This window comes from Glycine max, chromosome 1 (assembly GCF_000004515.6).
Source record: "Glycine max cultivar Williams 82 chromosome 1, Glycine_max_v4.0, whole genome shotgun sequence".
Classification (NCBI taxonomy): Eukaryota; Viridiplantae; Streptophyta; class Magnoliopsida; order Fabales; family Fabaceae; genus Glycine; species Glycine max.
In genome coordinates this window covers 47,489,978-47,554,962 of record NC_016088.4, presented here as the reverse complement: position 1 = coordinate 47,554,962, position 64,985 = coordinate 47,489,978, and the positions used below count along the sequence as shown (strand labels likewise).

Genomic DNA, 64,985 nt, shown 5'->3' with positions numbered 1-64,985 from the left:
TCTTTTTAACGGCATGTATTTAGTATTATGCAAGAATCATATCTTAAATTAATTTTTATAATTTTTTATAAATAACAATGATTTTATATTTATTCTGAAATATGTCCATTGAAATAAATTATTTTATCGGTCAAAGAGATCTGACTAAACAATTATTTTTTTTTGTCTTTTCTTGGTTGAATAGTTATTATATATTTTTATGTTTAATTTTTACGAATAAAAAAAAATTAATCAATCCGACCCTACACTTACTTCGATAGTAGTCACATACTACATTTGGACATTTGCGGTAGACCGATCTTTAACAAAAAAAAGTTACGCAAGATTTTAATTTCTATAAAGAAACCATTTAATTTTTTTATATCATTCATTAGTTAAAATTTATTATCACTACAATTTTTAGGATAACTAACATGAGAAAAAAAATTGTACATAATAATTTATTATTAAATATTAGTTTAAAAAATTAAATTATTAACATACACTATTTACTCTTTTTTTTAGTAGCATCCACTATTTACTCTTAACACAATGCATTTGGTAATAACCAAAATATTAAATTTCACCTCCATTTGTATGTTGGTCATTTAAGCAGTGAAGAAAAAACTTTGCTTAGTCAAATGATAAAAAATATGACGAAATCTGGTCAAATTTTGTTGATTAAATAATAATAAGATTAAAATTACGAAATTCATTTTAAAAATATAGTTTAATTTTTAAATGTTTACCTTTTGAATTTATAATTGTTTCTTAATTATTATATTTTTTTAATTAAAATATAATTAATAACACAATATATGATTTTTTTAAAAATATATAAATAATTAAAAAAAAAGTTTATATTAACATCGGTTTTCCAAAAAACCGATGTTAACGTGTATGCATTAACATCGGTTTTTTAGAAAACCGATGTTAACATATCATACGTTAACATCGATTTTTGAAAAACCGATGTTAACATCATTAGTTAACATCGGTTTTTTAAAAACCGATGTTAACGTGTATGCATTAACATCGGTTTTTTAGAAAACCGACGTTAACATATCATACGTTAACATCGGTTTTTGAAAAATCGATGTTAACATCATTAGTTAACATCGGTTTTTGAAAAACCGATGTTAACGTGTATGCATTAACATTGGTTTTTTGGAAAACCGATGTTAAGAAGGATACTTTATTTACAAATATGCCACCGCGTTTAACTTAACATCGGTTTTGTATAAAACCGATGTTAATAAGCCGATGTTAAAACTGCTTTTTGTAGTAGTGTGAATGTAAATCCTACATGAATTAATATGCAAAAACATGGTATAAATATGTCATATCAAAGATGATGGAAGCTTGCTTGTGGAGCTTCTATGGAGGCTAGATCTTTGAGCTTCAATGAGCTCCTTCAATGCTGATTTTACACCATGGAGATGCAGCGGAAGGCAAAGGAGAAGAGGAGAGGGGAGGCACCATCCACAAGGGAATAAGCCATGGAAGAAGGAGTTTCACCACCAAGAATATGCCTTGGATAAGAAGCTTGAAGAGGATGCTTTAATGGAGGAAAAAAAAGAGAGAAGGGGGAGCACGAAATTGACGGAATAAAAGAGGAACTTTGAAGTGTGTCTCATAAGACTTTCATTCATCAAAGTTACAACAAGTGTTACGCATGCTTCTATTTATAAACTATGTAGCTTCCTTGAGAAGCTTTCTTGAGAAAACTTCCTTGAGAAGCTTCTTTGAGAAAACTTCCTTGAGAAGCTAGAGCTTAGCTACACACACCCTTCTAATAACGAAGCTCACCTCCTTGAGAAGCTTCCTTGAGAAGATCCCTAAAAACGCTAGAGCTTAGCTACACACACCTCTCTAATAGCTATGCTCACCTCCTTGAGATTAGAAGCTAGAGCTTAGCTACACACCTCCTATAATAGCTAAGCTCACCCCCATTCCAAAAATACATGAATATAAAAAAAAGTCCTACTACAAAGACTACTCAAAATGCCCTGAAATACAAGGCTAAAACCCTATACTATTAGAATGGCCAAAATACAAGGCTCAAAAGAAGGAAAAACCTATTCTAATATTTACAAAGAAGAGTGAATCCAACCTTGGCCCATGGGCTCAAAAATCTACCCTTAGGTTCATGAGAACCTTAGGGCCTTCTTTAGCAACTCTAGCCTAATCCTCTTGGAGTCTTCTATCCAATACCCTTGGGAGATAGGATTGCATCATCCCGTCCACCTTGGAAAGGATTTGACCTCAAATCCTGAGGTTATTCATACTTTGGGATCCTTCCCTCGACACCTGTAAAAAGAATAAAAATATATGTATTAGTGGTGTGGGGTATGTTAGAGTAGGGTAAGGTCTAAAAGCCTGTTTCATAGACATCTTCCCATGAGGGAACATGGTTCCTCACCAACTCGATGAGTGGTGCTACAAGTATAGAAAAATATGGGAAAAACCTTTTGTAAAAGTTTGTTAAGTCATGGCAGCCCCAGATTTCCCTTATACTTGGTGGAGTGGGCCAATCAGGAATGACCTTTATTCTCTTAGGGTCCGTAGGAACCCTTTGATCACTATTTAAAAAATTAAGGAAAGTAATGCAATAAAACGTACCTTTTTTGTATTTTCATGTTGATTATTCCTACAAAAAAATACGACAAACCTAAGGTGTCCCATATGAGCACCTAGGTTTGTTTTAAAACCAAAAATAAGAACAAATCTACCTAATGAGTCCCTATGTACACGAATCATGAAGATGTTAGGTGCACGAGTGATTTTACAAAAGAGGGTTGCAACACTCAATACATTCATCATATCACTTATTTTAGGAATTTGGTGCCTAATAATACCTATTTAGAGCACCAACAAAGCACAAGGATTTAAGCTCTTACGAACCAAACCCTCATCCAAAAACTTCTTTACTTGAGGAATAACCTCAAGTCCAAGAGGTGTGGCAGTGCTAACAAGTGTCTTTTTATAAAGGAGAAGATGTGGAGGTTGTCTAAGAGAAGTTTCTTTAATATTTGTCTTTATTTCAAAATGATTTTCCTTCTTAGCTAACCTCTTGGAGGAGACACTTACCTCCTTACACTCCTCCTTAACCATTAAAGGTTGTCCTTCTTCTTGGGGGTAGATTTCTTCACTAGATTCTTCCTCTTTTGCTTCTTCACTTTCACTAGAGGAAGGTGAAGTAGTAGCCTCATCTTGGCTACTATAAATATCTTGGTCCCTCATAATCATGGTTTTCTTGGTAGGGCATTGAGAAGTAATGTGTCCTTTTCCAAGACATTTAAAACACTTTATGGAACTAGTCTTCTCTTGCATACTAGCCTTAAGGGATTTCTTTTCTATTGTCTTCCCCTTATCATCTTTGGGCTTAGAAGGTGTCACCCCTAACCCTAAGATGCCTTGACCTTGGTATTTCTTTGGATAAGAGTGAGAACCATAAGATTTTGAAGTAGACTTCCTTTTTAGTTGTTGCTCTACCCTTATTTCCCAATCTAAGTTAGCCTCTACATTGTCCTTCCCATGGAAGTATGGGAGGTTAATGTTAGCCTCTTGAGGCTTTCTTTCCTTTTCTCTCCAATAGGAGTGAGGTATAAGATGTACCCTATGCCTTCCTTCATAATAGTCACAAAGTTCTTCACTTAGGCTCTTGCAAGAGATATGACTACTATAGGAGGCATGTTTTTCTCTTTTCATTTCTTTCATTATTTTTCTTCTTTCTTCATCTCATATTATCTTTCTTTCATCTTGACGTATTTATTCCACTCTTTTTCTTCCATTTTCTTTTCTCTCTTGTTTTTCTTTCCACAACTTAAGGGATCTCAATTCATCTAATATCTTATACAAGGGGTCCTTAAGAGTAGAACCATCACCATTAACACTAGATGAAGAATGAAGACTCATGTTAGTTCCTAAGTTGTGGTTCTTTCTTTTTGGGGGATTTGAAAACAAAAGGTAAAAGTTTCTTTCATTATTTTTCTTCTTTCTTCCTCTCTTATTATCTTTCTTTCATCTTGACTTATTTCTTCCACTCCTTTTCTTCCATTTTCTTTTCTCTCTTGTTTTTCTTTCCACAACTTAAGGGATCTCAATTCATCTAATATCTTATACAAGGGGTCCTTAGGAGTAGAACCCTCACCATTAACACTAGATGAAGAATGAAGACTCATGTTGGTTCCTAAGTTGTGGTTCTTTCTTGTTGGGGGATTTGAAAACAAAAGGTAAAAGAAACTATGATTGAAACTAGCCAAAATAAACACTAAAAGAGATGTGAAAGATAAGGTAAAAAACTAATTGGTAAAATACAAGCTATCTAGGCGGTTTGACAATGGAAGGTAAAGGAAATAAGCTATGAAAGTAAGCAAGAAAAGTAAACTAGGTGAATCCTAAGAGTGTTTGGATGAACATATTTAAGGTTCCCAACAAAACACTCACAATTCTAAGGGAAAATTGCCTAAAATTATTACACACAAATGAAAGTTTGGTAACCTATTGGAGGCTCCCAACACACTTCCAATGAAATGTCTTTTTGTTACAAAACTTGAAAGCAATGAAGGTAAGTAAATTGAAAATTACAAAATGGTCCTCAATTTTGGTGGTTGTTCTCTCTTTGGTGATTCACTCAATTTGGAGTGCTTCTTAGTCCAATAGCTCTTAAGGTGGTTGTCCCCTTGCTTCTTGACTCAAATTCTTCAAGGGATGGCGCCAATCCTCCTTTCCAATTCCCTATATGGCAACTCCCAAACAAGGAAACAAAGAGACAAACAATAACCAAAGACCAAAAAAATGAAATGAAAGCTAAACCAATGGAGTTTTAGCAAGACAAATTTTCAAGAATTATTCAACAATTAAAGAAATTAAAAGGACATAGAAGCAAGCTAGGACTCAAAGAGAAACTTAGAATGGCTCTGGAGTAGAGTAAAAAAACTAAAAAAAGACTCAACAAACCTCTAGCTTTGGCACTTGTTTTCACACTAATTTTTAATTGAAATTTAGGAACTAATATTGGTATAAAATAGGAACCAATTATAGAATAAATTTTGAGCCAAAACAACAAGCACACTTCCCTTTCACTTTTTTTTTCTGGATACTGATTTTTCTTCCAAATTGTGTTATTTTTAGTATTTTTTCCTTTTATCTAAATCACTTCATTCTTTTTGTATAACTTTTTTCCAGATGTCTAGAAAATTCAGTAAAAATTTTAGCTCAAAATTTGAAGTAATCAATTCTTAGTAATTTTTACAAGTTTATATGTCCAAGCTGCCAGCACCAGCGATTTTTTTTTAAGCATGGTATATTGATTGCCTTGGGCTTACTTTCAACCTTCCTATGTATGTTGAACTCACTAGGATTGTTTAACACAGTTTTAGGAGTTCAATATTCACTTACGATCAACATTTCAGCCAGCAATTCAATCACCAAAACTCAAATTCACAATAGACACAATCATAAGGAAACCTAAAAGTTCAAGAAAAGGTTCACAATCAAAGACTCTCTAAGAATTTTGCATGAACATGTTAAGGACTAATTAACATGAAAGATTTGACTCAAATCAACTAATAGGCTAAAATAATTTCATACACTCATGAACAAATGAGTTAGACAAAGAAACCAGAAAAATAAAATTCAGCACAACATAAGAAATCTTATGTGACTAGTTTCATGACTAGACATAACTTCTATGACAAAACTACAATAGGTGAACAAGTCACTCCAGAATTTTGAGGTTTTCTTCTACTTTAATGTTTTTGTAAGAATTTTATGGTTTAGGTTTCAGCCACAAAAAATAACAAGACAAAACTCAAAGGAACCTAAACTCAAGACAATTCATGGTTCAAGAACAAGAACAAGAAATTTGAACCATAGAAAATCAAATCTAGCTTCTATAGCAAGTTTAATCAGTTGAAACTCTAAAGAATCATGTTAAAAACATTTAGCACAAGACATGTGAGGAGATACATGGAGAAAAATGAAGAAACAACAATGGAAGAGAAGGTAAAGCAAAAAATTAATGGAGGTTTAAGGAGCACCTACTTGAAGCTCTTGTGCTCTGATTACCACTTGATGGAAGCTTGCTTGTGGAGCTTCTATGGAGGCTGGATTTTTTAGCTTCAAAGAGGTCCTTCAATGGTGATTTTACACCATGGAGATGCAGCGGAAGACAAAGGAGAAGAGGAAAGGGGAGGCACCATCCACTAGGGAATAAGCCATGGAAGAAGGAGTTTCACCACCAAGAATATGCCTTGGATAAGAAGCTTGAAGAGGATGCTTTAATGGAGGAAAAAAAAAGAGAGAAGGGGGGAGCAAGAAATTGACGGAATAAAAGAGGGAGAGAAGTGGAACTTTGAAGTGTGTCTCATAAGACTTTCATTCATCAAAGTTACAACAAGTGTTACGCATGCTTCTATTTATAAACTAGGTAGCTTCCTTGAGAAGCTTCTTTGAGAAAACTTCCTTGAGAAGCTAGAGCTTAGCTACACACACCCCTCTAATAACTAAGTTCACCTCCTTGAAAAGCTTCCTTGAGAATATTCCTAAAAAACTAGAGCTTAGCTACACACACCTCTCTAATAGCTATGCTCACCTCCTTGAGATTAGAAGCTAGAGCTTAGCTACACACCCCCTATAATAGCTAAGCTCACCCCCATTCCAAAAATACATGAAAAAAAAAAAAGAAAAAGTCCTACTACAAAGACTACTCAAAATGCCTTGAAATACAAGGCTAAAATCCTATACTACTAGAATGGCAAAAATACAAGGCCCAAAAGAAGGAAAAACCTATTTTAATATTTACAAAGAAGAGTGGATCCAACCTTGACCCATGGGCTCAAAAATCTATCCTTAGGTTCATGAGAACTCCAGGGCCTTCTTTAATAGCTCTAGCCTAATCCTCTTGGAGTTTTTTATCCAATACCCTTAGGGGGTAGGATTGCATCAAAAGATCATGGGTTCGAATCTCTCCCACTAATAAAAACTAACAACATTAACATTTGTCGATAAAGAAAAAGGAATAAGTGTGATACCACTTAGGGATCAATGAGTTTTGCTAGAATCAAGAAAAGAGGCTACCTACTACTCCTAAAAAGACATGCTTTACACATTAAAGAGAAAGAAGTTGTACTTCTTGACACAAAAGCAATTTTGACCTCTAAAACAAGTTGCCCAATACAAAAGAGGAAGACATGCAAGTTGTATGCTTTATCACTTCAGAGTATCAAGTTGGTGACATGGATTTATTACTGCATTAAATGCTACATGAAGAGATTTCTCTCATTTGCATGAAGAAAATTAGACGAAGACAAAGTTGTGTGCAAAAGCTCTTAGAACAATCACCTACAAGATCATAATGACTAGTTTTTGCAAAAGGTCTATATATCAACAAAAGACTTCTCTCTAAAAAAAGATATGTAGAGATTTTGGAAAAAAAACGCCCAATATCATTCTAGCTTTTATATAAAAAAAAAGTCATATGTTAAGCTCTGTGTTATTTCTTGTAAAATCTTATATATCTTAAGAAATATAGTTGTGAGTCCTCTAGACTAGAAATTGACTGTTTCTATTCATCTATTAAACATCTTTAGATGGTTAGTGAACCTTTGCCCATATATACCTTAATTATGTAATATAGGTGGAGCCTGAAGAGGTTTGTTCAAAAGAATACTTAGGGTTAGTAGTTGGAGAGGCAATTGAAATACTATTTGGGTCACAATTTAATCTCCTTTCTTATGTATTTTTTTTACCTTTATATTACCTTCATTAATTTATTGACAACTCTCCTAAAGGTGTCAAGTGCCCAATCAAATTATGATCATATGAGCAATCCAACTTCACCAATTTTCTGGTAGGAAGAACTTTGTTCCTAGAAATCTTCTTTTGAATCATGGATTCATGTTTTGTCCATAACTCATGTAAGTCAATACATGCTTGAACAAACTTTTATCAATATATTCCTAAATCATAGCAACAATTTTGTGATTTAGAAGCTCCAATCTTTTTCAGCCTTTTGGATCATAAGAATGCTAAAGTAGCAATGATATTCCATCTCATTAACTTTTCAATGCAAATAATTATTTCTAGTTAGTTTGAACATACCTCCTTCATGAGCGAAAAATTCATCCATATTGAGTTAGTAGTGTTATCTCTGTTTGAGAAAAAAATTAAGTTATGAGAAATCAAGTTCATTTTCGATGAGGAGGTGTGCATCTAAAAAAAACCGTTTCAAGAACATGAGTTTCAATGTTGTCTTACATAGTTGAAAGTTATTGTTTTAATGAAGATATTTCGATAAAAGTACCACGTGCATGGAAATGGAACCTCACACAAGAAGTGTGAATTTGATTTTAAAACAGAAGTTACAATGGTTGGCAATAAAGGATTACTCGAAGACTCTAGGTGCCATTAGTTCTAAGTAGTTAGAAATATATCTATACACATGTCGAAATCATATAATCCGGTCGTTATTATTAGAAGTCTATAAATAAGACCTCTAACAATCATTTTTCGTTGGATTGAATCACTACCACTCAAATCCTCATACACCAACAACGCCTTACACAAAAATGGCTCTTGATTCGAAGGTCACAATGTATGCATTCATCCCACTTTTAATAAAATTTTCTTTCGTTTACTTTTTTGTATTTCTCTGAACCCTTAACTTTTTCCAATCCTCATTTCTTCTCTAAACTTTACATCTATCCAATCTTCATTTCTTCTTGAAACCTTTACTTTTGGCAATCTCTATTTCTTCTCTAAATTGTGTTTTTATCCAATCCCCATTGTTTATTATTATCAAAATTATTACTAGTTATAATATGTATGACTAAATTTATCATCAATGTTATTATTATCGAAAAAATCTTTCTATAAAAATTGTTACAATGGATATTACTATATAAATTATTATCACTGTTTTAATCAATACTTAGGCAATTTTTTTAAGATGAAAACTACAATTGATTATTTGACTAAAAAAAACTTACAATCGAAAATGAATTTTATGTCTCACACTTAAACATTTATTTGTTAATAGAAACACTAGTGAAAATTAACTTCTTAGAAGTATAAAATATTTTTGAAAACCTATTGACAATTTTCACGGTTAATACATAGACTAAAAGTTGTATTAAGCAAAAAAGCTTTGGTATCACTGTTGGGAATTAACATATATCAAATTTCATCATCTATGAATGCAAAATAGAGATTCTACAAAAGCAAACATAAGTAGAGGGAGTAAAGAAAATAACACCAGAATTTTATGTGGAAATTTAAAATCTTCTCAATGTGAGCAAAGAAAAACCAAGGGACTTGTCCAACCAAAATATATCTTTACTATGAAAAGTAAGATTACAAAACTTGTATTTCTTTCTCACAAGGATCACGCAAAGAATGACATTTTCCTTGGATAGTTATCTCTGATCAATTCTTACTAAGTATGGTGAAAGCACAACTTTTTTTTATCTCTCAAAGAGGAAAACAAGAACTCTTTCACTCCATCACTTTCTCTTTCTCTTTCTCTCAAAGTGATTTCCAGAATGGATGGGATGGAGTGGAACGAAATGGAATACAATAGAATAGAATGATGATTGCATCACTACTTCACAAGTATAAGCGCTAAAGAAAAAATACTATTCATGAAGGAATGCAATTTCTTCGTGAGAAAGTAATTATTTATTGTCTACCGTCCAAATGCATTCTTTAGTGAAGTGGTAGTTTTCAAGAGTTACAATTCTTAATATACAACAATTAATTACAACTTGTTTGTTTATGATTCTTCATCAATTAAGGAGAGGAATTTCAACGGTATCATTCCTGCCTTATACAAAATATTATGATCACATATTTATTTTTTTATAATTACATTCATTCATAGTAATTAACTTTGCTTGTTTTTTCAGTATATATTCTTTGTATGAATTAATCAATAGAATTTGGTTTTGTTTATCAGAAACTAACTTGTGCGTACACACATGATCTTTGAAATTTTCTAATATATATATAATTCCTCAAAGAAAATTAATGTTGCCAAACAACATCGTGTAACAGGAAATTAGTAAGAAAAATCTCCTTAATACTGTATTTTCCTGTCAATCTAGACATATCACATATGTCATGCGTAACCAAGAGAAATACAAATGGTGGAATTGCTGATACCAAAGGGTCAATTTCCTCCTATTTTAGAACTAAGTACTGTCTTTTGTTGTAGTGTGTATCAGGCTGCGACCCGCAGGCCAATTCTCGTTGACAAAGTACAAATCAAAAACAGTTTGCCTACCTGTGGCCAGAACAATTTAGCAAAAAATTGGCAAGCTTATTCATTTAGTAAGCTAGAAACTAAAGTTAAACTAGTAAGAAATAATTGACGTAGCATAAGATATAAAATATGAATATGTATGCGGATTGATGATTATGCAAAAAATAGACATACTATAACTATAACGCGTTTTATTGGATGATTATTGCCGCCGTTGGGACAAGTCAGCATATTGGTATGGTCAAAGTTAGATACATATATTATCCTTTATTCATTTTTTCCCCAAATTTTTCTAAAATATTGCTACCCACTTAAATGTATTCTTTTTATAGGAACCCAATTAAATATTATGATATATTAATAAATTGCAAAAGTGGTTACACAAATGAACTAACAAACGTGCATGAAAATATAGAGCAAATCCGATCGACAAAGTGATTTGGAAAAGTAAGACATGGTGAGCAGTCCCTAGTTTACAACTTAACATCCATAATCGTCCTTCAAACCACCCCTTCCGTCCCTCTATTTAAAGCACCAAGTTTAGGACATGAACCCCACACCCATCCTCAAAAAACCAAACCTCAAATAAACCTCTTTAGTACTTTTCTCTCCACCCTCCCATAATTCTAAACCCCAAAAAAACCTCTTTTGGCCATAGGCTAGCCCTCACTATGGCACCACCATTTCCCTTCCTAATGACCCTTCTACTTGCTCCCTTTCTATTCTCCTCCATTGCTTCCTCTTACTCATTCAAAGATATCCAATCATGGTGCAACCAAACCCCTTACCCTCAGCCATGTGAGTACTACTTGACCAACCATGCCTTCAACAAACCCATCAAAAGCAAATCCGATTTCCTCAAAGTTTCCCTTCAGCTAGCCCTAGAGAGAGCACAAAGGAGTGAACTTAACACCCATGCCCTAGGCCCAAAGTGCCGCAATGTCCATGAAAAAGCTGCATGGGCAGATTGCCTTCAACTCTACGAGTACACCATCCAAAGACTAAACAAAACCATTAACCCTAACACCAAGTGCAACGAAACCGACACACAAACATGGCTCAGCACAGCCCTCACAAACCTAGAAACATGCAAAAACGGATTCTATGAACTTGGTGTCCCAGACTATGTCCTACCCTTGATGTCCAATAATGTCACAAAGTTACTAAGCAACACCCTTTCCCTCAATAAGGGTCCTTACCAATACAAACCACCAAGTTACAAAGAAGGGTTTCCAACATGGGTGAAGCCAGGTGATAGAAAGTTGTTGCAATCTTCTTCAGTAGCTTCTAATGCTAATGTGGTGGTTGCAAAAGATGGTTCTGGAAAGTACACAACGGTGAAAGCTGCTGTTGATGCTGCTCCAAAGAGTAGTAGTGGAAGGTATGTGATATATGTGAAGAGTGGGGTGTACAATGAACAAGTTGAGGTAAAAGGAAATAATATAATGCTGGTTGGAGATGGTATTGGAAAGACTATAATCACAGGTAGCAAAAGTGTTGGAGGAGGCACAACAACCTTCCGTTCTGCCACTGTTGGTAAGCAAATTAATATATGATCATATTTTTTTTCCTCTAACTTTATTTGCTTACTCAACAAATACTATATACACTATTTAAGGATGGTTTAGAAGTTAATGGTGATACATAGATCTATTTAATGTTTCATTAATTCGTTATAACTTATTATGAGATGTTACTGGTTCATGAGTCAAGATCATACGTACGCTTTGTTAATTATGGTTAAATAAAAATCAACAGTGTAAATTTATTAACATCACAAAACTTGGGGTAGAAGAAAAACTTTCCTTTATTTAAATATTCTGTTACTTTTCAAGCTTAGGATTAGTCAGAATAGTTTACAGCAATAAAAAAGTATGTGTTATAATTTTTATTTTATTGTTGTTTAGTTTACTGTGAGTTTAATTTTTATATATCGTTAAGATAAATATGTTTATACTGGTATGTAATCAATCAAAAATCTTCTTACACATAATTTTTAAAGTGGTTATTATAGAGTAAAAAAATATCATATATAATAATATGTAATTAAAATGACAGTATAAAAGTTATCAATACATTTAGTAAATTAAATTCTTTTACAGCCAAATTAATTTTGTTATGTTTTCTCTCTCTCAATTCATTGGCGATTTCCCTGACCGGGAAGCTAGCTAAAATAATATTATACTTGTGTGTGTGTGATTTTAACAAATAACAATTAATTCATAGAAGTAATATTTGGTTCATGTCATTTTAACTTTATTCCCCTTTATTTGATAGGGAAAAGAAAGATTAAAAAAAACTATTTTTTAATACTTATAGAGCGAAAAAAATCACGACTCAGTGCACACTTGTCGGTGAAGGATATAACCACTCTAATTAATATAGCTACACGTTGAACCCAAATAATTTTATATTGATTCTAAGTATAGTTGTGTACTTACCATATATAAATAGTCGACAAAATAGTTTTTTGTAGATACAGACAAAAGGAGATTTATATAATAAAAAAAAAATAACAGATCGATGCCATTATGATTTCATTCAAATATATATTTATATCTTTATTTTTTGCTTCGACGACATGTATTAAAGCAATTTGTATTATGTTACAAAAAAACAAAAGCAATTTGTATTATTAATTGGACGTTACCACTTACCACGGTACCTTAATTAATTTAATAAAAGCTCCATATTGCCTTGATTAGTGCTTGAGTTGATCGCGGAGCCCAACCCGTGATCCTTATTAAGTTGATAATATAAAGCTAGAATTAGATGTTTTTCTATTTTATTTTCATGGTAAAAATCACACACACATATATATTACATTAGTGGTTGAGTTTTTTTGTCAAAATTTCATGTCTCGATCTCTACATGTTTCTAATTAATTAAATGTTGTCCATTCGATGAAAGAAATTCATCATACATGAATGGGGTAACAAAGGGGGACTATATATTTTATCGGTTGCAAGTCAAAAAAAGACACTTATGTGCTGTTTTCCTATTGAAATTTAGAAAATATAACGTTCGTTAGCTGCAGGTTTAGTTCAAGAGTTAATTTACGTGGATGAATTGAATTGGTGTCCTTTAAAATAGAAGGGGCACACACAACACTTGTCTTATAAAGTTAAGTTAAGAAAGCTTAAGTTGGTGAGGTTATGGCGAACAGGGGAGCGATTAAATTTGACTTTCAGTAGTAAAAAAACTAATATGGAGGCGTGAGGCATGCAGAAAGGACAGATAAATGCCTTCTAGATTATTGTATATTTCTTTCATGGACCATTCTAAAAAAATTGCATTCATCATCTTTGATTCCTAATCAAAAGCATGGTACCCACTTTGATATATTCTAAAGTTCCATGTAGTGCTGAAGCTAGATTAGACTATAGTATGATGTCATTACTAATTAATAATAAATTGAACAATTCAAAAGTAGACAAAATTAGTTGGTACGGCATTTGGATAGGGACATTTGTAATTGGTTGAATATATGAATATATATATATAAGCCAGAACATAAAAATTAGACTACAAAACAATATCTTGAATAGTTTGAGATTTTATAAAAATAAAAAAATTACAGAAATTGAAGAAAATAGCCTATAAACTGAATGTAAAAAGATATTAGAGTGATGTGTAATTATAAATTATTATGTATAATAAATTTATTAATATTTATAATAAATATCTTAAAAATCATATTATTTTGATGTTTGATTGATTGATATGAAAAAAAAAATTATATTTACAATGCATAAAAATTGAACTCGAGTAATTATCTGTTCTTTAATTCAACTATTTTTTTCAGCTGCCGTGGGTGATGGATTCATTGCTCAAGACATCACATTCAGGAACACTGCAGGAGCAGCAAATCACCAAGCTGTGGCATTCCGTTCTGGCTCAGATCTCTCAGTATTTTACAGATGTAGCTTTGAGGGTTTCCAAGACACACTATATGTTCATTCAGAGAGGCAATTCTATAAAGCATGTGACATCTATGGCACAGTGGATTTCATCTTTGGCAATGCTGCTGCAGTCTTGCAAAACTGCAACATCTATGCAAGAACCCCTCCACAGAGAACCATCACAGTCACAGCTCAAGGCAGAACTGACCCTAACCAAAACACAGGAATCATCATCCACAACTCCAAGGTCACAGGTGCCTCGGGCTTCAACCCTAGTTCAGTTAAGTCATACCTAGGGAGACCCTGGCAAAAGTACTCAAGAACCGTGTTCATGAAAACCTATCTTGATAGCTTGATCAACCCTGCTGGTTGGATGGAATGGGATGGCAACTTTGCCCTAGACACTTTGTACTATGCTGAATATGCAAACACTGGTCCAGGTTCCAACACTGCCAATAGGGTTACTTGGAAGGGTTACCATGTTCTCACTAGTGCTTCTCAGGCCTCACCTTTCACTGTTGGCAACTTTATTGCTGGTAACAATTGGATACCTAGCTCTGGTGTCCCTTTCACCTCAGGGCTTTGAATATTGCTTGTTGATTAGAAGTTGGTACACTTTGTGATTAGTTTTCTTGTATTCATTCATGTTAAATTATTATTTTTCCCAATGTATATCTTGGCCGCACTAGTGAATAAGGCAAGGGCAAATAAGTTGGTATGGCCTACAAAATTGTATTGGTGTTTATATTGTTACTTGATTTAAAGAATTGGTATTGGTGGTGGAATTGTATTTGTCTATAGAATCAAAGATTAAAAGTTGAAAGTTTCATTTGAAGGTTTTTGTCACTCTTATTTGTCTATTTTCTCTATTTTGAATCCATTTAAGTTGCAAGATTCTCACATTTGGCCACGGAATTATTTTTTTCTTCAGTTCTTATTTGTGCTAAATTTTGATAGAATTAATTTTAATAAAAATAATTTTTAAAATATAATTTATATATATATATATATATCCAAAAAATTAAAGACTTAACTCTTTTAAAATGACGAAAATACACTTAAGAGATGAAGTGCAATACTTAATAATCATTAATTAATAATCAGCAATTAACATTTTAATTAGTTGTAAATTTTATTATATATGTATTTTTATGTTATCAATATTTTCATTTTTCTACTATTAATTTTTTAATAAAATTATAAATACATTTTATTCTTATCTTCATTTTGAAAAATCAAATCCTCGAATAAATCTTCAATAGAAATTGTTTATTATAAAAAATATCTATCATGAAATTAATTCTAGGAACTAAAATTAGTCTTTCTATATAATGAGTAAATTTTGTCCATTATTTGCTCACCGTTTCTTTTTTTTTTTTTACAACTCATCATTTAAATATTACTCCCTCATTTTTATTATGATTGTCATGTGTATTTCTAACATACTAAAAAAAATAATAAATAGATGAAAAAGAATAATAATTTTTTAAAATTAATATTATTATCATTAGTTTATTTTTAAATTTTATTATCCATATTATTAATATTATAAGAAATTTAAGTGAAAAAATTACATTAAAAAATTAAAACAATAATAATTTATGAAATATTTTTTATATGATAATTAGTATGGGATGGAGAGAGTGATAAATTATTATTTTTTTTTATAAATTTTATAGAATTAATTTCATTATCTTGACTTGATTTACGTGAGGGTTGGAATTTGGATATGTCTAATGGCTTGGAAATTTCGTGTTAGTCCATGTATCACATCATTGGCCAATTGAAGGTGCAAAGTTTGTCAATGTCATAGTCGATCTAAGCAAACTTTTAAGAATCGATACTTATCCTGAATAAATAAATAAATCGATATTTAAATTTGTAGCACAGAAATTAGATACCATGAAAGTCAAGTGAACTTTTAAAAGAGAGAAGGGGCAGGCATATGCAGTGGGACACTGAATTATATTTTCCGTAATACATTCAAGAGATATGACCCCACATATATAAGTGTACTAGTTTAATTTTCCTTATTCCACGAGATACCAATTTACTTCTTATTTATAAACAGTTTATATATTTTTCATAAAAAAATACTAATAATAATTGGTATGAAAAGAAACAATAAAAGAAATAATACGACAAAATAAACAATAAAAATAATATTTACGAAAAAAATCACTTACTAATACTACCTCCATTCCTTTTTATCTGTCATTGAAGGTTGTTTTATAAAGACCAAAAGAATATAATAAATTGTCTTAATTATAATAAAATAGTTGTGAAGTTTCTTATTTCATTTCTTTCTCTTTTTATTCCAAAATAAATGTAGGTGTAAATTAATTAAAGATAAAAAAGTAAAAATATAATTGATGCGAATCATGTGATCTTAAATTTTACAAATATCAAATAAAAAAACGAAAATTCTCCAAAAATCTGATAATTAAAAAGAAATGAAAGTAGTATCTTATACACATTAACAATAATAATATTATCGTAAAAAACATAATAATATATAAAGGGATAATATATAAAAAACAATGATACCAATGATGATTTAGGGTACAACAATTTGGATGTTTAAATCTAAATCAATTTAAAATAAAAATAAAAAAATAGTTAAAAAAATTAAAAATCGAATCAACTTGAAAGTTTTTGTATGATTTTATACTAAAATTGATCGGTTAATTTGGTTCGATTTCTAGTTGGTATTTTTAAATCAAACCAAATCGCAATATTTATATTACTTTAGCGTTATAAATATTATGTGTATACCACTTGAGTTTTATAATATTATGGCTATGAGTATGTTTGACAAGGCATTTGAGTTAGTTTCTATTTTTTTAACTAGCGAAAAAACTTATTTAATTGTTTGGTAAATAAATTTTTTTTAGTAATTTCTAACGTTTTTTTGAAACACTACTTGAGGTATCGTTTTTTAAAAGCACTCACTTCTGACTTCTAATTTTTTTATATTTATTTCTTTTTGTCCTTAAATATTTATTATATTTCAATTTTAATCTTTTTTATTTAAGATAAAATTTTATTATTTTTATCTTTTGTGTAATTTTATATTTTTTCCAGCTATTTCAACATATAATTTAACAAGCACTTGTAATTCAATAAAATAGTTTTTTAGCTTTTAGCTATTAGCTAGTTTTTCAGCTTCCACAAAAGTTAGTTAGAAGTTAAAAAGTTTGCTAAAAGCTAGAAAGCTAGTGAAAAAAACTTGTTTAATTATTTAGTAAATGAGTTTTTTTACTAGTTTCTAAAGTTTTTTAAAACATTACTTGAGTTATCATTTTTAAAAGCGCTAGCTTTTGTCTTCTAATTTTTTTTATATTTATTCCTTTTTGTCCTTAAATATTTATTATATTTCCCTTTTAATATTTTTATTTAAGATAAATTTTATTATTTTTATCCTTTGTGTAATTTTATATTTTTTCAGCTATTTCAATCTATAATTTTACCAAGCACATGTGATTCAATAAGATAATTTTCAACTTTCAGCAAAAGTTAGTTAGAAGCTAAAAAATTTGCTAAAAGCTAGAAAGCTAGGGACTACAGAAAGCTGATAACCTGTAGCTATAAGGTGAAAAATTGACTTATTAAATTATAAGTGTTCAGTAAAATTAATTAAAAAGTGTAAAATGATCAAAATAATAAAACAATAATTTATATTTAAAAAATGTAATTTAAAATTTTGATAAATATATCGACAATAAAAATAAAAATATATATAAAAAGAAAACCAAAAGCTAAAAATTAATATTTTAAAAAACACTAAAAAATGTTAGAAACTATTAAGTAGTTATTGGGAAAAAAATTGTTTACCAAAAAGTGAAACAAGTTTTTCAATCAGTCAACAAAAATAAAAATTAGTTAAAATATCTTGTTAAACATAACCTTAGTATTATATATACGAAAAAACTTACACTTCTTTTTTTAGATGATGTTTTTCGGATATGTTTGATTTAAATGATAAATATTTGTCAAATTTTTATTATAAAACTTACACTAATTTAATTTGATTTGGATTTGATATTAAATTTAAACCGAACTACGTATAATTTTTATATTTGGTTTGGATTACTTTTTAATCAAAAATAAAACCAAATCACACAACGGACATTCTTATATTGTTATTATTGGTGGGTCCGTTTGATTATTCAATATACCATGAAATAACAACAACCTAATAAAAAAAATTATCCGTCAGAATCTTAAGAATAATTTAATAAATACAATTTATTCAAGACAAGCCAGTAAGGGTATAAATGATATTAAAAAATTTAAAATGATTCAACTGATGAAATAAAATAGGTGAATTATTATAAATTATTTGATATTTGGGGTGGAATTTTTTTTTATAAAACATTTTTTATATATAGGATATAGGTATATGTATAACAAAGCAAATGAAACTTATTTATGGAATATATTATTAGCAAAACTATGTTACTAATTAATTGTAATTGCTCGCTGCTTCTTCTCTTTTTTTTTTTTTTTTTTGTTACAGCAATGCTCGTCTTCAATACAATACTTAGACAAGACTATTTTTCTAAAAATATGTTTATTTTAATTATGTCCCAAATAATAATGAAGTCGCGAACTAATTAACAATTTGACACGATATTTTAACAAAAAATTACGATTTCAATATTATGTATAATTAAATAACAAAAATTTAAAGACATAAAACTAAAGTTAAGACACTATTTACAATATAATTAATTTTTTATATATTACAATATAATTAAATTTAAATTAAAAATATCTAAATATAATATATTATTTGTTTCGGTCAAGAAAAATCGCCAGGGATCGATTAATTTGAAGATGGTTTATGGTTGTTTTATTGAAAGAGTGTTATTCCTTTCTCATTGGTCTATTTGTGTGTGTGTTTTTTTCTCGTTGCATGACAATTAACAACAAATACTTAACCATTAACCAATCTTAATAACCGAGGCGTATATGACTTAAGTGGCTCATAATAAAGATGGCCTAAATGAGAATACTGTCCTTAAGAGGATAAGGCTAGACTGAAAGTTCAAGGTCAGCTATCAAAGCAAGAGGGTGCATTATGCAAAATGTATTAACTTAAAAGAATTATTACTCATAATTAACTGTTAAAATAATTATAAATTATAAAATATTGTGTATTGGATGAGTTTGCAGATGACTTAAAATATACCCTAATTCTTATAAGAGAAGCTTGTGTCAATGGGCTTTGTTAATTAGAAGTTATCAAGATGTAATGGGTCTTGAACCCCTTGAATATTTTTATTTTTTTGAGAGGTGAACCCCTTGAATATATGTCAGGGGAAAAAAATTCACTTGCGTTGATATAAAGACAAGCTTAATCTTATTAGTCTTTTAAGAGAAATTTTTTTGTCAACATATTGTAACGCTCAAGTTTCTTTAAATTAAGCAACTTATGTAATCATGTATGACTTTCGGTACTTACACTTAGTTCAACTTTTCTTAAAGTCTATGAGACTCTGACATTGCCTTTCTAGCTAGAATAATTTGAAAACTCTAGTTCTTGAAAATTTCAAATCCACAGAAAAAGAAAAGCCATGGAGTCAGTCAGGGAAAATTACCAAAAGGAGATTTTTTTTTTTAATTTATCACAATGAAGGTAAATTTTCAATTAATACTTAAATAGAGATAAATCAAAGGGTGTGTTATGAATTCTAATAATGAAATCGTAAGAAATGACACGACTTTATTTTATTTTTTTTACAAAAGTCACAAAAAAGTCAACAATTTTTAGATTTTTTTTTTTACTTTTTATGTGAAGTTATAAATTGATTTACAACTTCAAAAGTTTTTAATATTTTTAAAAAATATTTAGTGGAACTCGTAATTCAATTTATCACTTCAAAATCAGCTTTTTAAAAAAAATTAATTTTAAACAACTTTAAATTAGTTTTAATTTTAAATTTCTAGCATTTTTGTTTCAATTTTTTAAAATATTTTTGTTAATAATATTAACAAATAATATTGACTTAAAAATTATTAAATAATACTAAATTGTTTTTAAATATCTTTTAATTAATTTTTAATGTTATCATTAAGTAAATTAATAATATCATACAGTATTATTAATTAATTTTTATTTTTATCATTAAGTAAATTAATAATTTTGTACAATATTATTAATTAATTTTATTTGCTAAATTATTTTAATATTAAAAATAGAAAATAATTTGGTAATAAAAGTAGTTGATAAAATAAAAATAACATAATACATTAATATAAAATGAGTAATACAAATTAAATATAAACATAAAATTGAAAAGTAGAAGCAATTTTAGTCATCAACTTGTTTCTATGTACAATTACTACGATCATATATTTTAGTTTTATACAATTATTATTTCTTAGGCCTATTTAGAATTGGTTTGTCCATCTCATTAATAATATACAAAATTATTAATTTACTTAATGATAACTTTAAAAATTAACTATTTTTTTTCAGAATAACTTAATATTAATTAATAAATTTCAAGTTAATCATATTTGTTAATATTAGTAACAAAAATATTAAAAACATTGAAACAAAAATGCTAGAAATTAAAAATTAAAACTAATTTAATTTTTTAATTTTTATATTAATTTTTAACCACCTTAAATTAGTTTTAATTTATAATTTTATTTAATATTTTGTATATTTTTATATTATTTTTCTATATTTTTATATTGTTTAATTTAATATTTTTCATAGGATTATTTTTTATTTAATATTTAATAATATAAACATAAGATTTAAATTTACAACTTCGAAATCCTAAATTTAAATATAAAAAAATAAAAATCTTGCCGAGTGACTTTGAAGTTGTATTTTTTTTATCAATTTTTTAATTTTTTATTTAATACTTAAAAAAAATAAGGACGATTTTGAAGTGTAAATTAGGTTATGACTTCAATTAAATATTTTTTTAAGAAAAATTAAAAATCTTTGAAATTGTAAACCAATTTACGACTTCACATGAAAATAAATAAAATCAAAAGTCATTGACTTTTTTTACGATTTCAGTTATGACTTTAGTGTTAGAAATGGTAACATATCTTATGACTTATTCATATTTTATTATTAATCTAAAATTTGTCCCTATTTGATAAAATTACAAAAAAGAATTACCCTTTTAGTAACTTTCCTGACTCGGTCACCTACTACTTGGTTTGTATCTCTAAAAATGTCCCTTTTTTCTTCTTATGGACACAAAGTTAGAGTTAGATTACAAGAATTGCTATTGTACGTCACTACCTACTTTTTCTATTGACACTATCCATGTGACTATGTGAGTACCTTTTTGTGGTATTCCAAATTTGTCCCCTGACATAAATCAAAACGAAAATGAGGGTGAAAAAACTATTTAACAACGGAATCATAATTTTATTATACAAGTAATGGGGAAAAGAGAAAGGAAAGGAGAAGGGTTGGGTTTGTTGGGAAAGTGGGAGAGGAAGGGAGAAGAGTTGGGGGTGTAGGAAAAGGAACAAGGGTAAAATGGTAACATTGTTATGGCTGGTAGTGTCATTAGCAATTTAGGTAGTGAGAATAGTTATTCTCTTAGATTATATGCTCACCCAAAACTATGGAATCTAACAATTGCTAAACACACATCCTTGTTTTCTAAACACACATCCTTTATGTTCTTTTTGTTTATCTTTTTAAAAAAAATTACCCCTTTTGGAAAGTGTTAAAATTTTAATGCAACCGAAAACTAATTTTGGGAAGTATTATAACATGTTTTATAATTTATTTTCTAAAAGAAAAAATATGAGTTGTATGAGTTTGTCAAGAGAAACACAAAGCAAGACTCCCTAAATGTCATTGTCTGATGTCTACCCTCTATACTTCAATAAAGTACTTTCCCTCAATCTTAATCCTCCCTTATGCGCCCCTCCACTACCACACATGTCAGCCCATACTCTACCCCTTCTATATCGACAATTTGTTGCCAAGATCTGAATATACCCCTTCCGCTTCATCAAAATCACTTCCTATTATGTCTTTAGATTTTTTGAATCCCTCCTTGCAATACACCACCTTGAGGTACCACTCCACCATCAACATTGCCACCATGCCCTGTTGTTCCTTTACATTATCGACATGGGAATAATTGAAGAAGAGATTGAGTTCCTATGCTCTGTGTCCTCACAGTAAGTGTTGTTGTAATGACTACCATGCACGACCCACTTGTCATTGTTGTCTTATACACGACCCCAATCGGGATTTTTTGATCACCTATATCGGATTTCATCATATCTTGCAAGCCTAACCCAACCCCACCCCTTCTCCTTATTCACATTACGTTTTGGAAAGTAGTAATATAGAGCAAAAAAAATGCATAAGAGGTACATTTAGTAAAATAGGAAGTGCATTTAGTAACTGCCTGAATTTTCTTAAAATAAGACTAATTGAGAATGTGAAAGCCCCTAAGGCAGTTGCTTTGAGCACCCAATATTTTTGCTGGGACACCCAGCAACATAGATGAAATGGCTAAAATGTCCTTCACCTTTTCTTTAAATACGGATCGACGATCCGTATGACTCATACGAATTGGTAATCCGTATGAGTTCTTTTTTTAAAACTCATATGGATCAACAATCCATATGAGGTTTTTTTAATTTTTTATTATTTAAAAAAATCATAGGAATTGTTGATTCATATGAGTCATATGGATTGTCAATCCATATGATTCATATGGATCATCAATTTGTATGATTTTTTTAAAAACTTATACGGATTGATGATCCGTATGAGTCATATGGATTGACATGAATCAATAATCCGTATGAATTTTTTTAAATTTTTTTAAATAATAAAAATTAAAAAAAAAACTCATACGGATTGTTTATCCGTATGAGTCATACGGATTGACAATTCATATGACTCATATAGATCATCAATCCGTATGAGTTTTTTTAAAATTTTTTAATTTTTTAAAAGAAATTAAAATTTAAAATCCTTATTTATAAAATTGCTAAAACTATTACAAAAAAATTACACTACCAAACAAATTTAAAAAAATATATTTACAATTTTATTTTTTAAAAAAATTCCTACGAATTAACAATCCGTATGAAACATACGGATTAACAATCTGTAAGGCCATATGAATTAGCAATCCGTATGTTTTTTTTTTAAAAAAAATTATGCACCTTTTTTTCTCCGACAATGAAAAATCATCCAACTTCACCTATATTCATAAATAACACACATACACCGCCCGAGACAACAAATGCTCAAAATAGGAGGATACCAGAAGCTAATAGAAGCAAATTACATTGAGGGAATGAGATTTTACGAAAACAAAAGGTGCTGCAAAAATGAAAATCAAAATCTACTATTCATAATCGAAAATACTGATCGACATTTTAAAAATCAACTGGGTGCCCTAAAAAAAACTCTGGGTGCCCTAAAAAAAACTCTGGGTGCCCCAAGCAGATGCCTAAAACCAAAGCGAGACCATGAAGACATATCAACCATTAAAAAAACATCTATCACTTAATTAGGAAAAAAATGTTTCCTTTTTATTATTATTACGTGATTTAAAAGGCTTAATATTGCTAACTCAAGCAATAAAATCAAATAAAAGATCGAAAGCTAATTTAAATCGGTCGAATGTTAAGCTTCATAATTCTTCATTTAGTATTTTTTTTATAAGATATTAGAAGAATTAATTAAGAAATATTATAAGAGGAAATATATAGCATTTCTCTTTTTAAGATACTCTATCACCATTATAATGGTGCTTGAGAGTTTGTCAATGACTCAATTTCGTATGCCACCTGATGCAACATGTTATATTCAAGCATCTATGTTAAAATAATGAAAATCTTGAATTTTCACATGTATGAGTTTTAGGCTTTTAGCTTATGGTTTGTTTGTTTTTTTTAATCATATTATTAATGTGAAGTATTTTGCTAATGCCTATCTCTATTAGAAAATTTGACAAGCTTATTAGTTTTACTCGCATTAACAACATAGATGATTTGTTTCTTATAACATTTGTGAATCGGCCCAATTTGTCATTTCTAATAGGGAAGCTTTTCACTCCATAGAGAAGTTAGTTGAAACTCAACAATCTAGATTGCCCTTTAAGAAGAGCACTTAACCACACAGATTAGCCAATTAAGAAAGAAATGCACACTATACTTTTTGAAGTTTATTTTTATAAAAAAAAAAAATTATCTGTTTTTTGTTTTGAGATCACGACAGCAAGTGATTTGGCAGCCTTTTTGAAGTTGATGGATATGAGATTTCCACTTTATAAGCCAGAAGATAACATCCACCTTCTGAAAAACATAGTAAATTAATAATGATAATGATAGCACAAAAGTGGAAGCAGCACTTTCATAAAATTTAAACAAACATTTGCAGACATTTTGAAATGATTACACCCCCACCCCCCCCCCCTTCTTGCTTTGTGTGTAACCCCCACGTCCACATTTTTTTAACCTGCATGTTATTCAGAAAATTTGATCATCATTAGCATAGAATCATTTCATCAATGGATTCATTTTACTATACAGTTTTCATATATATATATATATATATATATATATATATATATATAAAATAAGAATATTTAATCAATTTATCTCATCATTATATATATTCTATCTATATATAATAATTGTTAGAGTTTCACAATACCTATCTTAAAAATTAAAATAATTATAATCTTTTATTGGTTAAAAAGTATAAAAAAAAATCACTAATGATATATTACTATTAAATTCTTTATTAATAATCCATGAACATTATAAACTCATAAATCTGTCTTTACTTTAATTCTTACCCGATAAAAAAAATCTTTCTTAATAGAGTGTGGTGATAAGATAGATTTCTATTGGATGTTGTCTGTGTAAAAATAAGTGTTTGTAAATTAAAACCAACATTATAAGCATTATGGGATTAAGAAATTAAATGGTTACCCATTGCTCTTTTGCAGATTGAGAGAATAACAACAAGAATGGCTAGACCTGCTAGTATTCCCACAATAATGGCAACTGATTTCCCCACTTGATCATCGTCTTTGGAAGATTCTGCACAAAACGCAAAATTAATTGGCGAAAAGCAATGATCAGAACTATTGGTAAACTAAATACTGTGCATGAAGATTTACAAAGATATATAATAAGGCTATTATAATCTCACAAGACTACGCCAATGATGTTTGATATAAAAAAAAAATTGCTTTCTGCACTTTATAATCGAATTTTGAAGACAACCTTTTTAATTTGTAAGGCAATAAAATGAAAATTCTGCATTTCAATGATCAAAAGCATTAATTAGTTTAGGAAATTGGTGGAAGAATCTGAAACTTTACAGTGCCTGAGATCAAAAGATTGTCATTGGATTCCATATTATCGTATCTTCAATACTGAAATTTAGCTTTATGCGAAATTATGACACTAGGAGAAAGGAAAAAAAAAAAAGTAATGGTGAGGTTCTCTAGTGAACTGATACACCAATAAGCAAAGATAGAGAACAAAATAACGTGTGTTCAGAGATTTAACCTATAGTAATAAAATTAAAGAAAGTAAAAGAAGACGGGATTTGCAGTGTGCATTTTCCAATATAAAGCATAAAAGTACACACTTTGCTTCATTAAAAGAATACAAGTTGACCGTTGCATTTGACAATTTGTTAGGTACTACTAGCTGCATCCTGCATTTTTCTCAACTCCATTTTAACTTCACTTTTGAACAGAGTGGTGGTTAATGGCACAAAGTTTCTTTAAGTAATTCCAATCATATTTTAAACTTCAAAGTAATTGCAAATTCCTTCTCTTTCTCCTCTCCCCCCAAGAATTATTGAATCACTTTAGTCATTCTCAAATTTTCCTTTAACAAATTCTCAATGCGAAGAACATTTAGGTCCTATTTGTATAAATTTTTATATAAATATTTATAAGAGAAAAAAAAAGGTAGGTAAAATATATTTAGCTTCTTTCATTAGTTAAAATCAGCTTACACTCAACTTTTATAAAAATTCTCTCATCTAACTTCTCAAAACTGAGGTGTAAGTTAATTATAATTTATGGAAGAAGTTCAATTCATTTTACCCTGTTATTCTCTCTCATCTAGCTTCTTAATGTAATTGAATTAGCTATAAACTAATTAGTGGCTACACTTCAAAATGGAAAAGAAATAATAGGTAGAATTTGGTGCCTTTAGATAAGAACATGCTTCAATTTTTCAATCGCTATATTCTAGTGAAAAAATAAGAATTAGAAATCAAATGGACCTGCTTCATCATAGTAGCCAGCTTCCCAATACCGAGCATAACACTGTGCCAAGAACACATCAGCTGAAGCTGCTGATCCACATATACTCCTAAGCTTTCCCACGGCTTCTTGAAGGCAAGAGGAGCAATCAGCCATAGACAAGTCCCCCAAACACAGTGCAAACCCTTCAACAAAACCTGAAGTGCTGACTCCAAATCCATTAGCTACTTGCAAATCAGCAAGAACATCATCTCTTCGCCGGAAGAACTCGGCATCATTTGCCACTGCTTTACTGCACCTCTTGTACCAAAGACTTGTGTCAGGCTTGCCAAGGAAATCAACATGCTCATATCTTATGTAACAGCCTTCAAGTTGCAAAGATGCTCCAAAAGCCAAGGGACAAATCAAGCCTATTTGGTCAACACAACTTTTAACACATTTTGAGCACTCATTTGGCCTCAAATCAGCCCTGCATTGGTATAAACCATATATGGACCCTTCTGGTGGTGATGAGCTTCCATTTCCAATGGCAAAGCTATTGTAAGAAGTGTCAGAAGAAGAGCCAGAAACTGAAGACAGAAAGGAATTAAGGTTGGCTTCAAAGGGTGTGTTTGGTTGGTATTTTTCTTGAGAGCAGCCAGCATAGATGAAGATATGAGCTCTAGTAGTGTAGCCTTTGGCTTTTGGAATTGAAGAAAAGAGAAATACAAGATATGAGAGTTTCAAAGCTAAAATGATTCTATTAGTTGAGACTAATTGAAGGGTTATGAACATTTTTCTTTCCTTGTTTGCTCTCAATATGAACTTAACTTTCTTTCATTGCTATGAGTTATGACATTATCAAAGTGAGGTGGTGGCTGCTTTTTTGGTCGTTTCTCACGTGATACCTTTTTTTTGTAGTAATGTCTTATGGTGTTAAATGATATATTTGAATACTCATCCAGATTTACTTTACATGAACTTTATATACTTGGAACTACATTATTTTAAAATAACAAATTAACCTCAAATTGAACATAGCATATACTTTTAAGAGCACTTTACTTCAATATAATATCAATTTTATTTGCCTATGGATCAAATTGTGAACCAACTCACCCAAGTAACATTAAAGTTAAGAGTTAGCCAAATTTACTTTATTAATCACCTCTGGTTTCTGACATCCTAATTCAAAAGTACATAATAAAGTGCTTCCTCTATGATTTATGACTCCCACTGCTTAAAGTTCTTAATTACAATAAGAAATTTCAGCTATTATCTTTAGAGAAAGAATAAAAAGAATATATTCTCTTCACTTTCTCTTCAAACTGTAAAATCCCCTTTGATTCATTGACATAGGTGAACCATGTCATCATATATTTGAAGATACTCAAAAGAACATTAGAAAAAATAAAAGAATATTGTTCAGTGTTACTTTGATCACAATTAATTTGTTAGACACTCATCACTAGTATGAATAGACACATCTTTGTAATCATTCATTATCTTTTATCATATCGATACAATGTCATATTTTCATGGTAGTCCTCTCTTGTTCTTTGAGCTCTATGAGCTTTGGCCTCATCATGGGCAGTACTTGCATCTCTCCTGAGTTTTCTGATAAATATATGAAGGTTGATTATTAGGATGAGTTATTCCCAACATTATCTAGAATTTTTCAATCATTCTGAGTAAAATATGTATTACCATATTTTGATAATTTAATATCTACTATTGTTTTATCAATTAAGTTATACTTTATCTCTTCATAGTTTTTAACTTTCTCAATTTACCTGCCATCTCTTGGAACAGAGTTTTCTCTAATTTCCTTTTCTTTCTCTTTCTAAATTAAGTAAGTTATTGATAAATGGAACAAATCTCATGAGAAATGTTATTGGTATTCAACTGGCATTAGTAATAATATCAATTTTTACTTAAAAAGGTTGGTCTTGGTTGGTTATTGCTGATGGATATTTCATATTTTGCTTCAGAAACAGAAAAAGATTGTGTTTGATAAAGTGTGAATTACAAACTAGAGAACTATTTGGTTCTTATCACTTGAATTTGTGAGAAAAGTCACATACTTTCTGTAATTTATGATGAAAACAAAGCAAGTGCATTTATCAGTTCACATCACAAAACAACTTCATATATAGATTTGAACATTTTGAATAGTTTAACACTTTAACACATAACTCCCCTTTCACTAGATTGTCCAAAACTTGGGAATCACATACCCTTCAATTTTCCAGCCAAGCATTGGCCTCAAGGGAGAAATTCAAGTGGTGTGTGCCCCACAGAGGGTTCATTGGTTCAACCACCAACTTTCAGAATTCAAGAATACTATTTTAAGGGCATGAATATTGAATAATCTTATAATCAAACACTGATTGTTCCTCTAATTCTGGATGACCACATGCTGTTGCTCTAGGAAGCTGTCCAAATGAAATTAGTATTTCTGTTTTTAATCATGTGTTTAAGCTCATTCAAGATGGAAAGGTCAGTGGTTTTGTCAGTCTTGTGTAGATTGTGAGTGTTTTTCCTATTGAATTCGCTGGTAAAGAAGACTGGAAGCAGTTCTAGATGTATATTATGTCCCTGTCTTGATAACATCAAGATCAAGACAGAATCTACAAAATCTAGTAAAAATTCATTTTGGTCTTTATCTGCATATAACAGTTTTCTTTACGGAGTGAAAAATTAGTCTGTGTTCTCTCTATATTTGATTGGCCAGAAAGGAGGAAGAGGAGCAATTTTAAGCTGCTAAACTTATATGTCTTGTCATATTAATGAAACTATACCTCCGATTTTGGGCCGAGCTATATGCATTATAGATTTGTGGTTTAAGACCGACTCATCATCATATATTAGATTCATTTTCTAATGCCTTTTGGGACCTTGGATCATGAGCAAGTACACTAACAGTTATCTAAAGATTTGACAGTTAAAAAGATAAAATCCATGATGGCAGGAGATTCCCATAATTAATTCGAATAAACATCAACCAACTCAATCGAGTTTAAAATCCCCTCAAATCTGAAAAGTGGGGAGAACACATTATTTGAATGCTCCAGTCATAGATACTCTCTAGGCCGTCAGCTGCTGGAGGTTTTCTGTTACTAGAACAGAAACAATAAAACATGAATATATGCTATCACTAAAACCAAGAGGATCTAGCTTAGTTGGTTAAGGCGTTAACTAGCATGCGTGAGTTGTTGTAAATCCCCTAGTACTTGACTTCAATTCCTATGAGTAAAAAAAATATGCTATCACAAAAGATTGCAGAACAATGGTGTGGACTTACCACCAAGGTGGTCATAAATATGGCACGTGAGATCCATTTCAACCCAATGAACAACATAAGAAATCATATTTTAGGAAAAAGAGAGATGTATTTAGGACAATACGTATACGGAGGAAATAGAATTATTCTATTCTCATTCAAATTGTTCTCAGCAGCGATACAATAAATAGCAAAAGATAAACTAATTAGATAACAAAATATTAGCAAAACAGAATATTAAAACTAACTTGCTCCTTAAAGATAGGAATCACTTATTGACTAGGCTAATCCATTAAAACTGTCTTACTCCTAAAATATAGGAAATCAACTTATTTACTAAATCCTATTTTAAAAACTAAAAAAATAAAATATTATGCAGTTACAAAAGTATATCTTCAATACTCCTCCTTGCTTTTGGAACTACAAACTCCAATTCTTTGAGTTCAAGTTTGTTGATAGGTAGTGACTTTGTAAACATGTCAGCCAGTTGATATTTAGACTTGTAATAAATTAAATTCACTTCTCCACTTTGTTGCATCTTTATCAAATAATAGACTTTGATGTTGAAATGTTTAGTCTTCCCATGACACACGGAATTGTTTGCAATAGCAATGGCTACTTGATTGTCAACAAAAATTTCAGTTTTGTTCTTTTGAGCAAATAGAATGTTTGGTCTTGTTGTAGTGAGATACATTAGACATCCAATCAAGCTCCCATAATATCCTTCATCAATGTTATCAACACTTTCTTCTTTGCTGAACTTCTCCTTTTGATTCATTGGTGTGCTAACAGATTTGCATTCCTCCATTTGAAACTTCTTCAAATTTTCTTTTGCATATTTCCTTTTTTTCATGTTTAGCATTCTTTCAAGATGGCAATGACCAAGTCTCTTGTGCTTGAATTCCATGGGTGTGACTTGAGTGAAATAGGTTGTATGCTCCTCCTCTGCTGGATCAAATGAAAAGCTTTTACCTTTCATTTTAACCCTTAGAACTTCCCGGCCAAAAATGTCATAGATAAAGCAATGTTGATGTTCAAAGGACACTTTAAATCCCTTTTTAATCAACTGACCTACACTTAGCAAGTTTTGATCAATGTTAGGTACATAAAGAACATCTAATATTAATTTGATACCTGAACATGTTGAAATTGCAACAGTTCCTTTTCCTTTTATTGGAATATAGCCACCATTCCCAATTCTAACCTTTGAGACATTAGTTGGCTTCAAATCCTTGAATAGAATCTTATCATATGTCATGTGGTTCGTACAACCACTATCAATCAACCAACATTTAGAACTACTCCTCATCGAATAACATGTTGCAGCAAAAATATAATCTTCTTCCTCTTGCTCAACAACTTGGGCATCAGCTTCTTGCTGCTGAAATTTGTTTTTACAAATTATAGCTTCGTGTCCAAGCTGATTGCACTTGTTGCACTTTGCGTCTGGCTGTTTCCAACATTTGTATGGTGGGTGACCCAATTTTCTGCAATGCTGACAAGGTGGATAATTTTTCTTTTTATTCTTGCCTTTGTTTTGGTTGTTTGCACTATTTTCGCTGCTTGCTGGTTGATTCTTCTTGAAAAAATCATTTTTGTTTTCATCAACTTCATGATGTTTGACAGGCAAAGCACCTTCGACAACACGATCTTGCCTCATCAACCTTCGCTGCTCTTGAGCTTGCAGGGCATGTAGCACTTCTGCCAATGTGATTTTCGGCAGATCCTTTGTGTTCTCCAATGAAGCTATAGATGCTTCATACCTCTCCGGCACCGTTACCAAAATTTTCTCTACAATTCTCGAATCAGCAAAATCACTTCCCAACAACTTTATCTTGTTGGCAATACCCAACAATTTGTTTGAGTATTCTTTGATTGTCTCTTACTCTTCCATCCTTTGAAGCTCAAATTCTCTCCTTAAATTCAGCACTTGCATGCTTCGTATTCTATCATCTCCAGCGTATTCCTCTTTCAGATAATCCCAAATTGCTTTGGGTGATTTAAGAGTCATGATTCTGATGAATATCATTTGTGAAACACCAGTGAACAAACATGACCTCGCCTTTGTCTTCTTCATCTTTCTTTCCTTGTGATTTTTAATTTGGGCCATGGTGGGATTTTCAAGCAGCGGATATATTTCATAATCCTCTTCCACAGCATCCTACAAATCCAAAGACTCCGTGTAGGATTGCATTTTCACTTCCCAAAGATCATAATTCTCTCCATCAAAGATTGGAAGAGTTATGTGGGAAAAACTTACTTCACCTTCCATGGTACAAGTCCCGTAAGAATAAGGCTCTCGATACCAATTGTTGATTTTATGGAGGAAATTATAAAAAACAGAGGAGAGAAGAGGAATAATACGTATGTGGAGGAAATATAATTATTTTATTCTCATTCAAATTGTTCTCAGCAGCGATACAATAAATAGCAAAAGATAAACTAATTAGATAACAAGATATTAGCAAAACAGAATATTAAAACTAACTTGCTCCTTAAAGATATGAACCACTTATTGACTAGGCTAATCCATTAAAATTGTCTTACTCCTAAAATATAAGAAATCAACTTATTTACTAAATCCTATTTTAAAAACTAAAAAAGTAAAATATTATGCAATTACAAAAATATATTTTCAACTACCACCAAGGTGGTCATAAATATGACACGTCAGATCCATTTCAACCCAATGAGCAACATAAGAAATCATATTTTAGGAAAAAGAGAGATGTATTTAGGACTCTAGATATGAATAGGCCTCACTATTTGCATTTGGAAGCCTTTTCTCAGCACCATACAAGGGATCTGAGCTATGTTTTGATATTCATGAATCTTTTTTGGGACCAAAAGACGCAATCTTTGATTGAGAGGATCAAATTTCTTCCATTTGTAGTTCTAGAAATTGCCAATGTTACAAAGAAGTTTGCTAACACATGTAGAGTTGTGACAAAACTTCCTACTCGAAATTTGTTCTTCTTCATTGAAGATTGTTTCCTTAGAATCTTTTCAAAACTTCCTTTTGTATACTAGGGACCTCGAAACATTTGTAGTTCTAGAAATTTCCTTAGAATCTTTAACAAATTCCCTCTATCCATCCACATTTCTACAAGGACTGATCTTTCTAGAGATAAGTGGATTGATACTTGGGTGATTTGATTAGCGATGCATATAACTCTGAAGTTTATTTCTTCAGAGTTCAGAATGATGATGAATTGGTGAAACAAATCGCCATAATAAAATTCATGCTTGCAAGTTATGGCCAGAGATTAATTACAAATTGTGATAACACAGTAAGTAAAAAGTATTTTTCCAGACATATTATGTACTTACTATTTGTAGACAAAACTATGTGTAGCTGTGAATCACTTGATTTTGTTGGAACTGCTGGGCCAATTATTGCCGAAAATATAGCACTTATATGAGAAAATACATCTCAAGTTATTGTCAAAACTATTAGAAAATTGTTCATAAGGTTGATTCTGTTTATTTTGAAGAAATAACTGCACACTTATGCTAACTTCTTGAGAGAGAAAAAAATGTTTCCCAAAATTTAAGCTGAACCAAACATATTACAATTGAATTAATGGAAAGCAAGTTCAAATGTTCAATCATATAGAACCAGGAGATGATTTCACAAGTTATGTTCTGTGTTATTGGTTTTGTCCCCAATATTTGATTAGTCAGCAATCCCATTCCATAGTCTTTGTTAAGAGACACTCTACTGCCAAGAGAGTTTTTCCCATTTGATATTAAACTAGAATAAAGATGGCAAATTCCAGAATGTTAATTACCGCAGTTATATGTCTATCTTAGTGGCTTACTGCCCATTTGGATAAACTTGTATCCATTGAAAAAGTACCTTTTTAACAAGCAAAAAACAGTTGGTGCAGCTTAATATTGCAGGTTCTAATAAATGAATTGAAAAATATCAATTTTCTGCTTTTGCTAATAGGTAAATTTTTTTCATCTACAAATGTTAGTTTGTTAGTTTTGTTAAAAATATCAATTTACAAATGTTAGTTTTGTTAAAAATATCAATAGGAGAGATTCAAACCTGCCACCTCTTTCTTCCCCTTTCTCTCTTCACCCTTAAGTCCATTCCCAACCACCAAACCAACCATATAAACCCCCAATACAGTTAAAACTCTATAAATTAATAATGTCAGGATCGGAGAAATTTATTAATTTAGAGAGTTATTAATTTATCGATAAATTAATAATTATTAATTTAAAGAGTTTTTAAGTAATTATACTGTACATACCAAACAAAAAAGCAAATTAGTCTATGTCTCTTAGAATTACATTGCAGCGAACATTGGGACTCAATGTAAATTAGCAACTATTGTGTGTTCATATGTATTGAAAATCAATAATGACTTTTGAAATACATCAATAATGACTTTTGAAGTACAATAAATGTAAATAAGAGGAATAAATGTGTTCAATGTATTCTTAAGCAAGTTTGGCATACATGTATTTCATAGAGTATAATATATTTTTTTTCAGTTTCTATGAATTATTAATTTATGATTTTCTTGGGACCAAAAATTATAAAGGGATCTCACGAAAAATTATTATCTTATTATTTTATCGAGTTTTTCAATTTTTTACATTCGCCTAAGTCGGGACCGGACAAATTTATTATTTTAGAAAATTTATTAATTTACCGAGTATTAATTTAAAGAGTGAGTATTAATTTAAAAAGTTTATAGTGTAGCTAAAATTTTAACCGTTCTATGCAAGAAGAACTCGAGATTTTACAAAATTGCTCATTCAAAGAAATGATTTTATGTTACGATGTGCCCAATAGTATGAATGAGGAAAAAATAAATCCACTAAGAAATGATTTGAGTAAACTGTTTATTATTTGCATGGTTTCTTTTATATAAATAAAATTTGTATAGGCTGTGTTTTGCTACATCATGTTTCCACATTTTACATTTGACTTGGGGAGTACATTGAATACCCACTCCCCTTTTTATTATTTTGGTTTTGGTGGAATGGAAGCTTCTGAATTCTGAATACTCATACTCTGAAGTTTATTGTTGTCCATAACTTACGTTCCATGGCACTTTTATCGTATTAAGCATGGCCTTTGTTTCGTAACTTCTTGAATGATAGTTAGAATACTGAGCTCCTGGCATATCAAGGTAGAGATATATTTCAGGCATGTACAAATTTGTGAAGAATGAACTAATAACAAGTGATTAATAATATACTTTTTAACACATTTGTTATTATGAGTTAAAATTTATTAAAAACTATCATTTTAATATATTGGGTGATTTCTAAGGATGGCTTAATACTGTGGATTAAAGGTTGAATAGTGTGACGCCATTTACTTCTACTTTGGAACTGATTAGATGAAAGCAGACTTAATAATTTATCTAGAATTCTGATTAATTGAAATTTGGAAATAGTAAGCAGATTCATGCGTGTAGGTGACTAGATCCACTAATTGTTGATGTGGAAAAATGGTATGCCAAAACTAAATTAAGAGCTGGTGATGTCGAATAGAATAAGGACAAACAAATGAGAAAAATGCCTAATTATAAACTTATTAGTTACTACTAACGTGCATCAAAGGGTTGAATTGAAATTTGCAATGTTTGAGGACTATATTATGTGCATATTTGTCCTAAATGTTACCTTCCAAACAACTTTTTATTTAATTTAAAAGAAGTTGCATGCGTTAAAGTTGTTGAGTCTTTTTTTTACTAGCTAGCACTAGCTCGCATGTCTCCCCAATTCTCAGAGGCAGAGTGCCTATTATTCATCAATCATCAAATAAGATCGAGGCTATCTTAGGGAGATGAATAAGTTGGCTCTACTGTTTCTCCATCTTGCACTCTACCTCTTGAAGTGGAAGAATAACCCTACTTGGAATGCAACATAGATCTCAAAGGATGAGCTTTGTTAATTGGATTAATTCCACCTTTTCCGAAAATAATTTATCTTTTGACTCTTCGGTTCAGTGTGGTTCTCATTTCAAAAAAATGCCGTCATTAGCTTCTAGTATTATTTTGTTTAGGGTGACTACCAAAAGATATATTTCCTCTGTTACTAATTAATTAGATTAAATCTGTAAATTACTTGTATTATTATTTTAAAATTAATATTTTTTTATCTCTTTATTTAGTTAATTGTTTCTTATTAATTTTTAAGAGAAAATAATTAAGTAAAAATATTTATGAAAAAAAATGATCTTAAGAGGAATAAGTAAATTTCAGAAAAAAGAATTTTATAACTAGAAATAGAAGAGATTATTTATTAAGGATTTTTTGTTTGGTTAGTATATATATTTTGTTTAAAAATTAGAAATAACTTCATCATTTTAATGTCATGTAAATAAAATTGCATAATTATAACATAAGACCGACAAGTAACCAAAATAACCTAATTATAATATTTAAATGACTCAATTTGCGTAACTAAAACTCACGAGAACAAGATTACAACAAACCCTTAAAATCGCACAATTAAATTATTTAGAAGAATAATACTGCAATTAAACCTTAAAAAAGAGACGGCTTGAAAGTGTATGAAAACAAGCACCTCTTATGCTTTTGAACTTGTAAAATCTAAACTTGGATTAAAAATTCACTGATGATGTTGATGATGTTGGATAAGTGGCCTCACTTATCTTAAGAAGGATGGTTGAATTAAGAAAAAAAACTATTCTCCAATTAAAAATTCCACTCTCTCTTCATGGATTAACAATGCACCCTTAATATGAATTACTCAAAAGACAATTCAAAATAAACTTCTTTAAAGCAAAAGATAAATAACAATAAATAAAAGAAGTTTTAAGGAAGAGAGAATGTAAACTCAATTTTTATACTGGTTCGGCCACGTCCTGTGCCTACGTTCAGTCCCCAAGCAACTCTCTTGGGATTTTCACTATCTTGTAAAATGACTTTTACAAAGTCTGAACCACACAAGGACAACCCTTCTTTTGTGTTCAGATAACCTTACAACAAGAGACCCTCGATCCCTTAACCAGTTCTCTTTGAATAAGAAGAGGAAGAAGAAGTTTCTCTCTTTAAGAAAAGGATATTACAATTGACGATCAATCAAGATTCCTTATTGAATATGCAAGTGTTTGACCAAGGAATCTTTTTTAGAGATAAAACATTTCAGTTCAGAAAAAAAACTCTTAGGAAATTCGTGTCCAAGTCACCTATATATAGGTCTTTGGTGGTAATCGATTACACAGTTATTTTCTGAAGAGTTGTAACTCTTCATATTTGAAATTTGAATTTTAACTCTAGTAATCGATTACATGCACTCTATGTAATCGATTACAGACTTTGAAATCTAAATTCAAATTTCTAAAGGTTGTTTTAAAACGTTCAAAACTTTTGATAATTGATTACAAGCTTTGTGTAATCGATTACAAGCTTTCAAAAATATTTTAAAGCATTCCAGAAAGCACTTTGGCCACAGGTAATCGATTATAGCCTTTGGTAATCGATTACCAGAGAGTAAATTGCATTTTTATAAAATCTTAAATCTTTTGAAAAAATCCTTTGGCCAAACCTTGTGCACCATTAATTTAGAAACTCTTTCTAAGACTTTAGAGACTAGATTCATCATTTATCTTGGATTTCTTGGAGTCTTGTCTTGGATCAAACATGAGAGGCGCGTTTCTTTGGCATCATCAAAACTTCATGATATATTTGCTTCTACAATCTCTCCCTTTTTTATGATGACAATATCCTGAAATCAAGATAAACTACATACAATTGATAATTCGTGCTCACAACCCTTACTCCCCCTAACTTTTGGAATTTATGCCTAAGTTTATGATAATTCTAAATTCTAACCCTTGTTCTCTCCCCCTTTGACAACATCAAAAAGCCAAAAAAACGTCTAGAGAAAAGAACTAAGTCAAGATAAAAAAAACGAAGCATAAGTCATCCATAAACGAAATCAATCCATAGAATAATCCACACAAGTCTTAATTAACCAACACAAAGTCTAGAAATAACCAAACACAATGATAAAAATCCAAGAGAACCATAACCAATGTACTAAGTAAATAAAAGCCAAAATACAAGGCTAAAATAAATAACTACTAAAGGGAATTGAATTTACTTTTCTTTAATGGAAAAAGATTATTAATGAGGGTCATGAAAATACAAGATGTACCCCGTAGTCATCCATCAAATACAATTCATGTATCATTATTGTAAAGACAAATATCACAAGAAAGGGAGTTGAATTGTGATTTTACCAAAAATTTTAAACCTTTTCTTAGACCAACAAAGTTTTTTGTTTGAAAAGAAAACTTTGTAAGAAAATATAACATAATTTATGTAGAAGAAAAAAACACTCAGGCAATGAGAAAACAAGTTTGTAAAACACAAGATGTTTTCAAACAACTAACAATCAATTCAGGCCTAGGGTCAGTTAAATGCAAAGAGAAAACTCAGATTATATTTAGTCCGGTAAATCATCAAGTTCCATTAATGTTTCACAAGTTACAAATTTGTGTTACTACCACTATTGCTCTTACAAATCAAGTTCTACTCCAAGCTTGATTAACACCCAGTATTCTTTGTCTTATCAAGTTATTGTTGGCTCTAAACAAATCAAAAAAGATTTGTGGTTGAAGTTTGCTTAGAGACTAAATCTAGAATCGTCTTACAGGTATACAAATCAATGCTTAATCTTTTTCTCTCGAAATGTTCAAGGTGTTTTGAGAGATTTTTCTAACTTTTCAAGATTATACACAAAGCTTGTTGCAGAAAGAAAGATAATTTTTTTTTGCAAGAGGTCTCTTTTTTCAGTTTTCAAAGCTTTTGGTTTATATAGGTCTCATCTTCGTTGTCGCACAACGGGTGAATCTTCACTTGATCTTCCAGATAGTCCTCTTAAGAGAATGCAATAGTCACATCTTTGTGTTAGAGCAGGTACTATGTAATACAGTTCTTGTTTTGATGGCGAATGTGGCATACCAGATCTTGACTTTATTTATTCTTCATAGGATTCAATACATCCTAGAAGAGTGTTTCTATAAAAAGAATCTTAGACACAAAATATTGAATGAAGTTTTAAATGTCATTACACATATTGTATCAGATCATGACTCTCTCTCTCTAAAACATCATAAGCAAATGTTGTTGCAAGGCGGGTTTGATAAAACACCATTTCAGACACATGACACATGGCTTTTAATCTTTGTATTTGTTTACATCTAATCAAAATAAGTAAGAGTCCTAATTGATTTTTAAGACATAAATGTCTTTTTGACTCAACAATTACTAATAAGAAAGTGTCACCTAGACTACATACAATTCATGAAAATCTCATGATTCAACGTATTACAATTTCCAACCTGTAAAGCTCTCATATGTTCCTCAAACCTAGTGTTATGCCAAGGGGGTCTAGCTCAATTTGTTAAGGTGTGTGAGTTATTGTAACCCCTGGCATTATTTTTTATTCCTATGGATAAAAAAACCAATATTATGCATGCCTATTTATACTCTAACAGTCAACATTCATTCAAATCTCAATATTTATTTCCACCAAACCTTTCATGCAAATCACTTGTTAAAAACATGTATTTCCCATTTGCATTATAACATACATTTCTTGTATTTTTCTACATGTAAATCCCCTCATCACATGATTCAAACTCTACCACATGTACATCCCAATATAGATCATGCATACACCACATATATGCAACACCCCATTTACACCTTGCCTCCAATCCCACCATCCTTATACCTCTCGCCTCTTATTTTTACTATTTTCCCAACCTGACCCTACCTCAAAAACTCCTTAGTTTTTACATCACATGCTATTAACTTGTGTCTCCTAAGCACACCAATGGATTAATAAGCCAAGAGCCCAATGAATATCAAACCCCTCTCTTCGGAACCCTTCTCTTACTCTCCCTAAGCCAACACCAAGACTTAACTTTTATTGTTTCTACAATTTCCATTATCAACTTTTCTTTATTCTCAAAGGTCATGCCATTTCTTGCCTCCCATAGTGCCCACACCACTCCCACCCTTTTTCGTTCACTTTTAATCCTCCTGTCAATCCCAAAAATTGTTGAAATTGAACTTGCACCTCATTGCATAACACTATATGACAAAGCCACTTTGTATATGCAAATCATTTCTTTTATTATTGCTCATGATTCCCATTTCCTTTTGCACCCTACACACCAAATCTCCTCATTTGTCAATATTCCCGTTTGCTAAAGATTTTCTTTAGTAGGTAACATATTTTGCTTCAATTCTCATGCAAACTTTGGTACCAAAGGGTCCATCCTATTCCAAATTTGCATCAAGCACATCCTTGCATTACTAACAGTTTTGTGCCAATCATCTAGAGCACCTTATAAGTAGAACTGTGATATAGTTCTAGGATTTAGGATCAAATCGAAGAACTAGAAATGAAGAAGAGAATCCCAAACACGAAGACATTATGATATTATTGATATAGAATGAAGAATACAGAGGATTACAAGGGTATTGGGAATTCAAACTTAAAATGAGCTTTCTCATCAACTTGATATATATATATATATATAGCAAGTTGACTGGTCTTGGCTAATTTATAAAATAGTTTTTGTTTGGGGTTAGCAGTAATAGCACATTCATACATTTTGGCTAAAAAAAGCCTTCATAACTGAATGGCTGAAACATCCTCACCAACATTTGCACATCCTGTCTGAGCCCTCCCACCCAATAAACAACTCGATTGATGTTCCCCAGCCAGTTCAACTCTTGATACAATTGCATCAAATTGTTCATGAAATTCAGTCATGGATCCTTTTTGCCTTAACCTCATCAACTCAGTCATAGGATCCTCACAGACTTCACCAAATCTATCCAATAAAATTTGGGAATAATCCTTCCAAGAAGGCAAATTCCCACATCCCACTGTTCTAACATAAGCATTGTGCCATAGCAATGCTTTTCCCTCATAATGTACCACAGTCAACCTAACTTTGAAATCTTATGGAGTATTATCCATTGAAAAAAAAAAAGTCTCACACTGAACCAACCAATTCTTACTCCCATCACCATTAAACCTAGGGAAATCTAGTCTTGCAAGACATGTATAACAAGGATAGGTAGAATAATTTCTCACCACGTGTCGCAATTTCTGCTCTAGAAGAAGGAGAATGCCTTGTTGCTTATTGTTGCAGAAATCCATCCATGTCTTCCATGTCTTCACGCAGCCCGTAACGAATAAGAGTATTTCTGCCATCTCAAGATGAACCTAGTAGGTGGCGAGCTGATATCAATGGATATAGTTCTAGGATTTAGGATCAAACCGAAGAAATAAAAATAAAGAAGAGAATCCCAGACATGAAGAGATTTTGATATTAATACATGGGATTACAAGGGTATTGAGAATTTCAAAGCGTAGAAATGAGTTTTCTCATTCTTTTATTACTACATAATTTAACTTCCTTCCTCCTGTACACACTAACCAAAACCTTATACCACATGCTCTTCTTTATTTGTTAAACCATCGTTCGTTTGTCACTCCCCCGATGAAGTAATATTAAACATCCTTAGAATCTTCTTCACTCCTACCCCTTCTCACATCCCTAACAAACCTTTTGTACGTCTACATAAGCCCTAGGACTGACCTCAACAAGACTACCACCACATCCAATGGGAGAAAAGTGAATTAGAAAATATATAGATAATTGGTTCAACTACTTTTGAGGACTTTGGATGATAAACTTTTTGGATCAACATTTGTGAACACTTGCAAATTGTATACATAGTTGGTATAGGTTTAAGGGACAGTGTTTTACATTAGACGGTTATATTGGTCAGAAATTGATAGGCTGCATCATGGGATGAGGTCTCATTCATGTTGTGATAGATATGTTTATAAATGGGTTGCTTGATCCTCTCATGTCTATTATTAATATATTTCTTTCTTTCTTTGTAATGATAAAGAAAGATAGTGCACTCCTGAAATCTCGTTAATCAAATGACATACATTTGTTCATCCATGATTTGTGCATTGTGTTAACTAGTCTACAAAATAATTTATGATTTTTGAAATTATAAATAGTTAAAATTCATGAGAGAAAAATAAATTAACCACAACAAACTTAATCTACGTCAACCACCTGAACAAAACTAGATTTGGCGACCTCTTCTTTAGTCCTTTTCCGCCTTTGTCACTTTTCCTGCAAGTGGGGGTGAATCCTTTACTTTCGCATTGAATCCAATATAGAATATAAAGACATATAAGCAATACATTTTTAAACACATCTTTTATTATTTAATTAATTAGAAATTATAAAATTTGGTATATCTCATTTCTTTTTAAACGTATCTCATTTATAATTTTATAAATTTTAATCAATAATAAAAATATAAAAAAATAGTAACACTTTTAACCCATGCTTTCTTATAAACATTGTATTATGTGTTAAAACTTATTAAAAAATTATAATTAAGAGATAGACTCATTAATTAAAAGTGAGACCAAAAAATTTAAAATTCTTAATAAATTTAAATAAACTATAAAAGGATACTAGAAAAAGTATATTAAAAATTATATTGTTATCATTTCTCAAAATATAAATATATGCTTTTGAGTTACGTACGTTGTCAAGTGAAAGGGACACTTTCGGTGCGAAAACGCTGTGGGGACAGGTTTATGTAACATCTGAAAATTGTTTTTTCGTCTTGAAAGGAAAAATGGTGTACCAAATTCGTCCCTAGTGCTTAATTTGAGAGTTGAGACAATGAAATCTACCTGAATTGTGAACAATCTACTTCCGTGTCAAGTGACTTTGTTTCTGTTTTTTTTTTTTTTTACAGAATTTTGTTTCTTTTCTTTTTCTAATCAAAGATTGTATGAAAGATAACAAACTAAATGCACTGAATGGGAGTTAGATTTTATAAAAGAAAAAAAAAATTATTTTGTTGAATCGAAGATATTTAATATAGTATTTATAAAAATAAATATATTATTAATATTTTAAGTATATGTTATCTATTATTTATTTTTAAAGAAAATTAATAGGTTAGAGAATATTAATTAATTGAAATAAAAATTTATCCTTTCTCTTTGTTTTACTATTCTTTTTAAACACTTTGTTTTACTATTAAAACTTAACTTTCAATCATATATTAGTTTAACTTTTTTACTTCAAATTTATTTTTGATTTTTGTGCTTGAAGCATACCATTCTGTCAACTGTGAAAGTCAAGGACATGTTTGAATAGATTTTGTTAGAAGTACTTTTAAGAAACAAAAAATATTAAAAAAATAGGTTTATCGATGAATAAAAATAAGTTTACAGATAAATTAAAAGGTATTTTCTTTCATTTTAACTTGTGGTAATATGATAGAGTTTTTACAAATTAATTTATGTATAAGTTAATTTTAATTTGTGAAAAAATTTATTTCATTTTTCCGTAATTTTTTCTCTTATATATATTTTTTAACAAAATCTTTTCCATGACCAAGAATAAAATTGTGTCGATACGTTTAAAAGATTCATCTATCTACAAACTCAATCAAACTTTGTTGGCAAGTTAAAGTAAAAGCTGTTTGTCATTTTTAATTTAAAACTACTCTTTAAATTAAACATTATTTCATTGTTAAGGAAGAGGGAAACTATAATAACTGTAAGAATACAACTTATTTTTCCAAAATACATCAATTTGGTTTTTAGTTACTTTCCTTTTCTTTCTATAAATATAAAATTAAGGTCTTTAATTTTTCAAACTAACTTTTCTAACTTAAAAGAAAAAAAAAAGAAAGTGAACAAAATATTATTCTTAAGTGCATGGGCTGTAAAATCACTCCCTTAAATTAGGATACTCATACAAAATAATACCCACAAAAAAAAACCCCTTAAATTAGGATGTAAAATTTTCTTTAAAAAACATTTCCTGAAAGACTAATACCTACAAAATCCGGTCTAATTAGTAGGATCAAACTCATTTTGTTGTTCATACATAATTTGTTGTTTTTTGAATTTTATGGTTTATTTAACTTTTGTACTTTTGTAAGTGTGCAAAAGCAAAACTCAACTTACATGTATGATCTGCACTCATACTTTGTGAAGATAGTCTATTTAGGGAAAAAATCTCATGTTTGATCCTGTCATATATGAAAATTTTTCTTGTTAGCTGACAATCACAATTTCAAACTGGATTAATTTCTAACTAATGAAATGGAGAGATATGGTGATTGGAAAAAAAATGAAACTCATCTGCATTATTATTCAAAAAAAAAAACATTTCTTTAATTGATATTTTCAGAATTTAATCTATACATAAGGTATCCCTAATTATACTTTTATGTTCAAACCACCATTTACACCAGGTGTACCATCAGATATACCCAAACAGCCAAAGCCTAACACCTACCCAGGAATTCCCACCAAAAACAATAACTACAACCTAATATAAGTTAAAAACAAACAAAAATTCCGAAACCATTAATCATTCACCATAACTAGTTATCGTCGTGTCATCGCAATTGACCACCCTCCGGGTCCTTAATAATGTAGCCGCCACCCCAATCTCCGGGTCCTCCCGCGCTGACCCGACCCGGACGCGATCCGGGTCTTGACCCGTTCAAACTCGGTGAGTCGACACGGAATCGTGATCCCACCGGGGTGTTCAAACCCGAACTTTTTTTCTGCTTCCCTCAGCAAATCACTGAACAAAGGGTGGTTGAAGTAAATCACCGGAATCAACACTCGCCGGAACTCGCCGTCCTCCTCCCCCACGTACACCGCCAAGTGCCCCTTTGGCACCGCCGGAGCCCTGTCGCAAGCCGGATCCGACCCGATTGGAAGATAACCCGACCCTTTTTTCCCGCATAGGGTCTTCGCTCCTCTCTTTAATTTTTGCCCCCAGGTGAGAAGCTTTATTATGGGATTTCTCAAATGGGACGAACCAGAACCGAGACGGTGGTGGTACCCGGGTCGGGTTTTGATCCTGACCCGACCGAAGACCCATTTAGCAACCCTTACAACGCGCCTGCCGAGCCTGAATTGCATGGTCTACACGAAAGATCAGCAGTTTATCTTCTCAGCGGAAGGTTTATAAACTGTTCTTTGTAGAGTTTTCTAAGCAATGTGGGACTTTTCAGTGGTATGAAAAACAGTAGGAAAAGGTTTTTATGACATGAGATTCATGAGAAGGGCCATGGATCCGCGGTGGAGATGGCAAGGCGAAAGTGGGTGAGACAGATTTCAGAAAGAGATGAAGGTATGTTAAACATGATGAAGATGAAGAACAACAACACCAAACAAGGAAAGTTTCATTCCAGAAACCGTGGATAGAGTGATAGATCCCAAAACTGTATGATAGAAAATGAGTTTTTTTTTTTTGTTGGGAAGATTTGAAGAAGTGATTTGTGAAGATGCAGAAGAAAATGGGGAAGTGGGTGTTTGAAAGATTTGAGGAAAATGAAAGAATAAGTGAAGGAAGAGAGAAGCTGAGTCGGTCCAATGATATTGGCGCACAAGATTTGAGAAATATTTATAAGAGACTTGGAAGGTTCAATGAAATAGGGTAGGGTGGGTGTCGAGGTTAGCTCGTGTTGTAACAGTCAAAGGTTAGGTTAGTGAAACAACACGATGTGAAGAGAAGAGTGTGTGTATGTGTGACATTTTTCCAATGCATGAGAAATTGAATAAAGGAAGACATTTATTATTTTATCAAGAATTCGTTTGTCTCTTTAAAAAAGACTTATCTTTTTCAAGAGGAAATTTTGTTTTTTATTCAAATATTTTTTTTTCTGACTTATTGATTGCTTTTGGTATTTTGATTTAATGAATTATGAATTATCAAGAGAACGCTAATAAAATGCAAAAGAATGATAAATGTTAAGTAAATAAAAGAGAAAAAAGTATTTATTAATACGGTATTACATAATTGATAGATAATTTTATTCTTCAATACTTATGGATTTAGTCTCTTTATTTTCCAATTTTAAATCTGTAATTTTTGTCTTACTATTTTAGATCAAGACATTTAATTCTTTATTTTTCATAATAAACAATTTTAATTATTTTATCCAATTTTAACTTTGATGTGGTATGTTAATGTTAATGTTATGTTTATGTAGATTATTAACATAACACTTATATAGTAAGAGATAAAAAAAAATAAAAAAGATCATGGTAGAAATTGAACTTATAATCTTTCATTTAAAAATAAAACAATAAATCACTAAGATATTTACTTTGTTTAATTAATTTTATACACGTTAGTATTAGTTTACATTGTATTATTAGTCTTTTAATTTTTTTTCAATTATAAAAATTTATAAATTAAATAAAATATTTAATATTTAATTTTACATGTACTTATTTTTCTTATAAAACTTTATTTTAATATAAATTAATAAATTATTATATATTAAAAAAATTATTTTATTATAATTTTAAAAAAATTACATAAACTAATATATATTATTTAAGAAAATTATTTTATTTAATTTATAAATATTAAGAAATTCAAAATAATGTTTAAATAATTTAAAAAATTAAAAATGTAGTACTTATTATAATTAAAATAAAAACTTGTATTATTTATATATAAAAATAAATTTACATAATTTTATAAATTACATAAAATAATATATATAAATAATTTTCATATTAATTTATATTACTTTCTTGATTTATATAATTCGAATTAAAAAATTACTTAATAAATAATTTTTATAATTAAAAAGAAAATAGTAATAAGTACCTAAAAAAATTAAATATTAAATTTTTATTAATTTATATAATATGAATAAAAATAATTTGCATATTAAAATAAATTTATGTAGTTTATATAATTTACATATTAATTGATATAATTATATTGATTTATATAATTAAAGTAAAAATAATTTGTATATTAAAATCAATTTACAAAATAATTTATATATTAAAATATATTTAATTATAAATTGGTAAAATTAAAATAAAAAATATGTAAAGTATTCAAAATAAAAATAGATAAAATAATATAAAATAAAATTAAAAGGATTATATATTATTTTTTTATAATTCAAAAAAATTAATAACTATTGACTAATGATATATACAAAATTAATTAAACAAGACAAATGGCTAAGTGGTTTATTCTCTTATTTATGAATAAAAAGTTATGAGTTATTACACTTCTATCAATATTTTACATCAAAGTCAATGTTTAATTTTAAATAAACAATTAATCGAAAAATCAAAATTACTTATTCTAAAAATATGAAGAGTAATGTTTTCACTTAGAAATAAAGGGATTAAAATCAAGGATTTGATATTAAAGGAGAATCAAAATTATAATTTAGGTTAATTTATAATATATAACATTATGTTTTAAGTAATAAATAGTATTTAATTTAATTAATAACTTTTAATCAATACTCTTGAAATAGCAGTTGTTGTGTTTAACATGATCATGTTTTCAATTTTATTTTTGTCTATAACATATATTAAATTGATCTTTATATATACATATTGATTTGGTTCCCAGCGTCATAGTCTCGTCTCTGCAATCCTATGTTAACAGTTAACCGTTAACCTTTTATGCATTTTTAATTTGATACTTATAATTAAAATATTTATAAATAAATCCTTATATGTGCAATTGTTACTCATTTAGTCCCCACTAGCATGCTACATTTGGACATCGTCGATCATTAATTCCTTACGTGGAGTTTCACCCTCACCATTGTCCTCTAATAGTTTCCCCTTCTAGATCGAGTCTTTATTTAGCTACCATCATTATATGATTGAAATTAAATTAACCTTTTGGTAATTAGAAATCATGTGTTATATGGTGTATTTCTTAATTTTAACAAATTTAGTGTTTTATTTAAAGTAAAGCTTGTTAGATAAAATAAGTACAACTAGATGTTATTCTCTAAGTTACAACAAAGACTACAAGAAGACAAAAAAAAAAAAAAGGCAACATGTATTTAGGTAGAACAATATTGGAAGTTAGGAATATCACATTTGAGAATCTAAAATAACATTTAAAAAAAAAAGCGATGTTGCCAAACTGGTTAGAAGAAATGGTGCGCTATATCCAAATTTAAACAATAATTAAATTTGGTTTAAAAACCATTTTAAATGGTTTGGTCTTTCTAGATTAGGTTCAATTTGGTATTTTGTTTGGTTTGGTTTTGTAAAAAAAAAAAAGAAAAAAGAAGAAGAAGAAGAAATAGAGGGATGCATGTTTTTTGGTTGTTGTAATATGATTGCAAGAGTATATATTGGTTAATCACTAAGATTTTTAAACTCCTTATGTGTTGGTACTCATAGATATGTTATCCTCTCACAATAATAATTTTTTGATACTTTTCATAAACATGAGTCAGGATTCAAACTCCTGATCACATGCTTAAAAAGTCTGACCCCAAATAGGATTCAAATCCCTGATCACATGCTTAAAAAGTCTGACCCTAGTCACTTGAATTAACCATTGTTGGTAAATAATGCATGTTTATATAGGTTAATTATTTTAGTTACAGATAAATAAAAAATATTTTGTCTCCTCTTAATCAAAGATTTTTTTTTTATAAATCACCATTATTAATAGAATCAAAATATAATATTATGATTTTCAACACTCCCCTCAATTTGAAGTTACTAACCTCTTAACTTTACAAGAAAAATTATTTTCAAAAATAAATAAAAGCAAGCTCCAACAAAAAAAACAATAGTTTGAAAAGCAACGTAGGAAAGTAGGAGAAGTCAGAGAAATTTTCTAGAAAAATTATCTGCCAAATAGTTGGAATGATCATTAACAAAAGAGAAAATTCATGGCAAACATAGCAAGGTCCATTCTTCATGGAATCACATTTGAAATCTTCAAACCAATAATGTTGATTGAAGACCCAAATTATTTAAACTTTAAACTAATACAATTAGGACATAGTCAAGACTAGTGCACCTGAGGCATAGACATGACCATTGCGTCTAGGACAAAGATAGAGACTAATTCATCTGGGACAAAGACAAGAGTTAGGGCATCTGGACAAAGACAAAAGTTAGGGCATCTGGGACAAAGACGGGGCCAATGCATCTAAGACAAAGCAAGGCCACTAGAAGCCATTGTGGAGAGAAACATACAAGAACCAAAATGCAAAACAAAACCTACAAAAATAAAACATAAAACAAGGGCAAAAAAAAAGGCTCCTCCATAAAAAATTGTTTCGGTCGATATGAAAATGCAGGGATGGGGTCGTGTTGGGATGCACTGTTTGGCAAGACTAGGTGTGCCAAAGATTATGTGCGTGAGGGCATGTATGATATCATTTGGGCAAGGGGCAGTTAGATCTAGACATATCAATGATTAGTGAATCCAACGATGGTGTTGCCGGTCAAAAAGGCCATTGAAGACGCAATGATGGTCGTGAAAAAGTTACCAAAAATGGGGGAAATGAAAGAGATTTTTAAAATAGTGTGGCGAGTAGAAAGGTTCATCAAGGACAATGGGTCCTTAGTTAAACACAAATTTCTTGATACCTTTATCAAGCTCTCATACCATGCTAAAAAAAAAGAAGAAATAGAGGGATAATTTACTAAAAATTGTGTATCAAAGTATATAGTAGATGTATGTTTATATAGGTTAATTACATTAATTACACATAAATAGAAAATATTTTGTTTCCTCTAAATCAAATATTATATTCCTATAAACCACTATTATTAATAGAATCAAAATAATATTCTGATTTTCAATAGGTTTCTTTCACAACCCTATTCAAAATGGAAGAGGAAAGTTATTTAGGATTAGAGAGGGAAAAAAATCTAGAGGTTAACATTGGGAGTGAAATTTCAAGTAAGGGGTCAACGATCCATGTAAGATTGCTACAGATAATGTCCGAACATGGCATTATGGTAAGAACTAAACATGGATGATTGCATCTATAAGGATTGATTTAAAAATGTTTTAGTATGATTCAAATTAAGAATATGTACATGTATATAGACCAAATTAATAATGTTAATGATCAACGTATGACTGCTAATAAATTGCTATGTATATGAACCAAATTTAGAATTCGCTGCATGTAGAGACTTAGACTATGTGTTTAACCTAAATTTTATTAAACACTTTTATCTAACCTACACATAAGCCATTACCATTGTGTTGTTACTAGCTATCATTAGTCTTATTACTTTTATCACTACCACCACCATTTGTTATCATTGTCATCAATGTGGATGTTATTGTCTCCATTTTCTTCGTCTTACCCCAACAACCAACCACACTTGTTATTAATGTCTTCATTGATCAATCATTGTCGATCATTACCAATTAATCAAACTCAAATTTGTAGAAAGTGATTTGTATAGTTTGAAATTAAAAATTAATATTAAAATTTGAAAATTAAAATTCACTAATTTTTTTTATAGAGGCATTGAATTTGGATATTAGAGGATTTATAATAATGTGTGCAGTCACTAAAAATTGAAATTAAAATCATATAACTCAAAATCTCATTTTAATTTTTCTAAAATAATCCAACTTAAAATTGTTAATGATTAACCCAAATAAGACCTTAGTAAATAATTTTCATCATGAAAGTTTGATTTCGTGCTTCTTTGTGTATCTTGCGCCGAAATAACACTCAACTCTATATATTTATTACTTACGTGAACTTACGAGTGTACGGACTATAAAGATTGCTACTTGTGGTGATTTGTTTGACAAGTAAAGAGAGGACTAAAGCCATGTGTAGAACATTGTTTATTTAAATGTTTACAAACATAAAATAAATTTAATTTTGCAGTTGTGGTGTGAATGTAAAGATGCATTTTAGGATTAAATAAAATTTTGTTCTTTCTATTTTATCAAATTTGGAATTTTGGTTCTTTATTTTAAAATAAAAATATTTGGTCCTTTTATTTTAAAAAAAATTACAATTATAGTCCAATCCTTAATTTTGCCTAAATGTATTTCTTTTATTTTTTTACATATTTATTAAATCATTTATTGACAGTACCTTAAATAAATATGTTAGATTTAAGGTTCAATTGGATCAAAATAAAAAAATAAAACATAATAAAATTTAAAAATTGTGGATTTAGCACCAAGGTTCTTAAAAATAAAAAAAAATCAAATATCTGAATTTTAAAATATAAACACCAAGATTGTAGATTAAGCAAAATAAGAAAAATAAAATTGTATTTAAACATAAATTTTGAATGTACCACTTAAATTAATATTAAAATTTTTACTTTGATAATTAGCATTTAATATTAATATTTATTTTATGAATTATCAAAAGTAAAATACTATGACTTAATTGAAATATAATGTACTAATTAAAAGTGAAAAAACAATATAATTTACATTATTAAGAATTTAATCTCAATGTATTCCATTATATATAATTGTTCTATATCTAACGACTGAAAATAAAATCGATCATCATCCAACAAATTAAAGTAATTATAATAATCACTAAGTTGTAAGTAGTAAGTACACGCTTTGATGACATACTTTTGCAAGTTTTCCTCGAAAGTGATGGAGAGTGCAATAGTGCACGTCTGCAATTGCTTAGAATGATACTAAGCTAACTACTGGCTCCTTTATTATGTTTACATGGAAGCTAGGTTGCATGAAGGCTGTATTTTACTTTAAAAAAAGGCAGTATTTTAATAAATAAAAAATTATGCAATGAATTTATTTTATAAGAAAATAAAAAAATAATTAGTAAATCAAGAAATAATAAACTTAGATCCGACCGTATCTCCCGGTTATTTAAGATTCGTTTGAACCGTGCTAAACCACGACCATTAAGCCACAACTGATTTTAATTATAATTTTTTTATTTTTATATCTATTATTTACTTTATATATATATATATATATATATATATATATATATATATATATATATATATATATATATATATATAACTAAAAATATATATATTTCAATATATTTATAGAATAAAATTAAAAATAGATTAATTCTAAAAAAGTCATATTTTTAACATTCAAAATATAATGATGTTATTTTATATGTTTAATTAATTTTTCCTTTTTAAATCTGCTAAATAATAATAATAATAATAATAATTAATAATAATAATAATAATAAGGTTTGATTTTATGGGATAATGTCATGTGACAATCTCATTTTTATTCTCTTCAAAATTATTAAATGACTTTATTCAATTAAATATTTTATTATGTAAACAAATTTCTATTTTTTTTTCATTCTAGTAGGGAATTATTCAATTATATTTGTCTTATATTAATAAATGTTCAAAATGCAATCAATTTCAATTAATTTATTAATTCATTTCTTAATTCGTATAATAAATTAATTAATGATCATATATAATATATTCTGTTTATTTTTTATCTTAATATAAATTCAAATTTGTTTTTCTCTCATAATAAATTACATTTTTATTTTTATTTTCGGTAATAGTAATTATAGTAAATGAATCTATCTCCAAAGAATACTATATTAAATGAGCTATATATTAAGCGTATAACAAAAATTAATAAAATATTAAAACTTACTCTTATAAAATTTTAAAATATACAAATTTAATGCTGATACAAGGAAGAACAGAACATTATTTTTTTTATTAAATGCATTATTGTATACATTTAGTATGTAATCACTTAATAATATGTTGACGCCTGACACATTTAATTAAAGGTTAAAATTTCGTAAGTAATGATATTCATTTGGCTCTAATGATTTTTTGGGATGATTATATTATAGGTAGGAAGCTAGTTAGCATTGTATTGATTTTGTTATAATTAATCTTCGTAAAATAACTTAAAAGCATATATTGTTTTTTTTTATATAACTAATATTCACTACTACAAAAAATAGATTTAATACCGTCAGATTATCATTGGTTTTTAACAAAACCGGTATTAAGATAAACACGATGACATAATTGTAAATAATTTGTATTCGTTAACATCGGTTTTCTGCAAAATCAATGTTAATGAACTAACATTAACATCGGTTCTTGAAAAACCGATGTTAACATTAATTCGTTAACATCAATTTTTGAAGAACCGATGTTAACGTCTTTTAATTAACATCAGTCTTTTATAAAATCGATGTTAACGTATGATAAGTTAACATCAGTTTTTCTCAGAAAACCGATGTTAACATCATTTGGTTAACATCGATTTTGTATTGAAAACCGATGTTGGACTTATATTTTAAAATATCAGAACGTGAGCCCTACTTTGCTTGCGCTCTGTTCTTGTCCATCTAAGCTTCTTCTTATTTGCGACCGCATCTATTTGTATCTGCAAGCTTATCGAGACCGTGACACCTCGCCACCTTACCTAGGTACACATTTCGCGACTCTTTCTTGTCTTTAACATGTTGTATTGAATACCATGGATGAGTTTGGGGAACTCGTGCTCACTGCAAGGATCTTTGTTTGTTTCTGTTGCAAGGATTTGGTTTGTGGAACTCGTGCTCGTTGCAAGGATTTGGTTTGTGGAACTCGTGCTCGTTGCAAGGATTTGGTTTGTGGAAGTCGTGGTCACTGCTAGGTCTGTTTGGGGTGCTCATTTTGTAGTCCGTTTGGGGTGCTTACTCGTGCTCGCAGGGTCTCATTTTGAGTGAGGTAATTCAGGTTGCTAGGTGTCCTTTGAATGTTTAATGGCTAGGTAGCTAGGTGTCTGTTGTAATGCGTATAGCACCATGGCAAATGTAACAATGTTCTGGTTTTTCTTTTATTGTTGTGTGTTCTGAGCTTTGAGGAGTCACTGTCTCACACCATTTTTTAAAACAAGTTAATAGAAATTAGAATAGTACCCACATTGTTATTTATTCATGCTGAATTATTCATAAGTAGATATATTATATATATATTAATGAAAGCAGTACAAGTGGTATTGATTTACAAATAGCCTAGCATCAATGAGAGCAGACCTCCGATTAGCTAATACAATATACAAAATAAGTATTAGAGAACCAAATATTTGGCTATTAGCTAGGTAACCACCCACCAAGCTTCCTAAGCTCAATGGAGAGTTTGAGAAACTTGGACCTTAGCTTAAGTGGGTTCATGGGATTAATCCCTCATCAACTAGGAAAACTCTCAAACCTGCAACACCTTAATCTTGGATACAATTATGCTCTTCAGATAGATAACCTTAATTGGATATCAAGGCTATCTTCCTTAGAGTACCTTGATTTGAGTGGTTAAGACCTTCATAAACAAGGTAATTGGCTTCAAGTAGTGAGTACACTTCCATCTCTTTCAGAACTACACTTGGAGAGCTGTTGAACTGATAACTTAGGACCACCAAAAGGAAAAACCAACTTCACACATCTCCAAGTCCTTAATCTTTCTAAATCTCAGTAATAATACCTTTACTTGTCCAATTCCTTCACCATTTGCAAACTTGTCATCCTTGAGAACTTTAAACCTGGCTCACATCCGACTGAATGGAACCATTCCTAAGAGTTTTGAGTTCCTCAAAAACCTGCAGGTATTAAATCTTGGAGCTAATTCTTTGACTGGTGATATGCCTGTAACTCTTGGAACTCTGTCAAATTTAGTGATGTTAGACCTTTCATCTAATTTGTTAGAAGGATCTATAAAAGAATCAAATTTTGTAAAACTTTTGAAATTAAAGGAACTACGTTTGTCTTGGACAAACTTGTTCCTTAGTGAATGATGCCACACTGCCGCAGTGAAGGGGCACACATGCACGCCACACTGTGCTAGCTAGCCTTTTAGTGAGATACTTTATGATTCTGGCATGGCAATTAATCGATTTTGTTATTATTACATATGAGAGAAAGAGCCATATATATATAGACACTAATCTAAGTGTGAAGCATTTAAATGTGATAGGGCCAAAAGGTATCACTAGATAGAGCCGCGCAAGTTATTGCTGAGTGCAAATTAAAGTCCTCACCATATGATATATGGCATAATAATAGCACTGTGTTTGTGTTGAAAGTCCATTGCACCTAGAGACATATGATACCTTACCCATGACTCAGTGGACTTGTATCCAATATGCAGAGGCACATGTCATCTTCATAAAGCTGTTAGTTTGACAAAATAGTAAGAAAAACAGAGTCAAATTATGAGAAAACATGGATAAATTGTGTACCAATTACTAGAAAAGAGTAATGGTAAAAAAATAAGTACAATGGTTGAAAATACATACATATTTGGATGGAAGAACTACAAAGAGCATGATTCACAATTTCAACTAGTTCCTGATGTCTGATCATTAAAGCAGTAAAAGCTAAGGTAGTCTAGTCCTATAAAGTTACCACCATGCAAAATAGCCAAGGAAGGGTTAAACCCATTATCCACCTCTGTAGACTGTAGTACGTAACCTTACCTTGCATTTGCAACCGGGTTAAATCCACAATTAAACCTCACCTCTAGGTCATATAATGGCAAGGCTCCTTTTGCTCAAAGGCTCAAAGCATCAAGTCGACAATGGAAAAATCTAGTTTGATTGTGCAATGGTCAAAAAACTTTTTCTTGAGTGAGTACTTGTATTTTAAGTGTTTATACTTTTAATCTACAAAATTCCATCTCTAAATCCTTTTCATAATAGCTGTAAAATTTTCAAGTTCTTCAAGCAAGCTTTCAATTATTCCAATTCAATGATGACTCCCCAAAATATTCTTAACCGTGCCATATAATACCGTTAGTAAGAGAAATACAATTTTATGTATCTCATTCTTGTTTATGCCTTCTCTTTGGCATATAATTGTAGGCATTGCAAAGTGTTGAAGAAAATATTATAAGACTTGAAAATTTGCTTCAACAGTTGCATGTATGAAGCTCTAGTTCTAGAAAAGAGCATTTGAAAGCAGCTTGTTCTGACTTGGAGAAAATACGGAAACTTTGGAAATAAGCTGAATTCTTGGAGGCATCTTTTAGAGCAAAAGCTAATTCTCTGCAAAAGGTACACCTTCCAACCCTCACCAACCTCCTTGATCAATTCTTTGGAACAATGCATAATGGATATCTACCTTGAAACTATTTTACTTTCCATAACTGTCACTTGACAAAGGAGATTAAAATAAACAGAAAGACGCACAAGTTTACACTGTTAATCAGAAAGATTTGTTGGATAACTAAGCAAAATCTGTATTACTTTTGCAGTGTTTTCATTCTTATTTGTTTGGTGCTTTGATTTGCTTTGATCCCCTTTAGGCGTTTGTATACTATTCTCATTCTTTTAAAAGCTTCTACTGCATACTTATATATATACATCTATATGTGTAAAGCATATTCTTACGTTGTTTTGAATCCTAATTCCTAGCTAGTAGTGGTTGTAGTTTATGTACGTTGGGCTGTTTTGTGCTCACTTGAAATCTTCACTCACATCATTTTAAGCAGAGATAAATGTCAACTTTTTAGAATGATTTGATTTTTCACAAGTGTTTATTGTCCCCTCAATCAATTCTGGCATTGAGTGGCATGATGGTAAAAAGCAATGGCTAGAAATTCATCAGTCTTTGTTCCAATGATAGGATTAATAACTGGTGATGGGTGTCCATCAATTATTAGTTAGGATAATTAAAGCTTAAAGTGGAATAATCCAACATCCATCAAGTTTGTAAGCTATATACCTGAAACACCATATTTAGTAGATTAGAGGATAATAAAACTTGGTTTTTAGTTCCTTTGCCTGATGGCAAGCACTGCATAGGTTGTAGATGGGTAAACTATATTTTGTAAATTGTATACCTCTGAAGTTCGAAGAACTGATTTTGGTTCTTCAAATCCAAATCGAGGCACTTCAACTAGACATTCATTCACAGTTTTAACCACAGCTTCCAATAGTTCAGATGCATTAGTATTGGATAGTGTCTGAATAAAATTTTGGGGACAATTGCTTTGACACTCCAACTTATATAAATAACATTATTGTTAAGTACAACTCAATCATGATTAAATGTAAGTATGAATAAAACTCAATATATAGCCGCCACAAATAGACTGATCAATCGTGCTCTTAAAAAAAGAAGTTATATTCACAAATTGATGTTGGCTAATAAGCATCAAGTATCACGTGGGCAAAAGTGTAAGAAAATATAATGAAAAGAGAACACCATAAATTTGACTGTGGCTCAATCTTAGTAATCTATGATTAAGCATATATAAATATTTTTCAAAGAGCAAACAAGATAAGGTATATTATTTAAATTTGTTATCTATAGTCGCAAAAGTTGTTAAATAGGTTGGATTGCATCCAGGTGGTAATTTTCCAAGAACCATAAATGTTACAGCCCCTAAATCAATCAATTACTGCATAAATTAATAAGCCATCCAATAATTATCCAATCACTTAAAAGAAATCACAAATCCTTGGTTTCTCACAAGAAACTAATAATAGTCTCACCGATGGAAGCATGCATCAAAACAAAAGTGTCTTGTTAGGTGAAATGGAACATTTTTAAATAGAAAAATTATTTCGAAGAAGCAGTAACCTAATTGTTAGCCATCATTCTTATTTTTCTTTTTTGTGAATAAAATTTTAGGTGAGGTCTCAAGGACTCCCTATTTGAACTCATGTCCTTATAAAATGAGTCTAATCTTTACCAATTGGACTAACTTTTGTTGGCGTTAACCATTAGTCATCCGAAGATGTAGTAGCATTTTTTTTCTTCAAGAACGCTTCTCCTCCAAGAAATAAGTAAAAGCTTACTTTTCTTATCACTTGTCCCACTTTTTCTTTCAGACAAAGGATAGCCATAATCATTGCCCCCAATCTCTCCCACAATAAGTAAGGAGCTGCCAATAACTTTTTTGCAGCCTATAAGAATGAAATCCCATATGCCATTGGAAATATCTAGGACTTGTTTGTCTTACTATTGGAATTTTTTGTCTTACTATTTTAGACTTGATATACATGTGTTATCCTAGATTTTTGTTTTTAAATAAACACTAATAGAGTACAAGTTATATTTTTTTAGGATAGAAAAGTTTAAGTTTCTAAAATAGATTTCTTTATGACAAAAGAGATGTTGCTCAACGATTATTTGAAAACAAATGATATTTTAGGCAGTGTTTGCTTGAATTCATCTTGGGTGAATTTGAGATTAAAATTTTAAAAATTGGTATGGATCTCACACCTCTATTCCTACAGGAAGAACAACCAAGTGGGCCTGCAACCCCAGTTACACCGCCAACATCAGTAGAAGCCAAGCCACTACCAGTCTCTGCTCCTTCAACAAAGGTAAGCCTTGTGTTAAACTTAAATATAAATAAAAATATATAACCTACAACCCCAGTTACACTGCCACCATTAGTAGAGTAATGATTGTAACCTTCACTCTTTTCTTCCATTGGCTATGTGCTAATTTAATTTGAACTGCTAGACTACTACGAATGTAAAATTTGAACCGTGATACATGTTGTATCAATTAGCTATCATAAATTTAGATGTTGTATATTTACTTATCTACAGTTTGTATAATTGTCAGGTTTCTTTATAATAAAAGGACACTGATTTTCTTACCTGGTAGTGGTACTGGATACTTTAGCTGATGATAGGAGCAGTTAATCTTTGGTTCAAAAGGGATGTTTGTTCATGGAAATGATAGGTGCAGTTAATCTTTGAAATGCTAGTTTATGACTTTTGTGTTGGGATTTTATTTTATTTTGTCTAAAGTGAACCAAGAGGCCAAGCTAGGATGAATTTTTTCCTGTTCCCCGCATTGATGTTGGCCTTTACAAACAATTTTGTTCAACTAATTCAGTCCACACATTTTGCTTGTAATTCAATCCAGTCATCAATCTCCTCTTAGGTTTGTGTTGTGGTTCTAATGTTACTTCCCAAGTGGACAGACAGAGGGGTAGATAAATGTCTTCCATCCATGTCTCAAATGGAGAACAATTATACCTCCCCCTTTTTTTTTTTCTGGCTTTGTGTTTGGAACTCGCCCAACTGTGATACTAATCAGCAAGTGTACTGAGTCACGCAAGTAATATAAACGGTAAGAACTGCGTATCGAATCACAGGGAGTTTGTTTCATTTAGAAAAATGTTTGTTCAATAAACAGACATTTGTATGGAACTAGAAAATATAACAAAAGATAATTTCTATAATTCTAAAAATAACTACAAAATTTGCTATCTAATCGTGAGAGATAAACAAATTATTAAAACGTTGGGTTCTTCTACTGAAAAAATTGACGTAATTATGTGTTTTTCTCTATTTAAGGTTGTTTCTGTGTTCTATGCCGAGAGCAAATACTCCAAACACCGATTCCTCGCATGAATGGGCTAATTTTATTTAAACTTCGTTCTAGGATTCCTCGTCGAACTTAGCCTAAACGAATTGCATTAAGATTACAACATATCAAAAACTAAATCCTTGCACTTTGTGTCTAGACATACAATTCTCTAGCCTGCTCTATCCAGTTCTAAGGATTTAAAACATTTTCCAATGCTAAAAATCCTAACTTTACACACAAATGGGTGATCAATCCACAAGCATGCAAGAATTAATTGCAGATAGAAGCAATGAACACATAAAAGCAACTTTAAAATAGATAGTGAAGAGTTTTACATCAAAGCTCAGCAGAAATCCCCAACAAGAGACTTAGCCTTCCATTGCAAGTTATCACCTTTCAACAACAAGATGAGGTTTTTGAAGTAAATTAAGATTACACAGTGGTGAGGATGTCTCTTCCACCTCTAAAAACCAAAAAATCACTCTTAAACCTAGAATCCTCTTGAAAGCTGAGATTTTTGGTTCTCTTTTGCTCTGTTTTCTCTTCTGCTACGTCTCTCACGCTCTACTGGTAGGCTCTTGTTGTTCCTCTTTTGACTCCCTTGGTTTTTTGCCAACTTCAGTCTTTTAAGGGCTTTTTGATCCTGAAGGCTCGCTTAGCTCAATTTTCTCTCTAAGCGCGAGTTAGTGGATTTTCGCTTAGCGAGCTGGGCACACTGAGCGCGAGAAGAGACAAATGACTTGCTGAGCGAGCTGATGGTGCACTAGGCGCGTGCATGAATGACATATTTTCTCCTAGATCCTCTCAACCCGCTAAGCGAGCTGAGTGCCTCACTTAGCGGATGGTCCTCGCTAAGCGCATATGCCTCGCTTAGTGAGACACTAGTTTCTTCAACCTTCTTATTCTTTATCTTTTCACCTAAAACTGAAGTTGAACCACATTAATTCACAATATAGGGAATATCTACTAAGCAAAAATTAGACTAAACATAAAAATATGTACAAAACTACAAAAAGAACCATAAATTGGGGGAAAAAAATTTATAAAGCTTTTCAATATAAAAGTCTGTCGTAAATGACAACTAACACTTTGTTATCCAGTAATATAAGAACACTGGTTATTTAATTTAAACATTGATATTGTGTTCCTCATAGTTGACATAGTTAAGGCAAGAGACACCATGTGCACATCACTTTCTACCCTAGTGTTGGTTTGCTGAAGAAAAGACCCACCAATATCATCATCTTTATATTCTTCCACCACAACTTGTTGGGTTCCTCTTGATAAAATTCCAAAGTTCCACCTCCACCTCTCCCTTCTTCAAAAGCAAAGTCACCTTCAACATAACTTGTTCCTCTCTTAACAGCTAGATGTGCCAACTGACCTTCTCTTAACAGCTACATGTTCCTCTCTCAGTTACAACAAATGACTATCTGCAATATAGATGAAAAATTGTAAGTCACTTAGAGGGGAAAAACTACATTCATCCTTAATGATCCCATCTTGATTCAAAGACGTACATCTCATTACATTAAGTGACTTAGAATCAGCAGCATGTTGCTCTTGTAACTCCTGAACAACTACATTTGAAACCAACTCAGTTAGAAGCTTAAGTTATTAGTTGAAGATTAATGCCTACTTTATATCAAGAAGCTTGTTATTGGAGCAATACCACAAAAGTAAGTAATGCAATGACTAGCAACAAATTTTGTTAGTAAGAGGGAATGATTATTTATGCCAATAAAGAATTATCTAGTTTGTATGCATTGAACTTGGCTTATTCACTTGTTTATTCCATTCTAGTTCATAGGTTCTTATGATTGGAAAATTTGATGTTTTTCTCTTATCTATATGTGAGTCATTTCTATAGAAACATACTGAACCCTTATTTGCTGTAGCATAAGCTCACAGACCCTTATCATTTTGTTGTTTGCCTCATCATTGATAGTATTCATTGTTGGAGACTATTGATACTGAGCATTATCACAGGTACGAATGCAAAACATACTTTCATTGGCTTGGTTTATGTTAGAGTCCTTTTTTACGTTGTTTTATGTGATTAATGACTATTGTTGTGCATATAGTTAATGTTTATCATGAGTGAACCTTAGATTCCCGTTTGAGATTCAATACAATGATTCTTGCGGATAGTTTGCATTAATCGTTGTATTGAATCTTGAATTTTCCGTTTGGACAGTTTGGGGAGACTTATATTTTTATGGTAGATTCATGCGTTAACGTTAAAATTTCTTTGTTAAATTTGATGAAATTTCGGTACAATGCATTTCTAGTTGTTCTCTAAGTGCATACTTGATTATCAGGGAATTAATCTCACCAATTTCATGTCGTGTACTTGGAGACTGATGCGAAATGTTGCCGAAATTTTGTCAAAGAAGCCTTTGTATATAGGGTGCAAGAATTCCTTGACGCTGGTGTCGACGGTGTTAAGTCTGGTTAATGTGAAGGCCAAATATGGGTGGAGTGAAAAAAGCTTTAGTTTACTGCTTCAAGTTGTGTACGATATGCTTCCAAAGGAAAACACTTTGCCTAAAAGTTACTATTAGGCCAAGAAGATACTATGTCCGATGGGTATGGAGTATCAGAAGATTCATGCTTGCCCAAATGATTGCATACTGTACATACATGAATTTCAAGAAATGCCGAAATTTCCTAGGTGTAGGGTATCACGCTACAAAGTGAAGGATGATGGCAACTGTAGTAGTGACGAAAACTCAAAGAAAAGCCCCCCAGCGAAGGTGTTATGGTATCTTCCCATCATTCCAAGGTTTAAGCGTTTGTTTGCTAATGGAGACGATGCAAAAGACCTTACATGGCATGCAAATGGGAGAAACTACGATGGAATGCTTCGTCATCCAGTTGATTCCTCGCAGTTGAAGAAGATTGCTCGTTTGTATCCGGATTTCGGCAAAAAGGCAAGAAATCTTAGGCTTGGACTAGCTAGTGATGGAATGAATCCATATGGCAGTTTAAGCACTCAACACAGTTCATGGCCATTTTTGCTAGTAATTTACAATTTGTCTCCTTGGTTGTGCATGAAGCAAAAATACATGATGTTGTCTATGATGATATCAGGCCCAAGACAACCAGGAAATGACATTGATGTTTATCTAAGTCGGTTGATTGAAGACTTGACAAAGTTATGGGACGAGGGGGTTTTAGTGTTTGATGGGTTTTGGAATGAGACTTTTCAAATGCGTGCAATGCTTTTTTGTACCATTAATGACTTTCCAACATATGAGAATTTGAGCGGTTACAGTGTTAAGGGCCATTATGCATGCCCCATCTGTGAAGAAGACACAAGCTACATACAACTGAAACATAAGAAATTTTAATGTAAAAGATAAGAAAAATAAAAGATAAAGATGATGATAAAAAGATGAATTCAGAATGCAAATATGTTGGGGCCTAGCATGCCAAAACTACTTGTGATGCAATGTGAATGATTTTCTCTATCTAATGATATCCTTGTTTCTACCCACATCTACTAAGACACTTTATCTTTGGTTTCCTGCATGAGGAGCCTAACTTATCTATTCTTTTCTTAAAATTTCTTTGCAAAGATAAAAATAATAAATCACATTAAGATTAGAGATGCATGAAAATAGGCTAAACGAATATGAATCTATTTCTAGCAATGATTTCATTTAGATGCCATTTTCCCAGTTCTTTAAAAAATAACCATTTTTCAATGGATTATCCCCTAAACACTATAGGGGTGATTAAACCATAATAAACAAATAAGCACATAAAAGAGCAATATAAACCGGATTGCATTAAATAGATAATAAGAAAGAGTTACATTACAAGAGTTGGCCTGCTAGGCTCCCAACAATGGGGGTTTAGCCTTTCATTGACATGAGAGACTTTACACTTTAGGGGCTGATGTGGATAGAAGAAGGGAAGGGATAGATAAAGGAAGAGAAGGGGATAATAGACATAGAAAGAGGGTTTCCCCTATTTGAGATACTTAGGCTTAAGATGTATTCATTAGAGAGCTTTGAGTCTCAGTGTATCGATGTGTCTTTCTCCTTTGCTTCCTACTCCTTTTATAGGCCTAAGGTAGCTTAATTTCCATGCAACCTCACGCTTAGCGCGGGCTTTCGCGCAAAGACGCCTTTGGGCATCTTTTTAGGTCTTCTTCATGCTAATCGTGAGTTGGCCGCTAAGCGAGGAGACGCGCTAGTCTTGTCTTGTGCACTAAGCAAGTTGTCCCTATCTTTAACTTTTCTTCAAGGTTTTTCCTTCCAGATTTTTGCATCAATTTTCCTCCAAAGCACTTAAAATCTTCTTCTTTTAACTTCTGCTAATAAACAATTGTAAAGATGTTAATTTTTTCATTATTTCATTAAAATCAACAATAAAGTGAAGAAATTGTAATCATTCTTAGCCAAAATTGGCTATCAAATTAACTCAAATTTCGCAGTTATCAAGCAACCAATAGACTTTTGATGGAACCAACAATTTGAGGCGATGTTTTTCGAGTTCAAGACTTTTCTTGCCACTCCGCCCACCCTTACTCGACCTACACCTGGAGCCAAGTTATTGCCATATTTGGCCATCTCTGACTCAGCGATAAGCTCGACACTCCTAGAAGAGGAAGGCAAAAAGTAGATGCTGATTTACTACACTCGTCAAGTACTGCAAGGAGTGGAAATATAGTATCAAACGATCGAAAAGCTTTCCTTAGCACTGACCCATTCTACCAGGTGGTTATGGCAGTATTTTCAAAGTCATCAGGTTACCGTGAAAATCGACCACCCCCTCAAGCAATTACTCAGAAAGCCAGACCTCCCCGGTTGAATGGTAGCATGGTCGATCGAGCTCTTCGAGTTTAACTTACGATTCGAACCTCGTGGCCCCATCAAAGGGTAGTGCCTAGTTGATTTCTTAGTCGAGCTCCCCCTTACAAAGGACAACATCGAAGGTAGATGGACATTGTGTGTGGATGGAGCCTCCAACAATAAGGGCAAAGGCTTAGGCGTAACCCTTAAAGGACTAGATAACATATCCCTCAAAAACCAAGCAGAATACGAAGCTTTCATCGCAGGAGAAAATAAGTTGAGGTGCAAAAGAAACTTTAAGCTTCTCACTCAACAAGTTAATGAGGTCTTCTAAGCTAGAGAGACATAAATGCAGAAGTACTACCACCTGGTCAAACAACTTTTGGAGCATTTCGAGCAAAAAGAACTCGTTCATGTCGATAGGGGACAAAACAATCGAGTATATGCTTTAGCCTACCTGGCGAGCACTAAGATACTAGGTCAGCACCGAACGCTCATCCAAGAGACCCTCACCTCCCCCACCACCGACGTTGCTGAGGTCTGCTCAAGTCGAATTGCTCGCAATGGATGAATGTCTCTCGATGCCTTGCCCTAGGAGGTAGTAAAAGCTAGAAAGGTAAGACACCAAGCTTCAGACTATGTTATTATCAACAATGAACTGTTCAGGAGAGCCATCTCAAGATCACAACTGAAGTGTGTCGATGAAGATCACATGGAGTACATCCTAGACGAGGTTCATAGAGGAATTTGTGGAATGCACACTAAAGGTCAATGCATGGTAGCCAAAGTCATCCGTGCCGGTTACTATTGCTCAACCTTGAGGATGGATTGCGCCAAGTATGTTAAAACTTGCAAAGAATGCCAAGAATTCAACAATGTCCACCACACGCCACCCGAAACACTCCACAACATCGCGTCCCCTTAACCTTTTGGCGTGTGAGGGAATATGCATCCTTAATCCATTCCCCACTGCCTAAGGACAAGTCAAATTCCTCCTCGTCTTCATGGACTACTTCACTAAGTGGATCAAAGCAAAGCTCCTTATAACAAGCACAACTCAAAAGGTCCAGAAGTTCACATGGAAAAACATCATCTGCAAGTACAACTTACCTCAAGCCATCATGACGGACAATAGAAAATAGTTCATTGAAAAAGGCTATGAAGAATTCCTTAAGCAGCTTGACATCAAACATCTCACATCCTCAACTTTTTCAAGCAATCTTTGAGGTCGAATCTGAACCTCGACAATTTAAGCAATCTAAACTTAAAGGTTGAATCCAATCAACCTTTTGGCCTCATCCAATTTAGCCTTCAAGGTAGACTCAACCTTTTCCTTCTCCCGTAACTCGCT

At 31.1% G+C, this 64,985-nt stretch overlaps 4 protein-coding genes across 4 annotated transcripts; 1 reads left to right on the top strand and 3 right to left on the bottom strand.

Moving 5' to 3' along the window:
- The first annotated feature begins 10,572 nt into the window (after positions 1-10,572).
- On the top strand, positions 10,573-14,980 carry LOC100782892 (pectinesterase 2). Its single transcript, XM_003516980.5, has 2 exons — positions 10,573-11,779; positions 14,049-14,980. The coding sequence occupies exons 1-2, from the start codon at positions 10,915-10,917 to the stop codon at positions 14,729-14,731; spliced, it is 1,548 nt and encodes a 515-aa protein (XP_003517028.1). The 5' UTR covers positions 10,573-10,914; the 3' UTR covers positions 14,732-14,980.
- Positions 14,981-24,158: 9,178 nt separating this feature from the next.
- On the bottom strand, positions 24,159-27,298 carry LOC100809227 (plasmodesmata-located protein 8). Its single transcript, XM_014775102.3, has 3 exons — positions 26,414-27,298; positions 25,099-25,209; positions 24,159-24,619 (listed from the first exon to the last, which is right to left on the bottom strand). Exons 1-3 carry the CDS (start codon positions 27,165-27,167, stop codon positions 24,615-24,617), a joined length of 870 nt encoding a protein of 289 aa, XP_014630588.2. The 5' UTR covers positions 27,168-27,298; the 3' UTR covers positions 24,159-24,614.
- A 2,161-nt stretch (positions 27,299-29,459) lies between these two features.
- LOC100808686 (uncharacterized) lies at positions 29,460-31,666 on the bottom strand. The gene is made up of 3 exons (XM_006574177.1): positions 31,586-31,666; positions 30,790-31,489; positions 29,460-29,491 (listed from the first exon to the last, which is right to left on the bottom strand). Exons 1-3 carry the CDS (start codon positions 31,664-31,666, stop codon positions 29,460-29,462), a joined length of 813 nt encoding a protein of 270 aa, XP_006574240.1.
- Positions 31,667-43,883: 12,217 nt separating this feature from the next.
- On the bottom strand, positions 43,884-45,152 carry LOC100808164 (auxin-responsive protein SAUR36). The gene has a single exon (XM_006573356.4). The coding sequence runs from the start codon at positions 44,665-44,667 to the stop codon at positions 44,161-44,163; it is 507 nt and encodes a 168-aa protein (XP_006573419.1). The 5' UTR covers positions 44,668-45,152; the 3' UTR covers positions 43,884-44,160.
- Positions 45,153-64,985: the final 19,833 nt, after the last annotated feature.

What these genes read in the sequence shown, in the direction of transcription:
- LOC100782892 (XM_003516980.5), top strand. Translation starts at nt 10,915, where the DNA reads ATGGCACCACCATTTCCCTTCCTAATGACCCTTCTACTTGCTCCCTTT. An exon ending in CTTCCGTTCTGCCACTGTTG is followed by an intron (nt 11,780 to 14,048) that starts GTAAGCAAATTA and finishes TATTTTTTTCAG; the next exon opens with CTGCCGTGGGTGATGGATTC.
- LOC100809227 (XM_014775102.3), bottom strand. Translation starts at nt 27,167, where the DNA reads ATGTTCATAACCCTTCAATTAGTCTCAACTAATAGAATCATTTTAGCT. An exon ending in TGGCTACTATGATGAAGCAG is followed by an intron (nt 25,210 to 26,413) that starts GTCCATTTGATT and finishes CGTTTTGTGCAG; the next exon opens with AATCTTCCAAAGACGATGAT.
- LOC100808686 (XM_006574177.1), bottom strand. Translation starts at nt 31,666, where the DNA reads ATGACTCTTAAATCACCCAAAGCAATTTGGGATTATCTGAAAGAGGAA. An exon ending in ATAGAATACGAAGCATGCAA is followed by an intron (nt 31,490 to 31,585) that starts GTGCTGAATTTA and finishes ATTGCCAACAAG; the next exon opens with ATAAAGTTGTTGGGAAGTGA. An exon ending in TGCAATTTCAACATGTTCAG is followed by an intron (nt 29,492 to 30,789) that starts GTATCAAATTAA and finishes TTTCTGTTCTAG; the next exon opens with TAACAGAAAACCTCCAGCAG.
- LOC100808164 (XM_006573356.4), bottom strand. Translation starts at nt 44,667, where the DNA reads ATGCAATTCAGGCTCGGCAGGCGCGTTGTAAGGGTTGCTAAATGGGTC.